The sequence below is a fragment of the Adiantum capillus-veneris genome, chromosome 23 (genome assembly GCF_014529385.1).
Source record: "Adiantum capillus-veneris isolate H3 chromosome 23, ASM1452938v2, whole genome shotgun sequence".
In the NCBI taxonomy this organism is placed as follows: domain Eukaryota; kingdom Viridiplantae; phylum Streptophyta; class Polypodiopsida; order Polypodiales; family Pteridaceae; genus Adiantum; species Adiantum capillus-veneris.
The window spans coordinates 12,056,651-12,128,739 of record NC_140953.1 but is presented as its reverse complement, the minus strand read 5'-3'; the positions used below and the strand labels follow the sequence as shown (position 1 = coordinate 12,128,739).

At 40.7% G+C, this 72,089-nt stretch overlaps 2 pseudogenes; both read right to left on the bottom strand.

Moving 5' to 3' along the window:
- Positions 1-22,378: 22,378 nt before the first annotated feature.
- On the bottom strand, positions 22,379-26,362 carry LOC147427422 (pentatricopeptide repeat-containing protein At4g13650-like; annotated as a pseudogene).
- Positions 26,363-43,804: 17,442 nt separating this feature from the next.
- Positions 43,805-51,417, bottom strand: LOC147427421 (uncharacterized; annotated as a pseudogene).
- Positions 51,418-72,089: the final 20,672 nt, after the last annotated feature.

Below are 72,089 nucleotides of genomic sequence, written 5' to 3'. Positions count from 1 at the left end.
CCCTCCCAATATTTTGACCTCTCCTCCAACTTGCTCAATGGGTCACTACCAGACTCCTTTGCAAATTTGTCAGCATTCCTTACACGACTTGAGCCACAATTACTTTTTCGGTGGCATTCCACCATCCTTGGGTCAGTGCAAGGATTTACGGAGGCTTTACTAAGTGGAGACCGGCCTCACTGGGAGTATTCCATCACAAACTTGGCAACTTTGTGCTCTGATTGCGCTTGAAATTGCTACAGAGGTATATTCAACAAGTTTCGAAGTGGCGTAAAATCTAATATCTAACCAACCCAAATGATTTTCTTATATTAAATTGATCATTTAATGTGGGATAATAAATGGAAACAAGGGTTAGAATAAGAATGTGCTTGCGGATCTATTTCAACATGGGGCCAATGGTAAAGGGGTCCAAATGAGAGATGGTCTGTCAAAGAGCAATGCTACCTAATGGAGCTTAAATACCGTAGGGTTAGCTTCATTAAGGACCTCCAAAAGTTAGTGTTCAAAAGTCCTTTGACCTTAGGCAAGCTAGGACTGACCTTGAGGTGGGAATCCTACCGAAGCCTGAGGTGCTTATTGGCTTGCTAAGTTTTAGTGGGAACTTTACCCAAAAACTTGAGGTGTTTCTCACATGCTTAAATGATTAAAGTTCTTGAAGTATTCAATTCAAAGATAACTCTCAAGAGGCATGAACATGATTGAATAAGTCCTTGAAGTATTCCATTCAACCAAATGACTTAATAAACATAAAAGACACATGTTCAAATGATCCTCCATATGTGGCCATCATGATGTGTTTGAATGCTATTGATAGGTTTTAAAGGGGTTCAATGAAAATTTAGATACATAAAAATAAATAATTAAGTTCTTTCTCGCAAAGAGGAAAAAGAGGACACATGTCCGAAGGAAATAATAAAATAATACGCGAGAGAGAGAGAGAGAGAGAGAGAGAGAGAGAGAGAGAGAGAGAGAGAGAGAGAGAGAGAGGTGTGGACCAAGCATGAGAGGGGGGTTATACTCTCCCACACACACACACACACACACATTCTCTCATGGTGTGGAGTGCAAAATGCAAGAGCTCCATCTCCTTCTCCGAGTTTGTTGAGAAGTGGAGAGCCTACACCAACACTCTTGGATATGGAATGCAAATCCAACCAAGAGCCATGCTTCAATGCTTAAGCTTGCCATCTTCTTCATCTTCATTACTATGCTATTATGCTATGCTAAGCAAGAAGAGTGATGATAAGTGAGGAACTATTTCTTTCTCCTATGGAATGTTTCTTCTTCCTCTTCCCTACCCTCATTCCCAGCTAGCTCTCTCCACCTTCAAAGGTGTTTGAGGCCTTGGGACTAAGGCTTGGGATAGTTAATGCTTTTTGCAAAGTTTATGTTAAGCTCATGATGCATGAAGCTTTCCATCTTCATAGCATCACCAAGGTCAGAAGGAACACAAAGACTGTATTATAATAAAGTCTCTCTTAATGGGAGAATCTATAATACAAACGCCTTTTGGAGGGGGGACTGGCTCCAAGTAAATCCGGTCCTCATTTATTGTCATGTTCTCTAATACTCTCTCTCCTGCAAAAGTATTGTTCATGCTAAGTTAATTACATACTATGTTTATGTTGCTACCATCAATTAAGTTCACCCTCCATATTCTCAAAGTAATCTCACAAAAATGCCACTCTAATTCTCTTAATTCCGCTATTCTCAAAGTTCATAAGCCATTTCCATTACATTGGTACCAGAGCATTTGGTTTCTCTTTTCTTGCTTAAAAAGAGAGGTCCTTAAGTAGCTTATTAATGGTTGATTTTGTTAATTATACTAGGGTAAGTGGGACTGGGATCTATTTTCAGTTTTGTTGAGCCCACTATGTGGGATATGGTGCACAACTCGGGAGCTTTGGTTTTAATAATGGAGTCTTCTTAGACTTGCCTACGGCTTTACCATTATTGAGCGATAAGAAGTCTGAAAGGAGCTATCCCTCGCAACTTCGCAATGTTAGACCCACTCTACTACTCTCTATAATTGACCAATTCGAGTCGTGGGTGTAGATACTTAAGTGCCTATTTTCAAAGGCTAAGAGGAGTAGCAACTAAGGTTTTGAATTGCCAAAGCATACACTAAGTGAACACATAAGTTTAATTAACATTGCTGACAATAACCAAGAGAGTAGAATGAACATTGACAACTTTGATTTTGCACATGAAGGTGCTAATGATGATGCCCCCATGTTTATTAATTATCTTGTTACTAGGTTGCAACAAGCTATGTGCAACAACCCCGCTTTGCAAGCCGAAGTTACTCAACAACTTCGTGCTTATGGGATTTCCTTTCATCTCCAAGAGGAGAAAGAGCTTAGGAGGCCCTTGATGAGACCTCCAAAAAAAGACTCTCTCCCATACGAGAGGAGGAATCCAAAGATCAAGAAAGTAATGAATCCCTAAGTTCCTCTGAAGATGTGGCTCCACGAAGCAGGCGGACTAAACGATCGCCAACTCCTCCCAAGAGGAAATGGTTAACCCATAGTCCTTCTCCTCGTCACTCTACAAGGGAAGAGAGGAAACAAAGGAAGAAAAGGGCAAGAAAGAGGTCACCCTCTTCTCCTTCTTCTTCACCTTCCTCTTCTACCGATGAAATCTATGGCTATTCTCCTACAAGAGGGGAGGACATCGCAAATCTTACCCTGCATGGCGAAGGTCACAAAAGCTAAAGAAGTTCAAAGAGGGAGGAAAGAGTATCTCTTTTCTCACCTATGATGGCACCTTTGGTGCTATCGACAAAGTATTGGCTTTCATCGAAAAATTTGATGCGGCCTTTGGAGATGAGGGCTTCACGGAGTCCTCCAAGCTACGCCATGTAGCTATGCACTTCCGAAAATTGGCTTGTCAATGGTGGGCTAGCCTTCGTGGCAACGGCGAAGCCCCACAAACATGGAAAACTCTACGAGTTTCCATCATGAAGCAATTCCTTGCAAGCGATGCAAAGGACAAAATGCTCACCGAATGGCGGAGTTTGAGGCTTCTCTCTCATGAGTCTATTCATAAATATGTCGACAAGTTTTGGGATTTACATCTCAAGGCTACTATCTTTCAAAAGATAGACTTTGCCGAGCAAAAGCAACAATTCTGTGCGGGGTTACTTGAAGAGATGGCCGAGTATGTCAACTCTCAACGGCCTAGTTCTATCAGCGAAGTAATCCACCATACCATGGTTGCTTCGCTCATCAATTTCCAACAAGAGGATAGACGGGAAGCCCATGGATAATAAAGACAAAAGTGATGCAAAGGGAAAATTTAATGTCCAAAATTCTTCCCAAGGCCATTCCAACAACAACAACAACAATCGGTCCAAGGAGAAAGGAGTTTACAAAGATAAATATAAACTCTCTCCTGAAGAGAGTTTATAAACTCTCTTCAGGAGAGTTTATAAATATAAACTCTCTCCTGAAGAGCTTGAAACTTTTTGCAAGGATCACAAATGTTTCAAGTGTGGGGAGCAAGGACATGGTTATCATTCTTGCCCCAAAAGAAATGCTCGCAATGAAACTCCTATAGCTTCCACTATCGAAGCTCCAAAAGAGGATGCTCATTGCAAAGGATCACCTCTCTCCTATGCTTGGGGAAAGGTAAGGGAGCATGATGCCTTCATCTTGTTTGACCATGGCTCTTGACCATGGCTCTACTCACAACTTCATATCAACGGAGTTGACCACCAAGTTGGGCATTCAAGCTTTCGAGATGGGAGATATTGTAACGGCTGACATAGCTTTCAAGGGACAGCAAGCCTCCGCTACTCCCTTGATTGGGAAGTTGAGGCTTCATACCCAAAGCTATGTCAACAAAGAAGAATTTTTCATCTCTCCTCTCCAACAGGAGGATGCTATCCTAGGGGTGCCATGGTTTGATCGCATGGCTGCCAACATGAAGTTCCCTAAAAGGAGAATCTACTTCACCTACAGGGAAAGAACATGTATATATATGCTAATGAGTCTGGCCGTACTATACCACTTGTAAATCCACCAGCTTTTGATAAGTCAATGAAAAGCTCGATTTTTGCGTACATGATTTTTTTCAAAGAATCCACTAATGACGCTAATGGTTTATCTAGTGAAAATGGTAGGAATCAAGAAGAGTTAGACTTTTCTAACTTTCTAAAAGGATTCCAAGATGTGTTCATCGATGATATCCCTATGGACTTACCTCCAAAACGAGGGGATGATGACCATCAAATTGAGCTCCTATCAGGAAGCTCACCGCCTAACAAGCCTCCTTATCAAGTTTCCCAAGCCCAACAAGAGGAGATTATGAGGCAAGTACAAGAATTGGTACACAAAGGGATGGTGAGGCCTACTTCTCCAGTTCTTTTTATGCAAAAGAAAGATGGTACATACCGCATGTGTGGACTGTCGCGCACTAAACCATATCACTATCAAAAACATATTTCCCCTCGGTAGAAGATTTGTTTGATAAGCTACAAGGCTCTACCTACTTTAGTAGGGATTGACCTCAAAAGTGGCTATCATCAAATAAGGATAGTGGGGGAAGATATCCTAAAGACCGCGTTGCGTACAACGTTTGGTCTTTATGAATATCTAGTCATGCCTTTTGGCTTGACCAATGCACCTGCCACATTCAATTGTTTGATGGAGAAAATATTTAGACCCTACTGCAAGTTCACTGGAGTGTTCTTTGATGATATTATCATCTATTCCAAGTCCTTGGAGGAACACAAGCAACATCTCCAAGTGATTTTTCAAGCATTGAGGGAGAACAAGCTTTTTATCAACCAAAAGAAAAGTGAAATTTTCCTTCAAGTGATTCATTACTTAGGTCATATTATCTCTCAAGATGGTATCTGTATGGATTCATCAAAGTTAGAGGTAATAAAAGCATGGCCTAATCCAAGGAATCTACATGAGCTAAGAAGCTTTATTGGTATGTGTGCATACTATAGACGCTTCATAGCAAAATTTTCTCAAATAGCAGGACCATTACATGACTTAACAGAGAAGAAGATTAAGTATTCATGGACTGCTAAGGAGCAAAAATCTTTTGACAAGCTCAAAGAGAAGCTTAGCTCTCAACCAATCCTCATGCTTCCGGGTCCCTGAAAGCCATTTGAGGTCCAATGTGATGCTTGTGGCGATTGCCTTGGAGTAGTCTTGCTTCAAGAAGGACATGCCATAGCATATGAGAGCCGAAGGCTCAATACGAATGAAAGGTCTTGGGCATTTATGAGAAAGAGCTTTTAGCTGTTCTTGCCCTAGACACATGGAAGTACTATTTATTGGGGACTCCATTCATTTTACAAACAGGCCATCAAAGTCTCAAGTACTTCATGAGGCAAACAAAGATTTCCGACAAACAAATGAGGTGGACAAATTTTCTTTCGCAATTTAAATTTCCACATTACTCACATTACTGGATAAACACAATCAAGTGGCTGATGCACTTTCACGGCGACCAAAAGTTAATGTTGTGTCTATAGCAACTCACAATGCTCTATCTTGTATGATAGATGAGTATGCTACTAACCCTGACTTTAAAGACATAATGTCAGCCCTTGCTTTGGGAAAGAAAGAGGAAACATTGACCTTGTAGGATGGTTATCTTCTCCATGGCAATAGGCTATGTGTTACCCACTCCCTTCGTGAGAAAGTCATGTATGAATCCCATGCTCCTCCCTATTGTGGGGCATAGAGGCATTCAACCTACTCTTCGAGGAGTAGAGACGTACTTTTATTGGCCTACCATGAAAGTGGACATACAAGAGTATGTTTCAAAATTTGTGGTATACCAAGAGACCAAGTATGATAGAGGGAAGCAACCTGGATTACTCCAGCCATTGCCAATTCCTAATTCACCATGGGAGAGTATATCCATGGATTTTATCTTTGTATTTCCCAAGTCTATCCATGGGAATACGGGAATATGGACAATAGTCGATAGGTTTAGCAAGCAAGCACACTTTATCCCTATCAAGAAGACTATTAAGACACACCAAATGGCAACTCTCTTCATATCCCAGATTTTCAAACACCATGGATTGCCAATATCCATCGTGTCAGATACAGATCCTAGAATGACCAGTAATTTTTGGAAAGGTCTCTTCGAAAATCTAGATACAAGATTGAATTTCTCTTCGACCTATCACCCACAAAAAAATGGCCAAAGTGAGATAGCCAATATTACGATTATTGATCTACTAAAGACCTATGTTACAGAAGTAGATCAATGCTCACAATGGGAAAAGTACTTACCTCTTGTAGAATATGCGTATAGTAATACTATCCATACTTCTACGGGAAAAGCACCTTTTGAAATTATAGAAGGAAGACCTAAAATTCCCTTGCTACTTAAACTACATGGGCAGATCTTTGCTGCCGATGAGTATACCCATGACCTGCAAGCATCTTTTCAGAAGATTAAGGAGGCTATATCCATCTCTCAACTAAGGAAAAAAGCTGTTGCTGACAAGCACAGAAGGGCTTTAACGTTCAAAGAAAATGATTAGGTCTTACTTAAGTTTCCTAAGGCTCGATTAAGGCAAACGACGGGCAAAAATCCTACGGGCCATCAAAAGTATTATGCTAAACTAGCAAAAAGATACTATGATTCTTTTCAAATTTTGAAGCCAATCAATGAGGTGGCTTATAAACTCAAGTTGCCTAACCATTGGATCATACACAATGCTTTTCATGTGAGCCTACTTAAGCCCTACAAAGGAGAGTATCCAAATGAACCAATTATTGAAGACCCTCCCAAAATCGAAGACCAAAAAGAGGTGCTACAACTAGAAGCTATCCTTCGGCATGAAGACAAGGTACTATGACGTGGTAAGATTATCCGACGGTATCTTATTAAGTTAAAAAATTATCCTTTTGAAGATGCTAAATGGATGCAAGGAATCCAGCTAAGGATAGTATGAACCTTGTCAACGCTTACAATGCTACATTAGAGTAAGAAAATATACACGTTTCTTTTAAATGATCAATGTTTTGGTCTTATAAGACTAATCCTCTCTTTATTGTGCACAAATTTAAGTAGTATGCATACTAAGAATCATGTTTGTGTTGACAACGTCTCTCAAACACCATGTAGAGATTGTCACTCTACTTGGGAGGTTGAAATGGACTAAAGAGCAGACATGCTTGCGGTGCCAGCTATGTCTCCCAAGCACCAAAGGGATTAGTCATCCATCTTGGCATGATGTCGTAGGGTAAAAATGGATCCTCTACTGGCTAAGACAAATTGACTAATGACTATGGATTTATCTCTTTTACCTCATAGTCGAGGACGGCTATGATTTCAAGAGAGAGGTAATGTCATAAAATCTAATATCTAACGAACCCAAATGATTTTCTCATATTAAATTGATCATTTACTATGGGATAATAAACAGGAAAAAGGGCTAGAATATAGACAGCTGCTTACAAATCTATCTCAACACGGGGCCAATGCTAAAGGGGTTCCAAATGAGAGATGGTTTGTCAAAGAGCAATGCTACCTAATGGAGCTTAAAGACCGTAGGGTTAGATTCATTAAGGACCTCCAAAAGTTAGTGTTCAAAAGTCCTTTAACCTTAAGCCAGGGATGATCTTGAGGTGGGAATCCTACCCAAGCATGAGGTGCTTGTTGGCTTGCTAAGTTTTAGTGGGAACTTTACCCAAAAGCTTGAGGTGTTTTTCACATGCTTAAATGATTAAAGTTCTTGAAGTATTCAATTCAAAGATAACTCTCAAGAGACATGAACGTGCCATGCTTGATTGAATAAGTCCTTGAAGTATTCCATTCAACCAAATGATTTAATAAGTATAAAAGACACATGTTTAAATGATCCTCCACATGTGGCCCTCATGATGTGTTTGAATGCTATTGGATAGGTTTTAAAGGGGTCCAATGAGAATTTAGATACATAAAAATAAATAATTAAGTTATTTCTCTCAAAGAGGAAAAAGAGGACACATGTCCAAAGGAAATAATAAAATAATACAAGAGAGAGAGAGAGAGAGTTGTGGACCAAACATGAGAGGGGGGTATACTCTCCCACATACACACACACATTCTCTCAAGGTGTGGAGTGCAAAATGCAAGAGCTCCATCTCCTTCTCCGAGTTTGTTGAGAAGTGGAGAGCCTACACCAACACTCTTGGCTATGAAATGCAAATCCAACCAAGAGCCATGCTTCAATGCTTAAGATTGCCATCTCTTCATCTTCATTACTATGCTATTATGCTATGGTAAGCAAGAAGAGTTATGATAAGTGAGGAACTATTTCTTTCTCCCCCTATGGATGATTCTTCTTCCTCTTCCCTACCCTTATTCCCCGCTAGTTCTCTCCACCTTCGAAGGTGTTTGAGGCCTTGGGACTGAGGCTTGGGATAGTTAATGCTTTTTGCAAAGTTTATGTTAAGCTCGTGATGCATGTAGCTTTCCATCTTCATAGCATCACCAAGGTCACAAGGAACAAAAAGATTGTATTGTAACAAAGTCTCTCTTGATGGGAGAATCTATAATACAAATACCTTCGGATAGTTAATGCTTTTTGCAAAGTTTTATGTTATGCTCGTGATGCATGAAGCTTTCCATCTTCATAGCATCACTAAGGTCACAAGGAACACAAAGATTGTATTGTACCAAGTCTCTCTTGATGGGAAAATCTATAGTACAAACGCCTTTTGGAGGGGAGACCGGCTCCAAGTAAATCCGGTCCTCATCTATTGTCATGTTCTCTAATACTCTATCTCTTGCAAAAGTATTGTTCATGCCAAGTTAATTACGTACTATGTTTATGTTGCTACCATCAATTAAGTTCACCCTTCATATTCTAAAAGTAATCTCACAAAAATGCTCACTATAATTCTCTTAATTCCGCTATTCTCAAAGTTCATAGGCCATTTCCATTACACGAAGCACCTTTGCCAGACAAATTTTCCAGCGGCTGCAGCATGCAGCTCAAGGTAGCAACAGGATTTGCCATAGCCTAGCATTAAGAGAGAAGAAGAAGAAGAAGAGAATTTTAACATTAGGAAGCTATCTCAAGAGACCTCAAAGATCTATTCGATGAGAGTAGAGAGAGAGAGAGAGAGAGAGAGAGAGAGAGAGGTTGCCAATCATGACTAGAGGTGGGGGGGGCCTAATGAGTCTTGAGTTGGGGTGGGCTTGTTCCTATTGGATTAAGAATTTTATTATTATTATTAGTATTATTATTCTTCTTCTTCTTCTCTCTCTCTCTCTCTCTCTCTCTCTCTCTCCTCTTTCTATAGATATTCAAGTGTTAAAGACTTGTTGTGTAACTTTAACGTCTTTTTAGATTGTTCCTTCACCCTTAAACATTTTGTTCTCTCTTTCTCTCTTCTCCCTTCTCCCTTCTCCCTTCTCCTTGCTGCATCATTCGTTGGGCGCTAAAAAAATTTACTCTGTGTGTGTGTGTGTGTGGTTGGTTGGTTTTTGATAGGCACCTTTGCCTAGCAAAATTTAGAGGATTTATTGATTTTTAAGCATGGCCCATAGTTTAATTCTTAAAAATAAAAAGGACAAAATATCCAAGAACTGGTAAAAGATCTGTCAACTAGGCAATTCTCTCCCTATTTGGGGTCCCAATGTGAGGGTTGATTTTGTTGGGCATCTTATTTATTCTCTGTGGGTGAAAAACGTTAGCTACCCTTTTGAAAATACATTGTGACTAAGAAAACCATAATTTCTTGGAAATTTGAAGGGCTTGAAGGGTGTCCTTGGTGAGACGGATCCCTATGAGCTCGATAGTAAAATCTCTCTCTCTCTCTCTCTCTCTCTCTCTCTCTCTCATGTGTACGTGCACCCACACACATGCAATCTCTGTGTGTGTGTGTGTGTGAATAACATGAATAACGATTCCTTCATTTGCATGCATTTCCTCAAAACGAAACAACCCTAAGTCAACACCACACAAGCTTTTTTTCTTTTTTCAATCTCTTTGAAGAAATACAAACTTTTAAAAAAATCATTTAAAAAAATCAATATTGGTCTTAAAACAAACCTCTTGAAAAGATGAAGCCAGTATGTTGCTACGATTTTGGAAGCACGTCAAATTAGAAGGTATCTCATGATATACCCTGGAATTGTAGTGACGGGGAGAGAGAAAGAGGAAAAAAAGGGGGAAAGGCCGCATGTCAGTAGTTCCGTGAGAGGCGGGGATTTTTTTTTTGGGGACATATCCCATAGCAGCCGAGTCTTTCTCCCTCGTCGAATTTAGCTACAGCCGCGGAGTTTTTCTCCCAGAGCCGAGACAAGAGCAGAGAGAGGGAGGCGTGCAGGCTTCAGCGCGCACAGATGCTCACAAGTGGGAATGGACCCAAAGAGCAGGGAAGGGAGCATGGCAGGAGGGTGGTGCCGATCAAGGCGAGGCTGACGGGCGCGACGAGTGGGGTGGGTGCATTTTCCCTGATCGTCGGAGGGCAGGAAAGTGGTGAGTGCGCACCCAAAGCAGGACCAAACTGCTCTCTCCTCTCTCTCTCTCTCTCTCTCTCTCTGTCGTGCTATTTCCTCTGCACGCAAAAGGCATGCATGCCTTGTGCATGAGGAGCTGCAGGAGAAAGACCGCATTTCCCTCGCTTGGATATTGAGGGCAGGAGCATGAGCAGGAACGGAGTCGTAAGGCGATGCGGAGCTGCTCACCGCAAGATACGTGAGGGGATCGTATGCACCTGATGCAACAGAGAGATTCGGCTCGATTGTTAAGGTCTAGGGGAATCTTGTAAAGAAATTAATTAATGGATCGTGCAATAGACCCAGTATGCCTCTCTTCAAAAATTAAATTCTCATTAAATAAGAAAATCTCCTCTAAATTTATCTCTTTATTGTTATGTGCATTTAAACCAATACATTTATTCTATATAGAGTAGAAAGTTTTTCTATTACTAAAAGTTTTTTTACTACCAAAAAAGAAAACTCTTTTGACTTTACATTTGACAAAAGCTGAAAACGTGCTTGTTATTTCTTACAATCTTACTCCCCCTTTTGCATTTTAGATTATATGTTTTGTAAAGTTTTCAGTGAAGTGAACCAATGAGTGACACATGGAGGCCCTCTCCTTCCTTAAAAATTTTAAGATGCATTATATATAGTATAGAAAATCAATATTGGTCTTGAAATAAACCTCTTGAAAAGATAAAGCCAATATATATCTTCAAAAAATTAAATTCTCATCTAATAATAAAATCTCAACTAGATTTATCTCTTTATTGTTATGTGCATTTAAACCAATTCATTTATTGTATGTAGAGCATAAAGTCTTTCTATTACTAAAAGACTTTTTGGCTTTTTAAAAGAAGCCTTAGAGCAGAGTTGAGTTAGGCATACTTTCAATGTTTTCAGTAATGATTGAAACTTACCTTAGATGTTATTTCAATTTTAAAATAGTAAATGAGTTTTTTTCATTTCACATCTCGACATGTTTTGACTTTTCTTGCATTCTATTGTTTTAGAATATTAAAGTGAAGCTTCCCTTGCATTATTCTAGTAAATTCTATAGATACACACACAGTGCACACACATACTTATTAGTTCTTTTTATTTCAAATTTCATTTCACCGCTTCACATGGCTTGACTTTTCCTTGCATTCTATAAATTAATTCTAGTCAATATTTGAGAAAGTCTCTTTTATTAAGCGGCCGTCGGCCGAGTTTCCTCCTCACAAAGAAGTAACCGGAAATACTAGCATAAATTTAAAATTCACAAGATTTTTGAACTATTTTTTCACATATTTCAACGTTTTTTTTGCCTTTGTCATGGTTTACAATCGGCTGGTCTCAATTTTCAACCGGCTCTAGGCTAGGTGAGGCAATCCTTTCTCAACATTGATTCTAGCTAAACTCAACCTAATGATTTTTTATTTTATTTTTGCAAAACTCACAATTTGTGAGTGGATAGTATTAAGAACATTAGAAATAAACACCAACCTCGAGCACAGACCGAGCCTTGAGGGACAAAGGATTACAAGTTTTCTGCTTGACAGAGAAACCACTACTACTCCTAGGCTTTACTTATTACAAGATGTCATGTATTGTTCTAGACCAGTCCTCTGAGGCTTGTTTGCCTTCGATCATGTGGATCGTCACTCTGCTCTCTTGTATGATTTCACAAAAGCTCGCCACAGCCAGATCCCCTTCAAACACGTGGCGGTTCCTTACTTACCAATGTTACCATATACATGTGGTAGTGATGTGTGTGAACACACTAGGACCGCCGGGGCATTTTTTCCCTCTTTAGGAGGTTTTTTCCCCCGTGCATTGTATATACGCCCATCACTCTAGGGCTATCTATCTTTCCATAGCACACTAAGTAATACACTCTCTATTGTGTGCCTTGAGCTTCCTTCGTCTTCTCCAAGCTGTGTGTGTTTATCTGCAACCCTAATTCCAACAATTGGTATCAGAGCAGGTCACGTCCTCCCGGGCTTAGTCGCCAGCTGCTCCAGCACACGCCTGCTCACTTTCTCCGATTTCAGTGAGCTTTGGCAAGCGTTCGTAGGTCGACAAATATTTTGGGCGAGCTCGTAGAGCTCGGTCTGCTCAGAATTTTGATTTGGGCTCATTTCGGCCTTCGTTTCCACTACGGGCAGTACTGCACAGGTTATTTCGTCATTTTGTGCAGATTTTCTGTCAGTGCCGTTTTCTGCATAACAGGTGCCTTATAGTCTTCTACGGTTTGTGCTATATAGCACAAGTTGTTCCCGCTCCATTTCTCCTATTTTCGGGCAGTTTTCACATCAGGTGCAGCATTTACCATGGCTGACAACAACAACACAGATGTGTTCAAGATGTTTGCTGCTGAGGACAGGTTGGATGGGGACAACTACCCTATGTTGGCTTATATGATGCAACACGTTCTTGTGTCAAAAGGTGTCTGGAACATTGTGCAGGGCATTGATGTACGTCCTGGTTCTGAAGATGTAGGCGATATTGAGGATGTTGCAGGTCTTGCTGCAAGGATTGCAGCTGTTAGAGTTGTTTTGCCTACAGCAGAACAAGCTCGTTGGGATGTTAAGGATGCGCAGGCTCATGCATTGATGCGTTGTCTGTGAAGCGCACCATTATTCCTCACATCCGTTCAGCAAAATCTGCAAAACAGGCTTGGGATATTCTAGCAGGTCTTTATGCAAGCCGCAATGAGGCTAAAATTGCTTTGCTGCGTAAAGAGCTAGAGTCGAAGATTATGCATGAGGAAGATGATATGGACACTTTCCTTGCTAGTGTCAAGGATATCAATGAGCAACTCATTTCTGCAGGTGAAGTCATTTCTGACAGTTCCCTTGTGCAGACTGTTCTTGATGCCTTACCAGATTCCTACCAGACTTTTGCTAGTACTTGGAGACTAATGACCCAAGGAAATCCTGAAGTTGTCAAGTTTGATGCATTATGCACATTGCTATTGCAAGAGTCACTTTCTAGAAAAAACAGGACTAGGCAGCGTGCAGTTGAACAGGCTTTTATTGCTTCTCAAAGAAAGGGTGGTAACAGTAATGCAGCCACTTCTTATGGTTCTGCTGCGAGTGGCAAAAATTCTGTTCCTAATGCTTCTGCTGGCAGCACTTCGTCTGGCAATTCTGGTGATAAGGGCAAAAAGAAGATGCGTTGCCATTATTGTAAAGCCAATGATCACTTGATCAAGTCGTGTCCTAAGTTGAAGGCCAAAGAGGCTGAGAAGAAAGAGGGTGGTTCCACTGCAAATGCTGGTTCCACTACAAATGCAGCCATTGTTGAGTCTTCTGTGAAAGGAGATTGTGATGCTGATGTTGATGCAGAATGGGCTTTTAGCGCAGAGTGCACTTACAATCCTGCTGTCCATGATGCATGCTTGTCAGTTGCTGCAGATTCACATGTGTGGTATTTCGACAGTGGTGCTACAAAGCACATTACCTCACATCGTGAATTGTTTACCTCTCTCGAGTCTGTCCCTCATGGGAATTCAGTCACTTGTGCCAACAACGCCTCTTATCCAGTTCAGGGAGTTGGAAAGATTGTGCTCACTGCTGCTAATGGCAGTTCCTTCACACTTGTTGATGCACTTTATGTACCTGGGATCAAGAAGAATCTATTGTCTGTATCCGCACTTGCTAGACTTGGACTTGTAGTCAAATTTGTGGATGACAGATGTACAGTTCATGATCTCAGTTTTGGTGATGAAATTGTTGCATCTGGGCTTTTGTGCCGTGGGCTGTATAAGCTCACTTTGTATGACAAGTGTGGACAAAATTTTGCAAATGCTGTTGCAGATTCAAGGGCTATTTCAGATGCAAAACTTTGGCATGCACGTTTTGGTCATCTGAATTTTGCCAGTTTGCTGCGTTTGCAGAAATCTGATATGGTTGCTTCTTTGCCGCCTCTTGAAGCACCTATCAAACATGTTTGTGAAGGCTGTATTCTGGGTAAAATGCAGCGTTCTAAGTTTCCAAAGGATGGTTCAGTTAGGGCCACATGCAGGTTGCAGCTTGTGCATAGTGATGTTTGTGGGCCCATGCAAACTCCGTCCTTGGGCAATTACCTGTACTTCGTGACTTTCATTGATGATTACTCCAGGCATGCATGGGTATTTCCGCTTAAAGCAAAGTCCGAAGTTTTTATGTGCTTCAAACAATTTTTGGCTATGGCTGAAAATGTCTCAAAATGTACTATGGGCACCCTCCGTTCCGATCGAGGGGGGGAGTATATGTCTCATGAATTTAATGCATTTCTGGCTAGTCGTGGGATAAAACACCAATGTACAGTGCCTTATACACCTCAGCAAAATGGTGTTGCTGAGAGGAAAAACAGGTCACTAACGGAAATGGCACGATGTATGGTCAAAAGTCAAGCTTTGCCGCATTCTTTTTGGCTTGAGGCCATCATGTGTGCCACTTATGTACTTAACAGGTGTCCTACGAAAGCTTTGCAGTCTATTACTCCATATGAAGCATGGCATGATAGAAAACCTTCTATTGAGCACATGCGTGTTTTTGGCTGTTTGGCATATGCTTTGGTGCCACAAGTGCAGCGCAGAAAATTGGATGATAAGGCTGTCAAATGTATTTTTGTTGGTTATAGTGCTGAAAGCAAAGGTTACAGGTTGTATCATCCGCAAACAAAACGTATTTTGGTTTCACGGGATGTAGTGTTTGTGGAAGATTCTGTTCAACCCTTGCTGTCATGTACTAGAGACAGTAATGTAAGCTCACAGGACATTTATGACACTTTGTTGCCTCTTTTCAGTGGTGGAAATACGAATGTAAGTTCCAATGAGGCAAATGTACAGCCTATGGGGGTTTCTGAAAATGTTTTAGAACAGCCTATTACTGATGCAGATGTACATGATGTACTTGATGAGGAAAGGGCTGAAAATGAGCAGGCTAGAGGTATGCCAAAATGGCTGGTGCACACTTTGCGTGACAGTAAATTGGATGCACCTTTATATAGTCGTACTCGTTCAGGCTCTCGCCATGCATCTTATGCATCAGATTGTTATGCTTTGGCTGTGTCTAGTTTACATGATGTTGAGGAGCCTCTGTCTTTTGATGAAGCACAGAATTCAGAAAATTGGATTGCTGCCATGAAATCAGAATATGATGCACTTATAGAGAATGACACATGGACTTTATGTGATTTGCCTCCTGGCAAAAAGGCCATTGGTACGAAGTGGGTTTACAAGTTGAAACGCAAGCCGGATGGTGAGATCGATCGCCATAAGGCTCGACTTGTTGCAAAGGGTTATGCACAACAAAAAGGCATAGATTATGAAGAGACTTTTTCTCCCACTTGTCGTATGACTACTGTGCGTTTTCTATGTGCATTGGCAGCTCATTTTGGTTGGGATGTACATCAATCAGACATTGTTACTGCTTTCTTGAATGGTGACATATTTGAGGAAGTTTATGTAACGCAGCCTCGCGGTTTTGTCATAAAAGGACAAGAGGACAAAGTGTGCAAATGTAAGAAGGCTTTGTATGGGTTGAAGCAATCTCCTCGTGCTTGGTATGAGAAAGCTGACACTCATTTGGTTAAACGAGGCTTTCGTAACAGTCCAACAGAAAGCACATTGTATGTAAAGCGTGAGGATGATGTATTTCTCATTGTGGTTCTTTATGTTGATGATTTGCTGATCACTGGACCAAATGAGAGACATATTGCTGAATTTAAGGCTGATTTGAATGCTACTTTCAAGATGAAAGATTTGGGGCTGTTGCATCATTACTTGGGTATACAGTTTAAGCAGTGTGATGGTGGTATTGCCTTGTGTCAGAAAAGTTACATAGAGACATTGCTATGTAAGTTTGGACTTGAGGATTGCAAACCTATTGCCACTCCCATGGAAACAGGTTTGAAGTTGAGTCTACATGATGCTGGCGATCCTGCTGATGTCACTCTTTACCAAACTGCTGTTGGCTGCCTCATTTATGTATGCAACACGAGGCCAGATATTCAGTTTGCAGTCTCGCAGGTCAGCAGATTTATGCATAGCCCAGGGTCTAAGCATTGGCAGGCTGTCAAGAGGATTTTCCGCTACCTTAGTGGCACTTTACATCTTGGCTTGTTTTATCCCAAGGGGGGATCATTGCCGCCAGACTTACATGCTTTTTCGGACTCAGATTGGGCTGGTTGTTTTGACACGCGAGTGTCCACAAGTGGTTTTTGTTTCATGCTTGGCAGTTCATGTATATCATGGTTGAGCAAGAAGCAACCTACTGTGGCCACTTCGAGTTGTGAGGCTGAGTACAGGGCAGTCTTCACAGCTACGGTTGAGTGTGTATGGCTCAGACGCCTTATGGCTGACTTGGGTGTTGGACAGGACACTGCCAACACTATCTACACTGACAGTCAGAGCGCATTGGCAGTTGCGAGGAACCCAGTTTTTCATGCTCGCACAAAGCACATTGAGGTGCATTACCACTATGTCGGGGAGAGGCTCTCAGCAGGAGAGATCAGCTTGGCTTATGTGCCAACACAGGACAACCTTGCAGATCTTTTCACAAAGGCATTGTCTCGTGAGAAGCTTGAAGCTTTCCGCAAAGCTTTGGGCTTACTCCCCTTTGTGGACTGATCCTGTCCTCAGGGCATGGCACTTCCCTTTACTCATGTGCCAGCTCTCGTTCACCGCATCACTCCAGGGGGGATTTGTTACCATATACATGTGGTAGTGATGTGTGTGAACACACTAGGACCGCCGGGGCATTTTTTCCCTCTTTAGGAGGTTTTTTCCCCCGTGCATTGTATATACGCCCATCACTCTAGGGCTATCTATCTTTCCATAGCACACTAAGTAATACACTCTCTATTGTGTGCCTTGAGCTTCCTTCGTCTTCTCCAAGCTGTGTGTGTTTCTCTGCAACCCTAATTCCAACAACCAAATATGGTGAAAGAAGTAGTACTTGATTATTTGAGCGCAGACAAGAAGAGCAGGACTTCCCAACCTACTACTACCAAAGAACATATCATTCTTGAAGAACTTAATTTGCCATGTCCTTTGAATCCACTTGCATATTTTCCGAGCCATGCCATTGATTGCCTGGCATCCCATGAAAAGGTCGGCTAGGTCTTCACTAGATATTCCAAGCACTAGGTTTATTCATCCCCACATCTTTCTTGAGCTTTCCCAACGCTTTCTTGGTGATGCTTTTGAAGAGAGGGTCTTTGAACAGGTGTGTCCCTGTAATAAGAAGTTTTTTCTCCCCTCTCGGGGATTGCCCCCCCCCCCTTTATATTTCTTGAGTTGTAAGTGTAATGGCATGTGATCGAAGAGGCTTTTTGTTTTACCTTCATCTCTAATGTCGACGATGAGATCCAGTCAGCTTGATGAGAGCAGTAGCATCTGTCCAGCCGGGAGGCAGTGCGGGCATACTGAAGGCTTGTGTAGGTGAATCAAGGCATGTTGTTCCATGGGCCCACTTCCCACAAGTCATTCATAGCCCCCGTCTCACATAAGCTCAGCCATTTAGACTTTTCTGAGCCAGCCAATAGACTGGCTTGAACCTGTTATGTCCTTGCTTTTCTCTCAACCTAATGATTTTATCACTTTTTTATTTGTTAAGAAAGCCATCGTGACCCTTTCACTTGTTACTACTAAAAAAAGGAAATTCTTTTGACTTTACATTATGACAAAAGCTTAAAGCTGCTTGTTATTTCTTACAATCTTACTCTCCCTTTTGCATTTAGATTTGATGCTTTGTAAGGTTTTCTATGAAGTGAACCAATGAGTGACACATGGAGGCCCTCTCTTTCCTTAAAAATTTTAACCTGCATTATATATAGTATAGAAGTATAGATATAGATATAAAAGTGATTATTTTAATATGAATTCTTTTGATTCCTTAAAAGAAAGTATATTGAAAATTTATGTCAATGATGAATTTTGATGTGAGTTATTTTTTCAACTTAAAATAATGAGTGCTTACACTAGCTTCTATAGCACTAGTTTGGTACCAAAACAGGACACTTAAGTGTCCTTCTTTTATAAATTTTAATTAAATGCTACATGCATTAGACGGTGTATTTAACAAAACCCTCTTGATATGCTTAAATATGTTAGCTAAAGGGTCCTTTAAAAATATAATCGTACATTTTAAAAAGCTACCATGGTCAAGAACTATACTCATCAAGTTGAACCTAGTAAGATTGTGATTGATGCTTTGAAGAAATCGACTCTATAAGCTCAAGAAAAAACGAAACGACCTTGTAGACAATTTTATGTGACTTTTCCACAATTGTTCTATAGATAAATGAAAGTTTCATGTGCAAAATAATTCACTTTAGAGTATATAAAATAATAGAAAGTTCTACGTGTTTGATATGGCCATTTCAAGCATATGGTTGTATACAAAGAAAATATGTTTTTCATGTGTTTGTGAGTTTTACAAATTGATACATTGCTTACCCTTTCCATTAAGGACTCAAGGTGGCATGTAGAAGGGCTTTTGTATGCAACAATTATTGGATCATTTCAAATATTGAAAACTACGTAAGAGAAAAAATTGATATTTTCATTCTTGAGACATAAGCATTCAAAATCTCGAATAATTTTCACATAGATCAACTAAATGTATCAAAGTACGTGCTACATACACAATTGGGACACCTAAAACCTTGAATTCAAAGTTATTATGGAGGACTCAAGATTTTCAAGAGTTTTTACACAATTAAAAAATCCAAGATAGAGTTCAAGCAAGGAGATTTAAATGAGTTAGTGAGCCAAAAAAGATACGTAGTTTCTTGGTTTCAACATATAAAATCAAGTCATTTGTAGTTGTCAAATTGCACTAGAATATCCCCAATTCTAGGAGAGGAACTTTGGAAGACCATAATTATGCTCTTATTCATCACATGCTCAAGTATGAAACTATGTGTATAACTTGCGTGTGACTTGAAAACTAGTCCTTGAAGGGCATTCCATTATTTTATAACACTAAGTACTAACACTTGGCTTTTATAAACATAAACAAGTGAAAGGGTCACGTCAGCTTTCAAAAACAATAAGAAAGTGATAAAATTGTTGGGTTGAATTAAACTGGTATCAGTGTTTGGGAAAGGATTGCCTCAGTTTAGTCTTGAGCCGATTGAAAATCAAGACTAGCTAGCTACAAACCATGGTAAACGGAAAAAGAACCGATGAAATATGTGAGAAAGTCATCCAAAAATTTTGCAAATCTTGAAATTTTTGCCAGTATTTTCGGTTTTCTTCTTTGTGAGGAGGATACTCGATCAGCAACCGCTTAATAAAAGAGACTTTCTCGAACGTTAACACTGACTGGAATCAAGCTATAAAATGCAAGAAATGTAAAGCCATGTGAAGTTGTGAAATGAAAGGTGAAATAAAAAGAACTAATTAATATGTGTGTATAGAATTTATTAGAATTATGCAAAGTGAAGCTTCATTTTAGTATTCTAAAACAATAGAATGCAAAAAAAAAACACACATATGTGTGTGTGTGTGTGTGTGTGTGTAAAATTTACTAAAATTATCCAAGGTGAAGCTTCACTTTAGCATTCTAAAACAATAGAATTCAAGAAAAGTAAAGACATGTCAGGATGTGAAATGAAAGGTAAGTCTCCATCATACACTAAAAACAATGAAAGTCTCCCTAACCCAACACAACACTAAGAAAGCCAAAAATGTCATCTCTACAAAAAGATATAAGAATTTTATGATTGTTTTGGCAAAACAGTTTGAAATTTTATTACAATTTATGACGTAGAACATACCATAATTCTCTCCATAGGGATTGAATTTTGGCATGGAGAAAAATCCAATATTTTCTTTTCCTCATAACCAACCTATCGGAGAAGCAAGGTGTAAAAAACTTTTTTTTAACTTGACAAATAAATTGCCAAAGTTGGTAGGAAAATAGAAAACTGTAGTGTCTCAGGATACTTGAGTGTCTGATTAGAGGACTAGTAATAAAATAAGGATGATGAAATTGATATGAGAATTAAGGTTCTTTCTTATCTTAGTTTAATTCAAAACAATCATAAATTTGATTTTGGTTTCCATTTTTATGAAGTCACAATAAGGTTTATTTTAGGATCTTATAAATTAAGTTATTTTGAAATGAAATCTTTACCTTGGTATTCTCTCTCTCGTTTTGTTATCAATTCTCTTTTTCTTTGTGTGTGTGTGTGTGTGTTTTGAAACATTATACTTTCCTTTTTCTTAGTTTAAAGCAGTTATGAATTTGAAGTGGTTATCTATATGTTGATTCTTGTTTTAATTTTATGAAGTCTCAATAAATTTCATTTTAGAATATCATAAATGAATCAAACGGTATAACTAATGGCATAAAAAAGAAATAAATTCACTAGCTACATAGTGCAAAGAACCTCTAAAGGAAAGAAAACTCTAGAGGAAAGGTAAACAGGTAGAAAACAAGGTGAAGAATTCACAGAGGCCTTCAAAAGTCAAAAAGGTAACTAGGGTAAAGGGGCCAATATAAGGCCATGTAAGAAAAAAATAGTATTTTTGGGGGGGATTTTTCATATCCGGCCAGATTTGAAATTTGAAGAGTGCATTCAGTTCCTCATGAAAAGACGCATTAGATGATATCAAGATTGATATTTTTTTGATTTTGCCTCAGCACTCTATTTGAAAAAGCGTAATTCTGAGGGCATTTTAGAAAACAGAGACACTCAAGCCCCAATAGTAGTACACTTTTTAGCAAATCAGATGTGGACACCTAAGCAAGATTCCAAGCATATTCCTTTTTTTTGTCTCTCTTTTGGGGGTGGAGCCATCTTCCTTTTGGGGGGTGGTTCCTTATTGGCCCCTTTACCCTATTGAGGGGTCACGAGAGTTAAAAATCCATTTTAACAAGGTGAAGAATCACGATGGCCTGTTAAGGAAATATAATGCAAAAGTAGATGAAGGTCGTGTTTGTAAAATTTATTTTTTCGCAATAAATATTTTGAAGGTTGTAGAGAGAGTATAAATTATAAAGTGACTAATAGATATATGACAAAATGTGACCAATAAGTCCAGTTATTTCAGTGGTAAACATGGAGAAATTGCTTGTTGATCAAATTTTACTGAGATTGGAAGTTTAGTTTGTTGTTTTTTGAAATAAATGTTAAACCAATATGATTATTTCAATATAAGCTAGATTTTAGAGTTAATATTGATATTTTAATGACATCGAAGTATGATCACATGACATAGATCATTGGATTATAGAAACATTTCGAAGAAATGATGGCCTAAGTAATTGTGTGAAAATTTAAATTAATAATAGTAATATTCCATAAAAATGACACTAATTAATGCCATATTTTTTCTTGCAACATTCTCTTGATGAAATGTTGCTTTTGATATGTATACATGAATTTTTTGTTTGAAATGTATTTTATCAATACTGAGAATGTGTAAACTTAACCCCTAATAATAATATATGTGGCACTAAAGTAACAATGTAACATTTTCACATTAAAATGAAAAGTTGAAAAAAAATCTTAGTTGTGAATTTTTTTTTTCATGTGAGGACAATTTACAAATTTTTAGTTATAAATTGTGTGTAAACGAAAGAAAAAGTTACAATAAAAAAATATGTTTTAAATGAAAAGGTTGAAAAGGAAGTCATTCGATCTTTAAATTAAAGGACTCATTTACAAATTAAACAAAGACAAAAAAAAGTAAGTCAAATGAGCATTAAATCAAGAACCAAGTTTCACTGATGGGAAGACCATTAACATTATAAAAAGAGGATATAATCTTTATAAAATTTTTCTTAAAGAAAAAAACAAGGAACTCAAGTGAGCATTAAAAGAAGAGACCAAAATACAATGATGGAAAGACTTGTTTACATTATAAAAGAAAGATATAATCTTTATAAAACCCTTCTTTTTAACAAAAAAAGATACGTGTCCACCATCGGCAACCTCTACATAAACGGCTGAAAATTGCACCATTTTTCCGCAATGCTATGGCCTTAATACAGGCCAAAAATCACATTGAGTCAACATGCGTGGGGACCATCACAATGCTTTATGTTGATTACGTAGTCATACCCCTTTTCATACTAGATATGAGATGGTTGCTCACCACCTAGAAGGGGCCACCTTGCGATGGGCGACACCCTTCACCAAGTGCACACGCCTACCTTACCTTTGTCGTGGGAGCAGCTCGGGTTGACCCCAGGCAGCCTTTCATGTCAGATCGCAAACCCCCCTAGACCCAACTCTCTCACAACTAGTCCTTTTATCCTAAGTTAGGGATCCATTTTGTTGGCTTCCCTTACCTACATTGTTTCATCAACAGGGTGCATTGAACATAAGTAGACCAAGCAGCAATAAAGTCCTCACTGTGATACCAATGATGGATTAAGATGAAATCCCTTTCTCAGAGGATTGGCAAGAAGAGAGAATAAGGTTGTGGTATTGACGCTCTGTCGATGCAATGCCTAGCAATAAGCTTCCTATCCAAGTTGTGGACCCCCTAACCTTCTACAGGCATCTCCCCTAACCTTCTACAGGCATCTAGTACAGTAAGCCATACAACAAAATCCGGATGGTAGGGTAAGCCCTTAATCCTGAACATGGCCTGATGTAAATTACCCATCCGGGCAAATAGGTCAATCATGCATGTGTGGTGCTGGTAAGTTGGGACGATGCCAAAATCCCTGCTCATGGATTCAAAAAACAGCTCGCCTCTCTTTACCAACGCTGCCTGACTACACGCATAAAAAATAATCCCAAACGTACTTGAATCTGGAGTTTGACCCTCTCTTCTCATTTTATCAAGGAGGACAAATGCTCTTTCATTATCTCCCAACCGCGCATGTCCTGATATCAAGACATTCCATGAGATTACATCACGAAAGAGAAGATCGTTAAAATACTTCTTCAGCTTTGCAAAGCCAGCCACACTTTGCATACATGTCCATCAAAGCATTGCACACAGTAATGTCTGCTTTGAGTAAACCTCTCCTAGCTATTTCCACATGTATGTCTTCACCCTTGTCAGTTGCCCCTGCACTGCCGCAAGCCTTCAAGCTACTAACAAAGGTTGGAAGGATTCCTTCTTCTTGCATGTGTTGTAACCAGTCTAGAGCATCTTCATTGTGTTCCTGTTGTGCAAATCCTGAGATTAGAGCATTCCAGGAGATATTGTTGCGAGCAGAAAGACTGTAAGAGCTTTTGAAAACCAGCCTAACTTTGCATATATATTCACCAAGGTGTTGCTAAGCAAGAGATTGCCTCCAAAAGATTTGACATCTGAATCCAAAATTTCCTCGACCTGGTGTAATGCACGAACATTAAAAGAGACTCTCAAATTGCAGAGTAATGTGATTACATCTGGCTGTATACCCTCTAATCTCATCTCCTCAACACAATTCAACACCTCCTTGCGACGTTCATACTTGGTGTAACCTGCAATCAAAGTGTTCCATGATACAAGATCCCGTCTTACAAGGCAGCTGAATGCCATTTGTGCTTCTTTAAGAAGACCACAATTGGCATATATATCGACCAATGCACTGTCAGCAACGGGATCTTTTTCAAAGAATGCAGTCTCTACAAATTTTGCGTGCAGTGACTTGCCCTGTTGTGCTGCTCCAATACTACCACAAGCTTTCAAGGAGCAAGCCAACAGAACGCCATCAGGAAAAGTCCCCTCAAGTTGCATCTGCTCAAGGCACATCAGTGCTTCTTCACCAAAGCAATGTCATTATACCCCATGATTAAGGTAGTCCATGGAACTAAATCACAGACCAAAAGCTTGTCAAACACTTCCTGCGCTAACATCACCAAACCACACTTGGCATACATGTCCACCAATGCAAATCCAAGAAGATTGTCAGAATTTGGCAACCCTTTTCGAGAGATCTCTGCATAAAGGTCACAACCCTTTTTAGACATTCTCAAAATGCCACACGCCTTCAAGCAACAAGCATATGTAACAGAATTTGGAGAGATCTTTTCCTTGTGCATTTGCTCTAGGCAATTCAATGCTTCCCTGCCACACTCATGGTCAACATAGCCTGTAATCAAGGCGTTCCATGAGACAAGATCTCAAGTTAGAAGGCCGTCAAACACTTCTCGAGCATGGATGAGCTAGCCACACTTGGCATACATGTCAAGCAACGCAGTGGAAACAACGAGATTTTTTACTGTCGGCCCTCTTCTTTCAATCTCAGAATGTATATCTTTGCCCTTTATTGCATTTCCCATGCTGCCACAAGCCTTTAAGCTTGACGCATATGTGACCGCAGCTGGAACAACACCACAATGTTGCATTTTCTCTAAACATTTCATTGCGTGCTCACCATATTCAAGCTTGGCATACCCTGAGATCATCGCATTCCAGGAGTTTACATCTCTTACAGAAAGCTTGTCAAACACCTCTCGAGATTTCGTAATCAAGCCCCACTTGGAATACATATCTACAAGTGAATTACCAATCACAAGGTTCTTTTGAAGTAAAGCGTGTCTGCTAATATGAGCATGGATCTCTTGACCCTTGATTATCGCTCTAGTGAGTCCACAAGCTTTCACAATACAAAGAAATGTGACAGCATTTGGAGAGACATCATCCCGTTGCATTTCTTGGTAACACTGCAATGCCTTCTCGCCTTGTTCATCTTTGAGATGGTATCTCGAACTTCCAAAGTGTCAAACACTTCTTGTGCCTTTGATGGAAATCCACACTTGGCATACATATCTAATAGTGCATTTCCAACAATAAGATTCCTTTTCAACAAGCCTTTATTGGCAATGTCAGCATGTAAATTTCTACCCTTGTCCACAGCTCCAATACGACGACAAGCTTGTAGCATACACACGTAAGTGATTGCATCTGGAGACAATCCTTCGACTTGCATGTGTTCATGCCACTCCAGTGCTACCTCGGCGCGCTCATGCTTGACAAGGCCTCCAAGGAGTACATTCCAAGAGACAACATCTCGAATTCGAAGCTCATCAAATATTTCTTGTGCTTTCTCGAAAACCCCACATTTTGCATACATGTTGATTAGGGTGTTGCCAATCAAGAGGTGTTGCCCTAATAACCCTCTTTCTGCAATCTATGCATGAATATTGCTGCCCCTAACCACGTCTTTTAAGTCAGTGCAAGCCTTCAGTAAGGCTAAAAAAGTACCTTCATCTACAGACAGGGATTCCTCAGACAATTTTTGATACATGGTAAAAGCATGCTGAAAGTCGCCATGGAGAAGTGGCCATTGACAACAGTGTGGAGGATCCTCCAAGCATTGGACTTGCAGCCAAGCCCATTAAGTAGTAAGTAGAAGCTCCCAATCTAGTGTATACCATTGGCCTATTCAATGATGAGAGTTCAATGAAGGAGGCAATTATGTGACTGGTTGAGTCACCTCTACATGTGATAATGAGGCTCCATTCCTGCACAGACACAAACATAGGTGCATGCAAGCCTGTTTGTAACCCTTTCCTTCTTTACTGTTTGTTCCAATTGCTCACAACCTCAATGAAGGTGGCCCCAATGCTTTCAAAGGCCTCAACCGTCATTTTTTCATCTCTTTCTCTCTCTCTCTCTCTCTCTCTCTCTCGTCTCAGGCAATTGAAGATTTAATGGAGGGTACTCGTCGTCGCAGGACACAGCCCGCATTTTGATGAAGTGGAGGCACAGCCAGTAGGGAGGGTACTTGCATTTTGATGAAGTGCAGGACTCGCACGTATGCTCAGATACTAGAGCTTTGACAAGCCCCAGCCCGTCTGCGTTCCGCCTCGCGACTCCCGAGTCCCATCGTCAGCTCACGTGGGCGTGCTTACTCTCTTCAGTGCAACTGTGAGACGGCTCCAAATAGAGTTTCGCACGCCTTCTCGCCTCAAAAAACGCTGCCCGTCCATGTGGACGCCATTGGTGAAAAGTCACCTAACCCAACCTGATACTAAGGCCTTTCCTTAGCAGGCCAAAAAGGTATAAGCTCATAGTGATCTCTTGCGGAGAGGGAGAGAGAGAGGGGGGGGGGAGAGAGAGAGAGGGCACTGTTTAAAAGAAATCTTTTATTTAGTTCTTAATGTAAAGTTGTGGAATCTAGTTTACTTCTTAAGCTGTGTTTGAAAAAAACGGGACTTAGTGTATTTTTAACCGGCTAGATTTGTAAAATCTTGGCTAGATTATGAGATGGCCTTGACAAACACTTGTAAATATTTACAAGTTTTAATGTAAAAACCGATAAATCTTTAACATTTCGACCTAAAAATCGACAAACTTTCAAGTATGCCCTTAATTTCTTTGATTAGGAAAAATGCTTTTGACAAGCTCTACTCTTAAGCTTAAAATGATTTTTCGTTAAAAACATCAAAAGTTTTTGAAATTTTATTATGTTCAAATAATTTGTTGCACACTTTTCAAAATAAAGTAAATGTAGCATTGGAAAAGATCATGTGAAAGGCTTTCTCTTCATTGCTCTTGAAAGCTTTCAAGACTTTTAAGGGTCCTTTGAGGGACACTTGTCAAACACCAAGAATTGGACAACCTTCATCCATATGGATACTAAGGCCTTCAGAGGTCAAAAATATATGTATCAATGCACACTTAAAGTTCTAACACCTCTTTATATGGACATTAAAAGTTGTTTTACTTTTCAATTCCATGAGGTTTTTCATTTCCTAAACTCACCCTTCACTTATGCATTTGAGATGTTTTGAAATAATTTCTATTTTTTTGAGATTGGGGAGCCCTACTAAGTTCTTTTGAAAATAAATATTTAACAAACTATTTTCCTCTTTTTTTGTTATAAGTTCTCTTTTCTTTGTGTGTGTGTGTGTGTGTGTGTGTGTGTGAGAGAGAGAGAGAGAGAGAGAGAGAGAGAGAGAGAGAGAGCACAAAATGGATATGTGTGTGTGTGCACGTGCGCTTGTAAGGAGGTCTTTTAGCTATAAAAAGGTTGGCATGGACTTGACGGCTCATCAATTGGGTATGTATGCGTGAAACTTGCAATTGAAGTTGGTCGGGATCAGTAGTAGTTATGAGGGGTTTTTACATTCAATTTTCGAACAAAATCCTAAAATAAGGAGTCACTTTAAGCATTCAAACATTTTAAAACAAGGCGAGAGATCACGGAGGCCTGTAACATGATGAATGAATGGGGAGTGGCTATGTCAAAGGTGGTCAGAAGGTAGCATAATGTATGTCGCGGAGTGATCGAACCAGTACATGTAGCTGGATCCTAATTCGTATTCGGAGATTGCAGAGCTCGCCCAAATATGGTCTAAAGAAGATCCTTAGATAGTTGTAACATCCTGTCGGATATTATATTTGTTCAGGAAAGAGGAAAGCTGGTAGTAGGAAGTATTAGGAACTTTAATGTCAATGTTGAAGTCACCCAAGATAATGATTGGAATTTCCATAGTGTATTGTTGAAGCAATGTTTTTAATGCGTCTATTAAATTTGTTAGCCTTGTCGAAGGTGAATTGTAAAGGGAAACTATTTTGATGATTTTGTTGTTTGTGAACTTGATCGTTGTATGCAACATCTCAATTCTCGGACGAGAAATATTCCCATGGTCAAAGTGGATTAGTGTTTCTTGGTGGAGAATCAAAACACCCAGTTTTGCATTAAATTGGTCTTGTGGTATTGGATGCAGTATTTTTTTTGTTAGTCTTGTCTCTTGCAAACAAAGTACATGCGATGTCATTAGGATGTAATTTGTTGTAATCTTTCTTATGTGTTTATTGAAGGACACAATGTTGAGAGATTAAATTATGATATGTATGGTTGAGTAAGCTTCTTATGACTTTTGAGTGGAGATCCATCTAGCTTGTGCTTTTAGGCGATCTAGTTCTTTTAGTACAGGTTGGTCGACCTTGATATGGAAAGGTTGTATTCTTTTGAGCAGGTAAAGATTAGTTGGGTCTCGAACGCGTGACAATGATGTGCATATGAGACCATGTGTTCTTATGTGTTCAGGATTGAAGGCTAGTGTTTGCAATGTAAGACCCTGGGAACGATGAATTATAGGAGCACTAACTGGTTGCAATGGGAATTGGTATCTGGAGATGATATTCAAGTAGCTTTTGCCAACTTGGAATTCACGAACGACTCGTTCTATTGGGGTCCATTCTTTGTTAATGGTCAATGAATACAATGCTTGATTTTCATAGCGTTTTCTCTTTCCAATGAGAGGGTTGGAGAAATGAACCCAAATTATTGTTTTTTTGCTTGTTTTTGTACTCCCCTTCTGCTCCATTAACCAATCCATCAAGAATATCCAAGTTCCCTACGCATAACTCGACAACAATGCTTGCTTTCAGGCCGAGTGTGGAATGCAATCCTCCAGTGGATTTGGGATCTGCAGGAATGCTAATTGTTTTGTTGCATGAGTTATTTCTTTTGTCAATAGCGATGAAAGTTTGTGGCGTTCCCTCCATTTGATTGAAAATGGCAAGATTATGAGCGTTCTTTTCTTTGTTGAAGTAAAATAGATGAGAAACTTGATGGTTGGTTGGAATAGGTCTATAGTAGTTGTTGTTAAGATATTCCAAATCCTCAGAAGTATGTTGTGCAACTCGAAGTTTATTAAGAATATCTATGAATGTTGGATCATTTTGTTGCATTGTTAGTGTAAGTTCGTAGCATTGTGGATAAGTGTGCGAATATGATGGGAAAATTACTTCTAAAAGCGTATGTTTTTGCGCAAAGATCCAGGTATCCTTAATAAGGCTTACCTGACATAGATCACCACAAAGAACGACATCCAACCTACCGAACGGTTTATCATGAATACGCTTGATTGCTCACAAACGAGAGTCAACCATGGAGAACACACTTGAACCTATCAAGGAGACCTCATAAAAAACTACAAGTCTCAAGTCTTTATAAAGGAGAGAAAGCGCATTCAGCTTTTCAGCACTCAATCTTGTTTGTGTAGAAGTAATTAGAGGCAAGTGAAGTGATGAGTGGATTGTGGTGCCACCAAGATTAAAAGATGCCTTTCATGTGTATGCCATTAGCAATGCTGTTGGAGATTCTGGATTTGGTGCACTTCTATGGTTGTAAAATCGTTGTAATGCTTGTACTAACAATAGTAATGTGAATGTTTTTCATGTTCCTGCACCTCCTATGAGAAAGAGGTGTATTTGTTTGTTGGGTTGAATTCGTTTTTTCAACATTATATCGTCAAATATGTGTCGTTGTTGGTCATTTAATTTGTCAATGGCTGCATGGAAGTCATCATTTTTCATGGAGGTGTACTTGAAATGTTGCAAGTGGAAAATGTTTTTAGAGTGCATATTAATGTGCAAGTCATTAAGAATGTCTACATCATGCGAGGCATGTGAGTCATTATTGGTTGTACTAGTTGTGGTTGGGGAGAAAATGTAGTGCATTTGGTTTTTTTCTATTGGGCTTGGGTCTTTATTGAACTTGAGTTCATTTGATTTTATCGCTTGTATATATTTATTATATACGTCACTCCATGTACAGGCTTTTGTCAAATGTTGGTCTTCGTTATTGGTCGAAGGAAGGTATAACAAGCATTGTTCTCTATAGTGGTCTTCTGGGTTTTTAAGAATGTTATATTTCACAAATCTTATGATCTTAGCTTTGCGCAATGGTTTGTAAGTCGTTCCGTCTTGTTTAATTGTTGATGCATATTCAGCCAAGCATAGATGATGGAGACTTTGTGGTCTTTCAACATATTTATCAACAATGTTTTGCAAGAATATGTTTGTGTCAGATGAGTGTAGTTTTTGTAGACATGCTTTCCTTTTGAGAACTAATGCACGTTGATCAAGAGGGTTAGTACTTATGCATACAAAGTCATGAGTTGTAGTATGGAGTGGTAACAATAGTGCTATGTAAGATGCTTGTTGTGCACTAATTTGTTGTGTGTTGAGAATAGTGTTGTCGACCTTACGTAGCCGCTCAATTGTTGTTGTGTTGTTGGCCACACAAATATCAAATTGAGATTTTATTGCTGCTATTCAAGACGAATTGAATATCAGTGTTTGTGTCCCATAGTGTTGCAATTGTGGGGTTGAAATTGTTTGTATAAATGTCCTTTATATTTCGTTTCAAGAAGGTTGTTGCTGTGGATAGTGAGTTTTTTATTGCCAAAGTATATTCTTCGAATGTCAAATGCAGGCTTTGTAGCCATTCCTCAAAAGAAATGCTAGTTTCAGTGGGAAGTGTATCGAAGCTATTCTGAAAGCATTTAAAAGTTTTCTTGCTTCTCATTTGGTTGTTGAATGATTGTGAATGGCATGGGGAACCTTGGGAAAGCAAAGCGACAGGATTTTCCTTTCTTGAGGCAAGTTTTTCTATGATGATGCGTTTGTATTTCACAAAGGTCTGATGGAAGCTTGGAGTGTCTGTACTTATGTACCTGTCTACGAATGCCACAATAGCATCATCTGTGTCATGTTCAAATATAGGAGCTTGTTCAACCCATAAAAGACCATGGTCATGCTGGCTGCCACGGCTTTAGAACTTTGTCACGAAGAAATAATCAAGAATTTTTCCGCATAATTTGCTATCGTTAAGTAGTATTCTTTTCATGGTTGTGAAACGGTTAAGGTAGAAGCGAGCTGTTGTTATTGGATCTGCTCGCACCAAACATCTACGGAAGGAGCTATCGCTTTCATCTCTATCTTGTTTAAGCGGCACTATTAGTTCCAAGGCATCAACAAGTTTTTTCCAACGTTTTTCAGCTGAAGAAAATGTCACAAATAAAGTTGGTGGCCCTAGTTGTCGAATCATGCCAAAAACCGTTTTTTAAAATTTTTCTTTGTAATCTGGCGAGGAATGAAGCGCTTTGAAGTCTCTGTATCCTAGTTGTGATGAGACTACTTTTTCTATGTTTGTGTCCTGACAAACATGTCCGGCAGACAAGGTTCCTCCCTCAAGTTTTGCTTTGCATAGGCGTATCCAAATGGAGGATAGTATTTTTTGCGTCATGATTTTCACTAATTTGAAAAATAAGTTTTCGATGTTGAGGGAAAAACGTCTATCTTTGTGCATGAGCTCCCATTTGGCTACTGTTTGGTAATTTTTAGATGCGTGTTGGTGGTATTTTCTAGGCTCTCCAAAGAAGATCGTAGGAAAACTAAGCTCCTCACAGAACACATCAACAAATAAACCACATGCATTGTTCCCCTCTGATGGTGCGACATACAAAGATTTATTTTTATAATCAACAACTTGCTCAGCAGTAGTGATGTTGTGCAGGAGCACATCAGTGTCAATAGCTTCCTCGTTCTCCATCTCGTATGTGTTTGTGTCTAGGGAAAGTGATGACTGTGAGATCTGTTGAAAGTGTGCAAGCCATTTATCATTTATGGTTATGTTTTCCCTCTTATACAAAGAGGTATGAAGAAGAGCGTGTGTGGCGTTTAGTGTCAGCAATGGTCTAATAAGGCCAGATAAGTAGCAATGTGTGTACTCGAACTTGCATTTGAACCCTATCAAGACTGAAGCCTCAGCTTGGATAAATCGAGGAAGAACTTGTTGTGTTTTTTTTATATTTACAAGGACATTGACGACACTCCCTCACAAACCATATTGGCCATCATAAGTTAGTTCTCGAATCTTTGCGAACGGTATGCGAACGGAGACCAAGCATGCTTTGACATTATTCAATTGCAGGACTGTCAACAGAGGGTCATTAAAGCCCAATGTATGCAAGCTCTCAAATGGCATCATAGATATGTTTGATTTGCGTTTGCATGCATGACAACACAATAGAGAGGAGCATCTTTTTCGTTTTCCACCTCCAGCATGTAAGCACAGTGGAGGAGTGAAATGCGTGACTTGTGAGCGGAAAAACAACCGGCCACACTTTTCGCATGTATATGTAGGTGTGTCATTAAGCCTCTTTAGGAATTTGTTTACAATCTTGTTTTTTTGTTGTGGATGAATGGAAGGATGTTGCTGCAATGAGGCAGTCTTTATCAGCTATATCTGCCTTAGTCGCTTCAGTTTTGTTATAATTGCAGAGTGTGTATGGACACAAAGTGGTTCCTTTTCAATAATAGATTTGTGATTTGAGTAGCTGGTTTATGCATGTTCTCTCTCCACAAGTGGGTTAATGCATCACACTCTTCAATTGTCCAATGGACAAGTTTACGACGTTATTGTGAAGTCGTGAAAGCATAATAGATGAAGCCGATAATAGATCATCTATAATTAGAAGTCCTTTTTTGAATTGTTCAATTAATTTTCCAACTACTTGTTACTTCGTTAGCGAAGTGGCGGATTTTTCCTTCTTGTCTTCTCAGCAGCCCACGTGGCTTGACATGATCTCCCTCTAAAGCTCTAATAAAAGCAGCGCCGTCAAGCAAAATAAAAAGCTGCCGCGCTCTATAAAGCTCTAAAACAAACAGCGCCATCAAGAGTAATGAAGTAAATAGGGGCAGGTTGACATCCGTAGCCTATTGCCTCTCTGGCAGGTTGACATCCGGAGCCTACTCCTCTCCCAACTCATGGCAAGTTGACATCCGGAGCCTATTGCCTCTCCCAATTAACGCTATTGCCTTCTCCTCTCCCAACTCACGGCGACTCTTGGCAAGATGAAGAGCAGTGACCATCAGGTTCTCTCTCTCTCTCTCTCTCTCTCTCTCGCTCTCTCTCTCTCTCTCTCTCTCTCTCTCTCTCTCTCTCTCTCTCTCTCTCTCTCTCTCTCTCTCTCTCTCTCTCTCTCTCTCTCTCCACCGACCTTTGCTTGATCAATCGTTCATCGGACTCTATGTGCTTCAAAACCTGTTTGATTGTATTTCGAGTCCCACAAATGCTTCCATTGATGCCTTCACTAGTATAATACCTCCTGAGACACGCTGTTGATATCAATCATAAATTTGTAAACAATAAAAATGGGGAACGTATTAATACAACTTATACATTTGACCTCCCAGATACTGATCACTCAAGGTAAGAGATGACAACTAGATCCTCATGAGACCAAGTCTGACTGATACCACAAGTCTTCTAAATGTAATTAAAGAAAACCCCACTTCTTAGCCCTGAAACCTTCAAGCCTCAAAACAAAACAAATGGTTTTGGCAACAAACAAGTTGAAACCTCCCAGATACTGATCACTCAAGGTAAGAGATGACAACTAGAGCCTCATGAGACCAAGTCTGACTGATACCACAAGTCTTCTAAATGTAATTACAGAAAACCCCACCTCTTAGCCTTGAAATCTCCAAGCCTCAAAACAAAACAAATGGTTTTGACAAACAAGTTGAAACCCCCAAAATTTTCCCATTTCCAAGATTTGTTCACAGCATCTTAGACAGAAACATGTAGAGAACTGCAAAGTTTTTGATTCCTGCTCCAGAGTTCCTGGCGATGCTGCACGATATGGTACTAGCATTGATGAAATACGATCTACTGCATGCTGTCGGTAAGAGTAGTTGGAGGACCTCGAGGGCCATCGAGTACGCAGATGGCGTTATTTGACCAGGGCTAGTCATTGCGCACAACACTACTAGCAATTCCCTCTTATCAGCTCTAATTGTTTGCTTGGTGATTACGTGTTTCACAATGCTGCCAATTGTCTTGTAGATCTTCATTGCTTGCTAGTGCATCTTGCTTGGATAACTTATTTGATGTTTTCAGACCATGTCTACCTTGTGCAACGTCTAGGGGGGGAGAGTTATTCTGCACGAGCAGGGCGTGTGCATGTTGATGATAAAGGGGTCTCACTAGAACAAATGGCAGTAGTGTTCGCGATAATAGCTAGGCCTCCTCGCTCATAGAAAAAAAACCTACCTCGTCTACATAGCGAGAGCATTCTTCAATACGATAGATTCTGTAGGCCACGCTCCTCCCTATTCATTCCAACAGTAGAAGGTCGACAATGTCACTGTTTGCCTCGTCGCCATATTCGAATTGACCTTCATCTGCAGTAAAGCCTCTGCGCCTTCCCGGCATAGCAATCATCGCAGGTATGTGTGTATGTCCACCTTCAATTACCTTACTCAACTCGTTTCCGCAGGCGCAACTACTTATGGCCTAACTCTACCGTGTTTCACTGCAGACAGATCAAGAGAATCTTGGACACAACTCCTCTACATTTGCAACAACGACATACTCCAACGTGCGGTGAGTAAGAAGTGCGACATTTTAATCTGGAACACTGAGGACACAATAAAAAGGAACACACTGAACATTGCATGCTGCCGTGGGAATGGCATGTTCCCTCGTATTATAAAAATTGGGGAGGACTGTGCAAACTCCCCCGTGCAGGGACCCCAACACGTTTTCTTTTTTTTTCTATAACATAAGAAATAAAGAACATATACAAATACTGAGATTACTCTTAGAACCTTCAGCATTGTGCGATCACTTTTCTAACTCTTCGTACTTATTCTTTGCAAGGGACATTCAAGAAATCAGCTATCGCTTGCCTCTTCTCAGTCCGAAACCCCACAACAGCACAATCCAGCACCAGGTACATAGTTGTTTCAAACGCTTGAACTGTTCGTTGCTTAGCTGTGACTAGTAACTAAATATCACAAGGTTCGTTGCTTAGCTGTGACTAGTAACTAAATATCACAAGGTTCTGATCGCATTGAACCATTAAGATTGAGTCCGACTGAAGCCTTCAATGGTCCATCACCAAAAGCATAGGATACACCTCAGCAGATCGAAAGCGAGACATCGCACTTCAATCAAGAAGAAGGCTAGATTTCTACCATGCTCACAATCATGGATTGATATCGTCAATTTAGTACACCGATGGAGTTCAGAAATAGCAACGACATTCATACCTTTAAGCATATGCTTTGTTTGTGGTGTAGTTTTCATCCAAATAAGTGCCTCTTTTCACTGTACCCGAGCTCTAGACGAGACATCGATTGCAATGTTTTCTAACAGCCTACTGGTATCCAGCTTAGAGGCTACACAAATAGGAACGCAATGGGTGCAGTGCTCCGCTTGTGAGAACTCAAACGCACGTCGCAGATATTGTGTGCCCTTACTTCCAGACTACACAAGAAGAATATTGACCGGAAATCAGCTTCACATACAGCTACTGAGCGTCATCGACATATCTATCAACGCCATCTCAATAGTGACAACAATTGCACGAGGTACACTAGACAGACGTTCAATATTAGATAACCCTCTGCTATCATGGAGTAAAGAGCATAGAAAAACCTTCACAGAGCAAGATCTAGCTACATCACAAGTGGCAGACATACTTGCATTCAATCTTGAGAACAACTTCGTACTACAGAAGTACATGTCAATGGTTGAACGATCGAATAAGAAGCTTGGCCTCTACATACTAAGTCAAGATAGTGTGAGCAAGATCATTCAACAACAACAAGACAACGCACCTTTTGCACTGATGGCGCAACTGGACACGAGTTTAATGTTTGGTATCATTGAAAAAATCGTTGAACCAGCCAGGAGAAGAGCATTCACTGCTAGCGATACTTACGACTTTGCTTCTCTGCAGCTCCATGGCCATCAACAATTGCTAGAGAGAACAATTACTTTCAAGCCCAACGGCATGCCTGCCGCATCAAGCTCCGTGAACGACATCACAATAGAGACAGCAACGTTTCCATTCCTGTTGCCTTTTGGGAAAGGCCAGTATGATGGTAAAATCAACTTCAATATATATGTAAAGATACGTTCATCGACTCTGTTCTCCGTTTACACCCTGTACAAGCCATACCTGCTCATAATGTACCAACTAAAGCAGGCTCTTATGTTGGCTAACAATACACACACTAGCTTGTTGCAAAGGGACATTGACAACTACAAGAAGGCCAATCGTACAGCAACTGACGAGGATACTGTGAGACATGTGCTTCGGTACAGCACAGCATCCCAGGCTCTTGCTCGTGGCACCGCAAGAACCTAAAGGACTTGATAGCAATGGTGGACGAATGGGGAATGCCTGATTTCTTCTTGACTTTCACTGCCGATGAGGTCACAGACACAAGATGGCCTGAGATTGACACGATCGAGCTAATTGCACGTCATTTGAACGCCTCCTTCACTTGGACAGACTGCCCAGTTGAATGCGCCCTCACCTTCCACACTAAGTTTTAAATGCTTATGTCTAATTACATACTTGCGAAAGGTGTGTTGGGCCGTGTGCAGCACCACTTTGTTAGATATGAGGTCCAAAATAGAGGATCACTGCATGCTCATGTCATACTGTAAAAGAAGTTTTCGCCCTTGGCCTTCTGTACGTGATGCTATCGCGCGTCACTGAGCGAACCCGGCTACATTTACTACAGCTCCCTACGCCAGAGATGTTCACACCATCTAGATTTTTGAACTTCTAGCCGGGAATGTCTCCTATGCCCTCTCCAGTCTCACTTCCTCTTTCTATTAAACTAATGAAATCGCCTTGTAACTGCATTGTATATAAACCAGGAATTTTTGTTTAACTACTTATCTTATCTTCTGTGGACTTTTCATGTTCAATATGTTGCATTGTTGAGACATCTTCCCTACCACCCCTACTCACTCTGATCCACCTTTTGTAAATTTACTGCTCTTCCCTCTTTCAATTCATTCATTTGAGTTTGAACATTTGTCCAATCTTATGCTTCAGAAATATTGCAATAGATCGTCAAAATAATTATTTTTTCATGCAGGAAACTGAATCAAACAATGGATCACAACAAGGTACATTTTGCACGCTTTTCTTGTCTTGCATCTGCCTATGTATACGCATGCGAATAAATCACTCATCTTACGGTGCAGCTCTTCAAGCAATACACGAACAATGCAAAGGAAACGCAACCAGCGATACAACCTAAGAGATTTTACCTCATGACTAAGCAGATGAGACTGGCTAACTCAGTAGGCGGGAAATCCCATGCGTATATTGAGGGGTTCCATACTTTTCAAGAGCGTCACAACTTCATGAATAAGTGCGACTCAAGATATAAAGCTCTTAACCAAACGATGGCCACACCAAGCACAGACAGAATGACAACAGGTACTATTAGAAAAGAAAAATATAATGCCTTCTGTCTGTTATGCTAACCATCTTGCTCCTACATCCTGTAGGTCTCATGAAGCAAATACTTGAAGAGCTTGACATCGAGTACGAGGATGATGACAATATGTTGCGTAATGTTGAAGCACAACAACTCCTCGACACAAAAACTGAAGGAGTTACACTGTACACGATGGAGCAGCTTCGGTTTGGTTACAACATTGATTTAGCTGAACTTTCAAAAGCCACTCAAGAAAACTGTGCCGTTATCTTGACAAATTTCATGACTTCGGCAAACCACACGCACGATGCAACTAATCCACCTATCACAATCCAGAAGGTAGCATGGCACTACAGTGAACACAAGGCAGTAAATTACGGACAACCAGCCTCTCCATACGAGCCAGTTGCGATAGACCAAGGCAAGTATGGATAACAAGTATCACTAGCTTCCATTCATTTCTCCACAACACCGTCATTTTTTAATTGGCCTAACCAATCTGCATGGACTGCAGATTTAGACACTCATCAACAACCAAAGACAAGCATCGGCCTTCCACCCCAGAAAAAGCAGTGTTAAGTATGAAGCCTGATTTACCCTTGTAATTTTCTGTGGTAAAAGCGCACATTTGTAAGGCCCCCATTATGAGGAGAAGCCATCGTGCGTGAAGGAAAATCACTCAACGGAAACCAAAATTTTCACGGACAAGAATCAAGGGCAACTTTAAAGGCTCCGCCCCCGAGACTTTTTTTTTCACCGGAATAATCTTTTTCGCCGGAATATTATGGCCGGACGGCGGCCGAAAAGTGGTCAGAAAACAACCGGTTGGTTGGCCGGTGGCCGGTGGTCGGAAGTCAATGGCCGGTGGCCGGTGGTTGGAAGTCAATGGTCGGTGGCCGGTGGCCGAATTTAATGGCTGGTGGCCGAATTCAAAAGCGGACTTGTCTTCTCAAGGCCGGCCACACATGGGCGTCTCTCATAAGAGAGGGCATCCCTTTTGGCCTATAAAAGGAGGCCATTTCTACACACATTTCATAGTGTGAAGTTGATGCAACAAGGTGAGTGTGAGGTGGTGAGAGTGAAGCAAGGCGGGAGCTCCATTAAGGGTATAATCCCTTTGTAAACTACTTCTTGTTTTGAAGTACTAAAGCCATTGAGTGACTACTTCTTGTTTTGAAGTACTAAAGCCATTGAGTGACTGCTTTCCCGTGGACGTAGCCCACATTGGGTGAACCACGTATATCGTGTGTACTCTCTCTCTCTCTCTCTACTCTATAATCTCGTGTATATAAATCTGTCTCCCTCCATTAAGTAATCTACTCAATTATCTATTTAGCTACGTCTTATTTCCTAACAACTGGTATCAGAGCAAGGTTTCCTCGTAGCTAAATTATCTCAAGGAAAGGATTCCTTGAATTGAGTGGGAGTTATGGCGGAGGAAGGGAAGCTCAAGATTGAGAAGTTCAACGGCAAAAACTACCAACATTGGAAGATGCAGATTGAAGACTATCTCTACCAGAAGGACCTCTATTCGCCACTAGGCGGTCTTGCGAAGAAGCCCGCAACAATGGCAGATGAAGCATGGATTGTCCTTGATCGAAAGGCACTGGGAACAATCCGGTTAAGCTTGGCGTCAATGGTGGCCTTCAATGTTTCGGAGATGAAGACCACGGAGGACTTGATGAAGTCACTTGATGACTTCTACGAGAAACCATCGGCATCCAATAAGGTATTTCTTATGAAGCACTTGTTCAATCTAAAGATGGCAGAGAATGGTTCAGTTGTAGAACACCTAAATGAATTTAACACAAACATAAGTCAACTTCGATCAGTGAAAATCAATTTCGATGACAAAGTGCGAGCTCTCCTTATACTATCATCTCAAAAGGTTTTTCTCAAAAGAAAGGTATTGACTTCAATGAAATATTTTCTCCTATTGTAAAAATGAACTCAATTAGGCTTGTCTTAAGCCTTGTGGCTGCTCATGATCTAAATCTCGAGCAAATGGATGTAAATACGGCATTCCCTCACGGTGACTTAGAGGAGGAAATCTACATGCTTCAACCAAAGGGGTATGAAGTAAAAGGTAAGGAGAAAATGGTTTGCAGATTAAAGAAGAGCTTGTATGGTTTAAAGCAAGCATAAAGACAATGGTACTTGAAGTTTGATCGATGGATGTTGGATCATGGATTCACAAGATGCAACTCGGATTACTGGGTCTACACGGAGAATTTGGGAGATGGGAAATTCATCATCCTAATGTTGTATGTTGATGACATGTTGATTGCAAGTGCTAACATGCAGGACATCAAAGACCTAAAAGAGGAGCTGTCCAAATCTTTTTCAATGAAAGATTTAGGTGCTGCAAAGAGGATACTTGGTATGAAAATATCAAGGGACAGGACGAAGAAGACAATAAAGCTATCTCAAGAAGATTACATCAAGAAGGTACTAGAAAGGTTTGCAATGCAAAATGCAAAACCAGTTTCTACACCTTTGGCTGGTCATTTTAAACTAACGAAGGATATGTGTCCAAAGACACAAGAGGAGATAGCCTATATGTCTAAAGTTCCATATGCTGCAGCGGTAGGTTCTCTAATGTATGCTATGGTCTGGACAAGGCCAGACATTGCACATGCAGTGGGAGTTGTGAGTAGGTTCATGGACAACCCAGGTAAAGAGCATTGGCAAGCTGTGAAGTGGATACTTAGGTATCTAAAAGGGACAACAACAAATGCTTTGTATTTTGGAGGAACTGATATTTTTCTAGAAGGGTATGCTGATGCAGATATGGCAGGTGACAAAGATACTCGAAGGAGCACTACTGGCTATGTGTTCATGGTTGGAGGCACAACAGTAAGCTGGGCTTCAAAGCTGCAGAAAGTGGTTTCACTTTCTACCACGGAAGCAGAGTATGTAGCAATGACAGAGGCAAGCATAGAAATTCTGTGGCTTCACAGATTCTTAGAAGAGCTTCGATTCAAACAAGACAATTGTGTCTTGTACAGTGATAGCCAAAGCGCTATCCATCTTGCGAAGAACTCAGCCTTTCATTCAAGGACAAAGCACATTGAGGTGAGATATCACTTCATACGCACTCTTTTGGAAGAGGGACAACTAAAGCTAAGAAAGGTGCATACAAGTGAAAATCCTGCAGACATGTTTACAAAGGTGGTCAACAAGGAGAAGTTGAGCTTTTGCTCATCTTCAATCGACATTCAAGGATAAGAAGCCAGAATGGAAAGCAGTCACAGGTTTGGTTTGGAGATCAATCTCCAAGTGGGAGATTGTTAAGTATGGAGCCTGATTTACCCTTGTAATTTTCTGTGGTAAAAGCGCACATTTGTAAGGCCCCCATTATAAGGAGAAGCCATCGTGCGTGAAGGAAAATCACTCACCGGAAACCAAAATTTTCACGGACAAGAATCAAGGGCAACTTTAAAGGCCTCGGGGGCGGAGGCCCCCGAGACTTTTTTTTTTCGCTGGAATATTCTTTTTCGTCGAAATATTATGGCCGGACGGCGGCCGGAAAGTGGTCAGAAAACAACCGGTCGGTTGGTCGGTGGCCGATAGTCAATGGCCGATGGCCGGTGGTCGGAAGTCAATGGCTGGTGGCCGGTGGTCGGAAGTCAATTCAATGGCCGGTGGCCGAATTCAAAAGCGGACTTGTCTTCTCAAGGGCGGCCACATAGGGGCGTCTCTCATAAGAGAGGGCAGCCCTTTTGGCCTATAAAAAGAGGCCATTTCTACACACATTTCATAGTGTGAAGGTGATGCAACAAGGTGAGTGTGAGGTGGTGAGAGTGAAGCAAGGCGGGAGCTCCATTAAGGGTATAATCCCTTTGTAAACTACTTCTTGTTTTGAAGTACTAAAGCCATTGAGTGGCTGCTTTCCCGTGGACGTAGCCCACATTGGGTGAACCACGTATATCGTGTGTACTCTCTCTCTCTCTCTCTCTCTCTCTCTCTCTACTCTATAATCTCATGTATATAAATCTGTCTCTCTCCATTAAGTAATCTACTCAATTATCTATTTAGCTACGTCTTATTTCCTAACAAGTAGCGTCGCGGGAAGAATACATAGTCTATAGTATACGCTACACGAAAAACGATAGAAGATACATCGGAGTCACAAATAACGTCTATAAACGCGTTAGCCATCACAAGCGCAATCCTCCGAGGAGAATGCAAACGGACATGCAGGCACATAGTCTTTTCGAGGACAATTTTGAAATTACCACTTTAGCAACCAGTACCAATATACATAAAGCTAGAAACTTAGAACATTTCTATATTAAAAAACACAAAACAACAACTGCATTAGGTTATAACGTTTGTTCCGGACATCCACCAAGGTTGAGAAAATATTATTTTTTGAAAAAAAACAAGAAGGCATAGCTGTGAACTTCTGCCATCTTCATTTCATTGTTTTATTCACTGTCTTTGTCATATAACGTTGGTCGTTGGCTACAACAATGTCTTTTTTTTTCCATTCAAACTATGGCAGACATGACAACTTATCGACTTCTTTGATTGAAATGCTTTTTCTTTTCAGTTTAGAATGGGTAGGCCGATTCCAGTTGATCTGATTGAGCAACAGTCAGAATTTCAGACTGCAATATACATGTTGCAATATTGTCTTCACCCACATTTGCAAGAGCGGGTCCTCAGACACTACATGCATAAATGGAGTGAGTTCATCCCATGGCCAATTCAGCCACCTACCCCATGGCATCCACATTACATCACTTGGAATACACTCGGTCAACAAATCACCATCGACATCGCCGTGCTAGCTGGTTGCTCCACAAAACACCATTGTATGTTGTTCATTCAGATTGCGGACGTGCTCGGCCTGCTCGAGACTATAGAATTAAATTACTCTAACGTGGTCCCCATCCACCTTGAGTCAGCTAAACAATTTGTTTCGCGCTATTTCTCTGTCAACTAGTTTCCCACACGCGCAACTCTGAAGAGCATCTTACCGATATAGCCTTTCTTTCTGCATCAATAACTCCCACTGATATGTGTTGTTACCTAGTCTGCCTCCTCTTCTCCATAGAACTTCTGTCCATTTCATTTTAAAGAAGTCATTGCATGCTACATTCAAAGCCTTCTCAACTCTCATTTGCTTAGTTCCGTTCTTAATGCATCAACTTCTTGGCATGCTATTTACATCAAATCGTTTCAGTGACTTACACTCACTTAGCATAACAACATTTCTGCAAAACAAATAATAAGCGCTCTCTCTCTCACCTTTCATTTATTCATTCTTCTTTACGGATGTATAGTCTTGTTCAGTGCTTGTATGAGATGAAAACAGTATATACATTTCTGCACGTTCGAGTGACTTCTACTCCCTTACGCCAAAAAGATTTTTCAGAAAAAAATAACAAACTCTCTCTCTCTCTCTCTCTCTCTCTCTCTCTCTCTCTCAGCTTTCACTTCTATGTCCTTTTCACTAATATATACTCTTCTTCAATGCTCGATGCTTCTACCACTTCCGATTATGCAGGCTGACGAGGCACTCTAGTTTTTTGTTGTGTCCACTTGTAGCATTGTGAAGGATCACGGTACATGTTCTTTTGAATTTGTGAGCGAAAATATTGATGACTTCCATTGTGAGACTTATCGATGTTTTACAAGTATCTTATAGAGCATGCAATTGTATAGCTCTTTCACTTAATGACTCTAACTGTGATCCAAAGAAGAATGAAGCTGAAGAGTGTGTGATAAAATTAGTTAAGTGGTTCTCAAACAAGCATTGTTGCATTATAAGTCTAAATGATTCAAAGCTTGAGTTTGTTTGCAATACACTATGGAGCGCTAGAAACAATTGTTGATTAAGAGGGTGTGTTTGCATAAATAGCATGTCAATGTCTATCTCTTTTGGAATACTGAAACCATCAGGATTTTCATTATAGAGAGAGGAAGAGAGTAGTGTTTGTTGTTTTGCATATGATTGATAGATATACAGAGGAATTGAGGACTAGACACACACACACACACACACACATACACACACACACACACACACACACACAGAAAAGAAGAATGTGTGTGTGTGAGAGTCAGAGAGAGAGAGAGAGAGAGAGAGAGAGAGAGAGAGAGAATGTTTTGTGTATCTATGTGTACCTATTTGTATTTGATTCTAGATAGAGAGAGAGAGAGAGAGAGAGAGAGAGAGAGAGAGAGACAGAGGGAGAAGAGAAATACAGAAATGTTTTGAGTTCTCAATTCACGGAAGAAGCGAACAATACTTACAAGAATAACCACAATACTTAGAACCACAACCAAAAGTGTGCAAAAGCACGTTACAAAGAAGTAGAGGATGGAAGCATTGGTTTTGTTTGAGGATACAGTTAGAACAAGCAAGCAAAGTAAAGGGTAGCTAATAATGAAAGGCAAACATTCACAAGACTAAGATTCGGTTTGATACGCCACCGCGTGGCAACTCACATTGATTTTGAAACGGCCAAACCGTGAGTTTGTTGCCAAGGTATCTCTTGCCTCGGAAACGGACTCAGCGTAAATTTGGTTGAAGGTTCCATCCAATGCAAGCATTAAATCGACTGCTGCACCCATAACTTGCACATCAAGAAGCTTTTTGCCTGTTGTTGCAATACGTGCTTCCAGCTTCGGTGTTGTGATTATTGTGGTGTTGTTATTGCAAGATCCACAATAAGGTGCCTGCCTAAGTCTATACACTTTTGTGGATTTACAATTCGAAATTGGAGGATGCCAACAACCTGGACAAGGCAACTATGTAAGAAAATGAGAGAAATCACTTCTAATATATCACTATATGCTATATGAGTGCACCTCACGATTGTAGCCCAAATTTCCGGTTTGAGCCTGAAAGACGACAGCAAGCTCCTCTCTGAGGCGTGCACTATGAACAGGCACTAGAATTGTAACATCCAGTATTGACAAGGTATTGACCTTGGCAAGGAATGCACCGATGTTTCTTGCAACGCACACTACAGGGCCATCAACAACCATTTCTTGAAGCAATTGTCGGCAATTATCTTTGCGAGAGTTCACAAAACTTAGCTACAAGAAAAGATTAAATATGGAAACAAAATAAAAAAGATCATCAATATATCATGGAAGATTTCAAATGTATAATAAAATACTAGAAAACAATAAGCAAGATAGGTCAATTCTTAAAATGCCCTATCTGATGGGAGAGGACCATCTGCAATCAGAAGGTCACCAACAGACCCACCAAATCTTGACTGCGAGTTGTGCTTTTGTAAAATAACAAAAGCAAGTGTGCTCAATTGAGAACGTCCACTCGAAGATTTTTGTGCACCTATCTCATCAAGAAATGCATGTATCTTGCAATCAAGGGCGAATGTAAGAGACACTGGGAAAGGTTCTGCTGTGCTTACAATAGTAGTAGCATTGATGTAAGGAATACAGTGCTGACCCCCCATCTGCCCCATTTTTGCGTCTGACAACTAGGCTGTCAATGTGAACAAAGTCACTGAGGTGGAGCTTGTCGACGTAGAGCTCTATGTATAGATCATTGATCACCACCGTAATAGTTTCGGTGCATACTTCATCAAACAAATCGAGCTTCAAGTAATGATTGTATTTTAGTTGGTCAAGACCAACTTTGTAGGTCCCATATAGATTCAATATCTGGCCCTCAATACAGAATCGTGGGCTTGAGTCAGGGCTTGAGTCAGAGATATCAGTGATCAAGAATTGTGGGAGAAGACTTTGAGGAAATGGAACAATGCTAAGATCAATAGGCTTCCTATCTAGTTGAGATGAGTCACCCAATCCATACAAGCCAGAAGGTTGAACAGAAGGCTCAATTTCAATCGGTCAATTTCAATCGGGCTTGGATCATTGGCATTGTTAAGAGGTAAGTCCTAAATAGGGTTTGGGACAATTGTTGCTTGGAGTGGCAAGGGAGGCTCAATAGACAAAGGCTCAATATCAAGAGGTGTTGGCTTGTTTAGCGCATGGGAGGGAACAACTGTTTCAACATATGGTTCCTTCTTGATATTAATGGGCTCCACCATGGGTTGCTTGTCTACATAATCCAAAAGATAGCAACAAAAACAAACAACTCTATGAGTTGATGAAATCGCTCTCAAATAGACATGCTTTTCCAATAATGAATGCTCACATGCAGATTTCACCGGGTCGTTCAAATGAAACAGTGCGCATGCAGTAGGCTTGTGAGGCCTATGAAGCTCCTGCTTTGATCTTTTGTGAGGCGCTGATGATGTGCAAGCAATTGGGGGCGCATCGAAACATTTACCACTTGAGTGTTAGGAAATAAGACGTAGCTAAATAGATAATTGAGTAGATTACTTAATGGAGAGAGACAGATTTATATACACGAGATTATAGAGTAGAGAGAGAGAGAGAGTACACACGATATACGTGGTTCACCCAATGTGGGCTACGTCCACGGGAAAGCAGCCACTCAATGGCTTTAGTACTTCAAAACAAGAAGTAGTTTACAAAGGGATTATACCCTTAATGGAGCTCCCGCCTTGCTTCACTCTCACCACCTCACACTCACCTTGTTGCATCAACTTCACACTATGAAATGTGTGTAGAAATGGCTTCCTTTTATAGGCCAAAAGGGCTACCCTCTCTCATGAGAGACAGCCATGTGTAGCCGCCCTTGTGCGAATAAGTCCAAATCGGACCCTCCAATCCGCCCATGTGTGGCCGCCCTTCAGAAGACAAGTCCGCTTTTGAATTCGGCCCCCGGCCACCGGCCATTGACTTCCGACCACCGGCCACCGGCCATTGACTTTCGACCACCGGCCATCGGCCATTGACTACCGGCCACCGGCCAAACGACCGGTTGTTTTCCGACCACTTTTCGGCCGCCGTCCGGCCATCATATTCCGGCGAAAAAAAAGTCTCGGGGGCCTCCGCCCCCGAGGCCTTTAAAGTTGCCCTTGATTCTTGTCCGTGAAAATTTTGGTTTCCGGTGAGTGATTTTCCTTCACACACGATGGCTTCTCCTCATAATGGGGGCCTTACAAATGTGCGCTTTTAACACAGAAAATTACAACGGTAAATCAGGCTCCATACTTAACAATCACCCACTTGGAGATTGATCTCCAAACCAAACCTGTGACTGCTTTCCATTCTGGCTTCTTATCCTTGAATGCCGATTGAAGATGAGCAAAAGCTCAACTTCTCCTTGTTGACCACCTTTGTAAACATGTCTGCAGGATTTTCACTTGTATGCACCTTTCCTAGCTTTAGTTGTCCCTCTTCCAAAAGAGTGCGTATGAAGTGATATCTCACCTCAATGTTCTTTGTCCTTGAATGAAAGGCTGAGTTCTTCGCAAGATGGATAGCGCTTTGGCTATCACTGTACAAGACACAATTGTCTTGTTTGAATCCAAGCTCTTCTAAGAAGCCACAAAATTTCTTTGCTTGCCTCCGTCATTGCTACATACTCTGCTTCCGTGGTAGAAAGTGAAACCACTTTCTGCAGCTTTGAATCCCAGCTTACTGCTGTGCCTCCAACCGTGAACACATAGCCAGTAGTGCTCCTTCGAGTATCTTTGTCACCTGCCATATCTGCATCAGCATACCCTTCTAGAAAAATATCAGTTCCTCCAAAATACAAAGCATTTGTTGTTGTCCCTTTTAGATACCTAAGTATCCACTTCACAGCTTGCCAATGCTCTTTACCTGGGTTGTCCATGAACCTACTCACATTTCCCACTGCATGTGCAATGTCTGGCCTTGTCCAGACCATAGCATACATTAGAGAACCTACCGCTGCAGCATATGGAACTTTAGATATATAGGCTATCTCCTCTTGTGTCTTTGGACACATATCCTTCGTTAGTTTAAAATGACCAGCCAAAGGTGTAGAAACTGGTTTTGCATTTTGCATTGCAAACCTTTCTAGTACCTTCTTGATGTAATCTTCTTGAGATAGCTTTATTGTCTTCTTCGTCCTGTCCCTTGATATTTTCATACCAAGTATCCTCTTTGCAGCACCTAAATCTTTCATTGAAAAAGATTTGGACAGCTCCTCTTTTAGGTCTTTGATGTCCTGCATGTTAGCACTTGCAATCAACATGTCATCAACATACAACATTAGGATGATGAATTTCCCATCTCCCAAATTCTCCGTGTAGACCCAGTAATCCGAGTTGCATCTTGTGAATCCATGATCCAACATCCATCGATTAAACTTCAAGTACCATTGTCATTATGCTTGCTTTAAACCATGCAAGCTCTTCTTTAATCTGCAAACCATTTTCTCCTTACCTTTTACTTCATACCCCTTTGGTTGAAGCATGTAGATTTCCTCCTCTAAGTCACCGTGAGGGAATGCCGTATTTACATCCATTTGCTCGAGATTTAAATCATGAGAAGCCACAAGGCTTAAGACAAGCCTAATTGAGTTCATTTTTACAATTGGAGAAAATATTTCATTGAAGTCAATACCTTTCTTTTGAGAAAAACCTTTTACCACAAGCCTAGACTTGTACCTTTTCTTCCCACCTTCTTCTTCCTTTAGCTTGTACACCCATTTGTTTTGAAGTGCCCGCTTACCTTTAGGCAACTCAACCAACTCCCATGTTTGGTTGCGATGTAGTGAGTCCATCTCCACTTGCATGCTCTTCGTCCATTCTTCTTTGGATTCATGTTGCATAGCTTCTTCATATGATTCCGGCTCTCCAGATCTGAGATCAAGAGATGGTTGAAGGAAGGAACAAACCTTTCTGGAGGTCTACTTGCTCTTGTAGATCTTCGGGGAATAGGTTGAGGCTCCTCATTTGGTTGACGTTGTTGCACATTGTCACCGTTTGCAGTCCTTGAGTCTTCACCGTCCTCAAGCGCCATGTACTCATCACCTGTTTCTTTTGTTTGTTTTCTTTCCAAGTAATCTTTGTACATATTTTGTTCGTTAAAAATTATATCCCTACTCCTTAAGATTTTACCATCTTCAGGATTCCATAGGCGATACCCAAAGTCTCCTTCTCCATAGCCAATGAAGAAACACTTTTTGGACTTTGCATCTAACTTTGATCTTAGGCTTCAATCTATGTGCATGAAAGCCTCACACCCAAACACTTTGAGAAATGCATAATTCACCGGTTTACCTGTCCATGCCTCTTCTGGAACTCCCCCATCCAATGCCGTTGAGGGTGACCGATTGATTAAGTACACAGACGTACTTACAGCTTCCGCCCAAACCTCAAGCGGTAGGCCTGCATGTAGCCGCATGCTTCGTGCTCCTTCCATGATTGTCCTGTTCATCCTTTCCGAAATCCCATTTTGTTGAGGTGTCCTTGGGGTTGTCCTTTGCCTCCGAATGCCATTTCTAGCACAAAAGATTTCAAAAGCTTGGCTGCAATATTCGCCTCCATTGTCGGATCTGATGCATTTAACCTTGGTACCTGTTTCATTGTCCACAAAGGCTTTCCACCTTTGAAATATGGAAAATACATCGGATTCATTCTTCATGACATAAACCCATGTTTTTCTACTCGCATCGTTTATGAATGTTACATAGTACAATGAGCCACCAAGTGATGGTGTACTTGTAGGACCCCAAACATCAAAATGAACCAACTCAAGTTTTTTATTTTTTCTTTCATTTCCTGATTTTTGAAATTTTACCCTCTTTTGTTTACCATAAACACAATCTTCAGAGAACTCTAAGTCCACTTCTTTCAAACCTGGTAGAAGCTTCTTTGTTTGAAGGATTTGCATTCCTTTGGCACTCATATGCCCAAGTCGGTAGTGCCACACTGCATTGTCAACTTCTGTAGTTGCTGCACAAGCTGAAGGTTGCGTGCTAACAGTACACAAGTAAAGTGTACCGACTTTTTCACCCTTGGCAACCACCAAAGATCCCTTTGAGATCTTCCACCGTTTGTTTCCGAATGCAATGTTGTGACCTTCATCGTCCAATTGTCCTATAGAGATCAAATTTTTGCGAAGAGAAGGAACATGCCTAACATCTTTAAGCTTCCATTCATTTCCGTTAGCAGTTTTGACATAAACTGTACCTTTGTCGACAATCTCACAAGCTTCATCATCTCCCAAGTATACATACCCAAAATTATCTTTGGTGTAGTCTTGGAAATGTTGCTTGTGTGGTGTCGCATGGAATGAAGCCCTGGAATCTACTATCCAGGAATTAGACACATTGTCTAATGAGAGAATTAGAACATCTTGCTCTACTTTACCTGCCACATTGGACTCCGATGTTGGCTTGTTGTCTTGAGACTCTATCTCCTTCTTCTTCTTGGACCAACAATCCTTCTTGACGTGGCCCTTCTTGCCGCAGTTCCAACATTCAAGAACTGACTTTATGCATGACTTGCTCCGCCTTGAGCGATCACGACCCTTTTGGTTTTTGAACCTCTCCTTAAGCCTTTCTCTTGTTTCCACTGATAGTGCAACACTTGATGATTCTTCTGTGCTTCTCCTTCGCATTTCCTCGCTTAGGAGAACACCCACAACATCATCAAACTTAAGAGTATTTGTGCCAGAGATAGAATTACTTACAGCCATCACAAGGCTGTCCTAACTATCCGGTAGAGATGATAGTATAAGGAGAGCTCGCACTTCGTCATCGAAATTGATTTTCACTGATCGAAGTTGACTTATGTTTGTGTTAAATTCATTTAGGTGTTCTGCAACTAAACCATTCTCTGCCATCTTTAGATTGAACAAGCGCTTCATAAGAAATACCTTATTGGATGCCGATGGTTTCTCGTAGAAGTCGTCAAGTGACTTCATCAAGTCCTCCGTGGTCGTCATCTCCGAAACATTGAAGGCCACCATTGACGCCAAGCTTAACCGGATTGTTCCTTGTGCCTTTCGATCAAGGACAATCCATGCTTCATCTGCCATTGTTGCGGGCTTCTTCGCAAGACCGCCTAGTGGCAAATAGAGGTCCTTCTGGTAGAGATAGTCTTCAATCTGCATCTTCCAATGTTGGTAGTTTTTGCCGTTGAACTTCTCAATCTTGAGCTTCCTTTCCTCCGCTATAACTCCCACTCAATTCAAGGAATCCTTTCCTTGAGATAATTTAGCTATGAGCAAACCTTGCTCTGATACCAGTTGTTAGGAAATAAGACGTAGCTAAATAGATAATTGAGTAGATTACTTAATGGAGAGAGACAGATTTATATACACGAGATTATAGAGTAGAGAGAGAGAGAGAGAGAGAGAGAGAGAGAGTACACACGATATACGTGGTTCACCCAATGTGGGCTACGTCCACCGGAAAGCAGCCACTCAATGGCTTTAGTACTTCAAAACAAAAAGTAGTTTACAAAGGGATTATACCCTTAATGGAGCTCCCGCCTTGCTTCACTCTCACCACCTCACACTCACCTTGTTGCATCAACTTCACACTATAAAATGTGTGTAGAAATGGCCTCCTTTTATAGGCCAAAAGGGCTACCCTCTCTTATGAGAGATAGCCATATGTAGCCACCCTTGTGCGAATTAGTCCAAATCGGACCCTCCAATCTGCCCATGTGTGGCTGCCCTTAAGAAGACAGGTCCGCTTTTGAATTCGGCCACCGGCCACCGGCCATTGACTTCCGACCACTGGCCATCGGCCATTGACTACCAGCCACCGGCCAACCGACCGGTTGTTTTTCGACCACTTTTCGGCCGCCGTCCGGCCATCATATTCCGGTGAAATAGAATATTCCGGCGAAAAAAAAGTCTCGGGGACCTACGCCCCCGAGGCCTTTAAAATTGCCCTTGATTCTTGTCCGTGAAAATTTTGGTTTCCGGTGAGTGATTTTCCTTCATGCACGATGGCTTCTCCTCATAATGGGGGCCTTACAAATGTGCGCTTTTACCATAGAAAATTACAAGGGTAAATCAGGCTCCATACTTAACATTGAGATAGGAGTACCTTCTGTCAACCTTCAAAATTAATTATAAGCACCTAACGGCTTCCATATATAATGAAAAGATTAATAATGATAGGTAGAAACACAAGCAGTCATTTGTCACACGAACTGTTCAAGGTGACAACCTTGCCGTATAACTACTCCTTGTATATCAAAGCACCTAGAAGAAAAAGAGGCGCTTTCAATTATAGGAAGGTGGTAATCATATGAGAGTGGAAAATGTTGTTGTGATACAAGTCTATGTATGTCTGTGTGTGTTGGAGAGAGAAAGAGAGAGAGAGAGAGAGAGAGAGAGAGAGAGAGAGAGAGAGAGAGAGAGAGAGATAGATAGATTTTATTATCGTCCTCGGAGGTCAAATATGACCTATGGGACCAAAGTTACATGTGATGTAGTATGTGTATGGCTGATGAGTGACTCTCGATGCTCCAAAATTGTAGTGATGAGAGTCGCAATGGAGAGCCCACACTTTGGCTGGGAGAGGAAAGTGTGTAGGTCTAAGTTATGGCTGAAAATGTGAGAGAAGCAAGTTCGGATGTGATCAAAAGCTGAGCACTCTAGTAGTGTGTGGTACTCAGACTCTCGAACTTGCAGTGAGCATAATGTGCACAATCGATTTGACTCTTCTCCATTGCCCCAACGCCCTATCTCGCATCGAAGGAAATGGGAGCTAAGCCGAATTTCTACGATAGTGCATATCGCGGACAAGGGAATAGGCTCAAGCATGCAAGTGTGAGTACGGTTTCCTCTCTTAGCGAAGAACATGGTTTTGTAGTTGGGGGCAATATAGGTGGTGTAATGTATGAAGCGTGACCCACCGGATTTCTCCCAAGCCGTAATACATTGGCGTTGTAGAAAAGCTTCATTCACTTGAGAGTCGATTGAAGCATCATGTAGCAAGTGTAATGCATCCTATCTCCCAAACCACTTCTTTCTGTCTTGCATCCATCCCGTGCTCAAGATCTTGCTTTTATGCGTCTTTTGAACTTTTTTGCTTGCTTCCCATGCAATTGTAGGAAGTCAATGTGAGGGGTTTTGACGCATCTTTATCATGTACTCCACAACCCTTTCCATGCCCATAACCTCAATTGGAAGAGATCCCGACTCAAGAAGTAGGAGCATATATGGTGTTTGTGTCTTAACTTGGAGAAAGTTTGTAAGAAAACGCTTTTGGACATTCTCAAACTCTTTCCAAGTAGACTTTGAGATGCTCCCGCCCCACACTTCAACTCCATAAAGAAGAACCGGTGTCACCAATGCATCAAAAAGATACTTCTTGAGAACCCAACACTTGATGTTTCCCGCATTACACATGTTCTCCAATGCATAATATGCTCTCTTTTCCGCTTCCAAACGACGCATAGCACATTCATGCCACTAGTGATTGGATGGAACCTCAAGGCCAAGGTACTTAAAGCTCTCAACAACTTCAAGTGTCTCGTTGTTGTACACAATGCATGGCTTCTCCTTATGGTTGGTTTTCACAAGCATAACCTTTGTTTTGGATTCATTTACAATCAGCCCACTATGCAAGCAAGAGAGAGAGAGAGAGAGAGAGAGAGAGAGAGAGATTCAATAATTATGCGACGAGAATGACGAGATATTAAGCACCGTAGATGACATGACACAAGACAAGATAATAATTCTTATCCTCATATATTACATAGATAGCTTAGTTATGATTAAAGGAAGATCGACACAAAATATGAATTGACCACAAGTCCATAGATGGCCTATTGAAAGGAGAGCCTGCTGACCAAGTATGATTACTCAAGAGTGGCCTACCAATTGGCTTCTTAAAAGCTAGCAAACTTCAGAAACGCTTGTATGTATTCGTAAATATGGAGAAGAGGGCATGGACCTAGAACATCGATCTTTGAACTACATATTAGAAGGATTATAGTCGTGCAAGCCTATGTTCATGGAGAGAACCCACAATGCGGGGACGCGAAAGAAATCTTAGCAGTGTTGCACAACGCACATGCATATGAAACGATCAAGCCATTTCGACCTTTGAACCATATAGTAGAAGGATTGTAGCCGTTGTCAAGAAATTTGTGGTCTTGCCAGGAAAGCACCGGGCTTATGGCTGTGAGAGTTTGTGAGAGAAATCAACAGAAACTATATGAAGGAGTTAAACCATAGATGCCATGAAGACTAGGGTTTGGAAAGAAGTGCAATCAAAGAAGACCCACTCTTTCTCTCTTGCACTCACGCACACAAAGAAAGAACAAAAAAGAGAATGTCAAAACAACACAAAGATGAAAACATCAAGGCTATGGTCATATCGTATCATGGGTAGTATTAAAGGGTTAATAGATGTGTTAATGGCATTCAATCTTGGTTGACCAAATAGGCTACGAATTGTTCTTTGGAATTTTAGTTTTGTGCTTACCATAATATATATATTTTGTCTAGTGATTGGGATTAATTGTGTGTACAAATCCTCTTGGTTCATAGCAAGATAACTACGCTTACGTCAAAAGAAAAGTTATAGTCTATGAGAGGTAGTATGATGGGATCCGGTGATAGAAGTATTTCATTGAGTCTTTCTGGGCCAAACAGAAACACTATACGTTGTTGAAAGTGTATTTTACGGCTAATCCATACGTTAATTCTAATAGATCGTACAGAGTGAAAGCGATAGAAATTATTATCATATGAGTTATTCATCTAGGATAGTATGTGAGAAATGTAGATATGAGAGAAGTGAAGAGATGAGAAGTTTCCCTCCCAAGCCCTATTCTTGTCCGTAGGCAATAAGGATAGTGCGAGGAGTGATGTACCTGTAGCAAAGAGAACCTAGAATTTGTAGAGAGTATGAATTACTAAGAATGAGAGAGATAGGTTTGGTTAAGGAGATGAGATTAGATACATATATATATATATATGTTGGATTAGAGATGAAAAAGAAAAAAACAAGAAATCAAGAAAACATCAATGTAGAACACATCTTACTTGACAAACCCTTCGGCACCATTATTGATGGAGAGAGAAGAAGAGGGGAGAACTCCACTTTGATTGATACGCCAAGTCCAAAACCTTCTTCGATTAAAGTTGATCTTCCAAGGATAGCTTACAAGGATGGCTAGTCTTCCTCTAGGAGAAAGTATCGGCTTAGGCTTATGTTAATGGCTAAGTACAATTAAGCATTACTACTCACTCCCTCATGAATTCCTCTCATCAATGGCTTGAATGCTTGAGTTCTTTTCAAGGAATAAAAGGTCCCCTTTTATAGGTGAAGGGAACCCCCAAGGGTTTACACAAGAAGAGAGGAGCCAGTGTGAATAGAAACTAGAAAAGTTGGAAATGAGCTGTCCCTGCATGATGTGGGCAGGGTCGGGTCTAGTATTTTGATCATATCTCCTCAACCGTGGCTCCAAATAAAAAAGTAAAAATATGAGCAGACAATTCAGCTCATTAGCTACGATTTTCATTTCAAAATTGTTTTCCAATTCGGATTGAAACCTTGTGTAAAAAAATCATCAAAATAGGGTCCATTTCTGGCAGCAAAAGTCTTCCTGTGGTCCCCTTAGCTTAGACTTTCATTTGATTCCAAAGGACACCTCATGCCATATGAAAGCATGACATTTCTCCTTGACAAAGTTTTGTAATCATGCTTGCAATAATGCATTAAAATAAGTGTATCTTTGAAATCATGCCACCTACTGTCTCACTAGGATTTGATTCCCTCCTAGTAGATATTTAAAAAGAAATATAAGAAAAATATGAAAAATACATAGAATATATATATATTGGAGTTTACCCTAGATATAGGATCTAGCTAGGGTATGAGATGATAATGAGATAGTAGAAATAAAGAATCAATGATTTTTGCCCGAAGTTAAAGAGGCGGAGCTATTGACGCTTTTCCCATAGTATTTTCTAATGGTAAAGTAAGAATAGGTTACCCTTGAGATAAATAATAGGATGAGATAGAAAGCATATTATTATACTTAAATATGTATATGTACATTATAGGAAATATAACTATGTATCTAAAGATTTACAAGATAAATCTTGTAGCATGCGTTCCCACTATGTACGTGTCACAGCACGACATCCACCCCCTCTAAACCTGCACATCCTCCGGCATGTGCCAGCCTCATGGTAACTTGTGAAAGCAATTGTATCCCCTGTCATCCCATGACCTCCTCCAGGATCATATGGGTAACTCAAAAACTTGTATTGTACTAAGCATTGAGATTCTCCGCATCTTTTAATTCCTCTCGGATCAGAAGGAATTGTTATATACATCTGTCTCCAAAACATCTGTAACAAATCTCCATTATGCGCAAAATCTTCATGACGAAGAGACATAAGTTCCTCATCCTCCTCTTCAAAAAACACTTCCAGGCTTCCTGTAATATACTCAAAAGATTTGTGAAACTGCACTTCAACCTTCTCACCAACCTGTAAATCCATATGTACCTCTTTCACATAGAAGTCTGAATCTGCATCTTCATTCTCAAAAGAATCCTCTAGATAGCCTTTCTCAACATCAAGAGAAACCTCAGAAATATGCATGGTAAACCTCTCATCAATTCTCTCACCTTTTACCAAATACCTCTCCAGCTTTATATCATAAAACTTTGCATACCTCTCAAATATGGTGTCTAATTCCCTTTCCAAATCATCCTGGTAGGTATGCTCCCGGTCACTTGTAACCAACTGCTCAAAAACCTCCTTGGAGTTAGTCTCTGACACAATATCTTCACCCCTTCTTCCTTTTTGACCCACCCCTAAATTATCTTCAATTGAATCATGTCTCCACTCATCTAGGGAGAACCCTTCTTCATTACATGACTCTGGTGTCAGCATAGAGCTAGCATCCTCTTCTTGCTTCAAGGCATCACCATGTATACCCTTCCTATCCTTAGCAGATAAATGCTCACAAACCTGCTTGCAATTTATACCCTGTGACACAAGACCTAAATCCCTTTTATGCCTCAGATCTTGTTTGCATACCTGCAGGCAACCGAAATTCTTAGAACCCTGTATAGTAGGCACTTTATGGCAAGCATCTTTTGCATCTTCACACAGATCAAAAATATCACCGCAATCACATACCATATTCGAAGAGGTTTCTTGCTCTTCTACTCTATCCTCTGATGTCACTTCAACCTGTATAGCATTCCCAAACACTTCTCTATCTTTGATTTGTGAATCTTGAAGATTCATAGCTTCATTCGCAGAACCCCAATCCTCATGCAGAGAATTTGCATTTGTCATTCCTTCCTCTACCATGGAATTATGAAAGCTTGCTGAATCTAGCTCTAAATAAGGCACAATTTCATGAGTCATCTGCATCACATCTTCTACCGCATATATACAAGACATACATATTACTCTGTCAATGCACTCCTCTTCTTCCACGTCGTCTAGCTGAGGGACTTCACAATCCGCACTGCTACTAGCAAAGCTATACTCACAAAGGAAGAGATTTTCAGTCACCCCCTCTAAATTAGCACTTTCGCAGCTAGGCATATCCATTTGGGTAGTACCACATGCATCAAACTCGCATAGGAAAGCATTGATAATGACTTGTTTTTCCTGGTATATGTCTTCAGCGTAGGCATCCGACTCTTCTAAACTTGGTAAAAGTTCCTGGATCTGCTCAAAAGTAGATTGTAGCACATCACTAATATAGCCGTTGACGAAGGAAATTTGGAATGGTGGCCTCTACACCAAAACAAACTCCATTGCGCCACAAGGGAAATGAGATGAGGGCACCACCTAGTCTTGGAAGCGTGGACTAGGACCGCTACACAAAGAGAGTGTGAGAGAGAGAGAGATAGATCACTATGAATGAAGCATTAACCGTGGTGTGTGTACAAGGAATGGATGACTTCAAACACTCCCAACACAAATAGCATATAGATTACCAAACAATCACTCAAGGATTAGCCAAGATCACATCAAGCACTCTCACACGCATATAAAACATTTCTCTTAATTAACATAAGTAAGAGGAGGAGAGGTTACTAGCATGAAACAATTTGCACTCTAGGATGTGCAAGAATAGAGTGAATGAATGGGCCTATGGACTCATGGTGAGTGATACAAAGGCTCAATGGGGCTGAGGGAGGCTTGAAATTACAAAGGGGAAGGCCTCTTTATATAGGAAAGAGAGTGATTAGGAGTGAGGTTAAGATCCAAGTGTAATTTGTACAAATGAAGCTTGATTAGGGACATTCAACCAATGAAGAAGCTCCTTCCAAGTGATTTGTTGACCAATTAGCTCCATCATCACTTGTGTTGTCTTCACTCCTTCCTCCATAGCTTGAGTCCAAGAGCTTCCTTATTTAAAATGTAAGAATCTACATAAAATCAATACATATCTAGTAATAATAGAAAGGGGTTGAATGAGAACTTATGAATTACAACAAGATTAAGTATGACTTGAGAGGTGATGAGAAGAGGAACTTTGATGGGTTTTTGAGCTTGAGAGAGAGGAGGAAGGAGAGGAGGGTGAGAAGACTAATGGCTGATTTTCAAGAAGGTCTCAATGTGGAAAAGGAAGGGTGTGTGTGTGTAAAGGTAGGGGGGTGGTCTCCACCACAGTTGAAAAAACTGCCGTCCACCATTTTGGCCATATCTCCTAGACCGTAGATGCAAAAATTATTAAAAAAATATGGCCAGAATCTTCAGCCCGTCGGTTACAACTTTGATGAAGACAACTTTTCTTGGATCGGAGTGGAAGTATTTTTTAAAAATTCAACAAAACCATGTGCCTGGTTTCTTCCTTTACCAAGTCTTCCACTTGGGTCCCATTTGTTTGAATCATCATATGGCTCCAAAGCCATGATGATATGAGCCACTCATGACCCTTGAATCATGGGTGCATGGCTCCACAACCACATCATATCTTTTCTTTTCACATTTACATATATTCCCTTCCCTTTACCACTAGGTTCTCCCTCTACCTTTCACCTCCGGTGAACTAGTCAAGAAAAAATCATTTTTTTTAAATTTTTCCAAGAGGTTGTTCTCACTCTTTCTTTTATTGTAAACCTCTAGAAGCAAGGAAAACCAACAAAATATGAAAAACAAAAATTTGTGATAGGCTCGGATCATAGCCCCCCCAAACCTGGCTAGGGGTATTTATGCCTCTAGCCTACTTTCTTTGATCTTGAGCTGACCTTATCCTGATGTGATAAGGCTTTAGACGCCATCGATTTGTCCTGGTCTTGTGCACTTTACCATCAATGTCTTGAAGTCTGTAAGAGCCATTTTTGAACTTTTTGGTGACCAAGAACGGGCCTTCCCATCGGAAAAGAAACTTTCCATCCTTACGAGTGTCGAAGCGATTGTCATATCGAAGCACCAGAGATCCCTTTTTGATGTCTTTGGATGCTAGCTTTTTGTTGAACTTTTCTCTGCGCTTCTCTGCTTCTTGAGAATAGTGGTTGATGGCTTCTTCACGATCCAATTGCAGCCTCTCTAGATCCATGATCCTTTGATGTACTTTCTCCTTTTGAGAGCCTACCTGGCTACCCAATATTCGAAGACTTGTTAACTTCACTTCAATGGGCAAAAGCGCCTCCTTTCCATAAACCAAATGAAAGGGTGTGTACCCTAATGTGGTTTTGAAGGAGGTTCTATAGGCCCATAGAGCTCCATTCAGGTGTTTGTCCCAATCTTGGCGCCTGGCATGTACCTGTTTGGTGAGAATTTTGCAAATGATTCCATTTACCTTTTCCACCAGACCATTGCACTGAGGGTAGTAAGGAGTAGAGTGTTGATGCTGAATATTTAGCTTCTTCATGAGTTCTCCTACCAAGTCTGCTCTAAACCCTGGTCCTCTATCAGATAGTATTTCAAGAGGGGTGCCAAACCGGCAACAAATGTGGTCAAAGATGAACTGACTCACATCCTTAGCAGTAATTCTATTGGTCGGCATAGCCTCAGCCCATCTAGTCATGTAGTCTACTCCCATGATGATGTACTCTTTACCTGACTGAGTGCGTGGTAGAGGCCCTATGGCATCAATTCCCCACTTCTCAAAGGGCCCATATACCTTTATTGGGTTCTGAGGTTCAGCTATGAGCCGTCGTGGTCCTGCTTTCTGACATTCATCACATGTTTGACACCAATATTTGACATCACGATGAAGACTTGGCCAAGTAAACCCAGCTTGTAGAACCTTTCTACTAGTGACGTCGTGTGCAAAGTGTCCTCCACACATATCATCGTGACAAGCTTTTAAAATCTCTTCAATTTCACTCTTCAAAGGAACTCTCCTAAGCACACTATCCTTACCAAGACAATACAAGTCATCATTTACTATGCGATACCTGGTAGCCTTCCTAGCTAACCATCGCCTTTCCCCTGCATTCAAGTGTTTAGGAGCCTCTCCTTGCTCCAGAATGTGCATAATATCTTCCAAGTCCTCCTTGCCTTGCTGAAGTGGAAGTTTGATGGCCACTGCTCCCACTATTGACTCATTTAACTTTGATGATGCTAGGTGGTCTGCATCCTTGTTCTGGTCTCTTGGTACATGATGTACTTGTGCCTCCCTAAATCTCCTCATAAGAGCTTTTGCTTCTCTCATTTTAGTAGAGAGACGGGCATTTTTGCAAGCCCATGTACCTTGCATTTGCCTTACCAAAAGCATGGAGTCACCAAAAGCGTTTAATCTCTTAATTGAATTATCGAGGCACCAACAAAGGCCATGAATTAGAGCATGATATTCTGCTTCATTGTTGGAGTGGACATCTTCTAGAGTGATCCCTTCACCATGGATCCTCTCTCCCAATGGGGATAAGACCACGATGCCTGCAGCTGCCTTATCCTTGGTTCTCTTGTATGCTCCATCAAAGTAGAGGCTATAAGCATTGACCAAAGCCTCTAGAGCTGGAGGTGGCGGAAGTTCCTTTCTCTTCAAATGGCAAACTTTTTCATAGCACTTGTTTGTTAAAATGTCGGCTAAGCATGCTCGAGTTGTTCTTTCAACCTGTATTGTATAATCAAACTCTTGAAGTCGCACCACCCACTTTGCTATTTTGTCAGAGATTTCCATATGTTGTAGTGCATAGGGAAACATATCCTCCACAGTGATAATTACAAACCTCTTCGGCAGCAAGTATGGCCGAAATTTGGTTACCGCAAACATGAGAGCTAACACTAGCTGTTCCATTAGGGTGTAGGCCTTCTCTGTGTTTTCCATGAGGCGGCTAGCAAAATACACAGGCCTCATAAAGGAGGTTTTTGGATCTTTTTGTAGGAGGGCAGGACCAATGGCTTCTTCTCCCACACTAGGGTTTACAAAGAATGTTTCTTCCCAACAAGGTTGGAGGATTACAGGGAGTGACCCTAACATTTTTTTAATCTCTCTAAAATGCCCTTCACTTTCTTCACTCCAAACAAGCGTCTCTTGACGAGTCAGCTGTTGTAGAGGAAATATCACTTGGGAGAGTAAGTGTATGAATCTACTCAAATATCTTAGCTTTTGCAAGAAGGAGATTAATTGTTTGATGGAAGTTGGGGAAGGTAGATTTAGCAATGTTTCTATCTTTTCAGGATCTACCTCGATTCCATCAATGGACACTACATGCCCTAATAGTGTAACCTTGCTTTCCCCAATGTGACATTTGTCCTTGTTTAGTTGTCCACCCAAGCTTAGCTAAACGAGTAAATCCTTCATCAATCTTGCCGAGATGCATACTTTTGGAGCTGTAAATACAAAAGTCATCTATGAAAACCCTTATGGACTTACCAAAGTAAGGTTGGAAGACCATGTTCATGAATCGTTGAAAGGTGGCTGGAGCGTTGGTGAGACCAAAAGGCATGACTCGAAATGCAAAACATCCCCATGGTGTGATGAAAGTAGTCTTCTTCTGGTCCTCCTTTGCAATGCGTATTTGGAAGTAGCCAGAGTAGCCATCACACACTGTGTATCTCTCATGGCCTGCTACTTCATTTAGAATCTCATCTTGAAATGGGAGAGGGAAGTGGTCCCTCTTTGTTGCAGCATTTAGTGGCTTGTAATCCACGCACACTCGCCATTTACCATTCTTCTTTGGCCTCACCACTACTGGGGAGACCCATTCTGAATCTTCTACTGGGTATATGAATCCTGCTTCTAAGAGTCTCTTCACCTCAGACAACAGTGCATTTTGTTGCACAACTCCTAATCTTCTTAGTTTTTGTACTACTGGCTTGCTCCCTTCTTTTAGATGGATATGATGCTTCACTGCAGTGACACCTGTAATGTGAGTGTAATCAGAAATAAACAATGATGCATGCTTCTTGAGAACATTTACATAACCCTCCTTTTCTTCTTCCTTTATATCCTTGGATAACATCTCCTCTAGGCTGGCATCCCACACATTCTTCATTTGGATCCTTGGGTTGTCTTCTGATGAGGTAGTTTCCTTTATGGTGACGCCCATGACTTCGAGAGTGCTATCACTCTCTTCACTTGAACTCTCTTCCTCGTCCATGGATGAGGAGCATCCACTTGAGCTCCACTCATCAGCTGACGTCTCTAGTTCAAGGTTCTCTTGTCGCCCATTCTTTAGGTTATAAACCACCTTCCGACTATGGCCACCCATGCGAGGCCTCAACTCCAAGTCTCCTGTTGCCCAATCTTGCCTAGCTCCTATACCCATGAGCCAAGGTCGTCCTAAAATAAGGGGGTATCCTTCTCCCTTTACTGGCATCACATAAGCATCAACCTCTGTAGTGATTCCAAAAACAGAAACTCTCAAAGCTTTCACTACACCCACACAAGTGACAGAGACATTATTGGCCATTTTTGCCCTAAAGTTTGATGATTCCATTACCTCTAAACCCAATTGATGCATTAGCTTTTCTGTCATGACACAAACCTCTGCTCCACTGTCAATGTAAGTTTTTGGAATCCGTTGTCCCTTGATTTGAGCCTCCACCAAAGGCACTATATCCTTGAGACCATATGCTTTGATTACACTTACTAGCTTACTTCGCTTTGCCCTCGTGCTCACCATTTTTGACCATTGTCGTCGAAGCTTTGGGGAGATATGAAGTAGTTGTGGCCAAGTAATCTTTGGTCCTTGAGAACTCACATCAGTTGTCAAGTCATAAGGTTGTGTCCGAGATCCCATAGGGAAATCAGAGATGTCAATTTGAGACCTAGTACGGGTCTTTCTCTTCTTGGCTTCATCTTTAGTTGCCCGAGATGTACTTGCTTCATTGCTTGCATCCTTGCTTGTTTCTTTACCTACTTCATCTTGGACACGCACACGTTTGATAGGCATTGTAGCCACTTCATCTATCTTCATCTTCCCTTTAGCTATTTCTTCCTGGTTGCTTCTGCCCTTGAGGACCTCCTCCATCCTTATGATGCTCACATTTGGTTGAGTAGCAGGGGCTTGAGCTTGAGCACGAGGTGGCTGCAAAATTTGAGGTTGCGGTTGCTCTTGTGCTTGAGCTCTAGCACGGGGTGGACTTACTTGTTGTCGAGGACCTCTGACAGGGTAGTCATATCTTCTGGGATGAGGGCAATTATACATGCCGTGGCCAATTTCCCCACAATTGTAACACAACATTTCCCTTGCTTGACGTCGCATTGGTGGCCGATTCCCACCATTTCCCTCAATAGGCCTTCTTGCACCCTGCACAAGATTTACTCTCAACCCCTCTAGCTGGATTGTGAGATTGTTTATTTGTTGGAGCATATCTTCTTGTTGACCTCTATTGAGGTCTGGTGCATTAGGCACATTTGGAGGTATGTGAGAAGCTTCCATAGTTGTGATATTGCCTCCCAAAGCTAGCTGGCCAGCTTGGGCTTGATAGAGAATCTTTCTATTCTTTTCCCTAGCAATTCTTAAGGCATCTTCAAAAGCATTTGGAAATTTGCCCTTTACCTTCTCCCTTAGCAAGGGGTACAAACCTGAGATAAATCGATCCTTTTGGAGGCAATTGGGAGCTCGTTCACCAGGGTTTAGTGAGTCTGACCATTGCCCCCAAAGTTTCAGAAAACCTTCCTCATAGGTTGCATAACCATGAGGGTCAACTTGATGAAGGGACAGAAGCCGTTGCCATAGTTCTTCTGCCGAATTGGCTCGTTGAAATCTTCGTAGGAAAGCCACCTTCAATCCCTCCCAATCAATTCTTTGGGTTGGATCTAGAGCCTGGAACCATACCCTAGCTTCTTCTTTGAGCACCAAAGGAAAAGCTCTCAATTTCAATGCTTCGTCATCCCTCCCGGAGACAAGGAAAGCCATCTCCAAGTTATCCAAAAAATCCCCAGCATTTTCCCCACTACGCCCAAAAAAATTTGGGAAAGCCATCATAAAAGTGGGTTGCCTTCCTCTCAATACAGCACAAAGATAAAAACGTCTAGGCTCAAATCATATCTTATTAAGGGTAGAATAAATGGATTGATAGATGCATTAATCTCAGCTAGACGACGAGGGCCTAGTAAGTCCCTTATGATGTTTTGGAACCTAAGCTTTGTGCTAGCTATTATATGCACAGTTTGTCTAGCAAGAGGTTGGAAAGGTCCATATAACTCCCTATGATTCATGGAGTATGCTTAAAGCAAGATGAAGATGTGAACATCAAAAGATACATTATACTCCAAAATAGGAAATATTATAGGGTCAGGGAACAACAATATCTCTCTCAACCTCTCAGCTCCAAAATAGAAGACCAATCTTTGTTGGAAAAAAATATTTCTATCAATGCGCACATTCACCCTAATATTCTGAACTGATTGAAAGTTGTGGAAAATGGGATTATTCATTGGTGCATTAATTACAACCTTCCATGAAGCACTTCATTGAAGTTGAGCTCTCTTGGATCCCACCATTTGAGAGATGCGAAGAATTTGCTCACCAGTGATTAGCCTAGCTTTGGTGTGACCATCTTCAGCTTTGTAGAGTTCATAGGGTTTGATGGCTACCCTCTCAACCCCCTTGAGCCTTCTTGCTAGTAGTAGTTGGAGTGCATCACCATATGTAGCCTCTTGCCAATACCGCACCCCATTGATGTGTAGCTCCCCCTCCAAAAACTTGTTAATACCCGAGTTTGAGAGTGCTTTCACCACCTGAAGTCGAGGCTTCAAAGGAAGTGTCTTCACACTAGCCACAAAGCACTCAACACAGTTTTTTGACCTAGGGACTTGACGACTACAAGATTTTCCTTGAAGCAAAGAAGGGTGTGTGTAGTTAACTCTCTTTACCCGCATACGTGCCGTTTGTAGATAAAGACGCTTCTTTTCTCGAGCTTCTTGGGGAGACCATAGTGGAAGTCTCGGAGAATTTGATGGATCTTCCTTCATAGGATTGATAGAGCGCTGCTTGAGAACTCCTCCGTGGGGGCACCAATTTATGACGAAGGAAATTTGGAATGGTGGCCTCTACACCAGAACAAACTCCATTGCGCCACAAGGGAAATGAGATGAGGGCACCACCTAGTCTTGGAAGCGTGGACTAGGACCGCTACACAAAGAGAGTGAGTGAGAGAGAGAGATAGATCACTATGAATGAAGCATTAACCGTGGTGTGTGTACAAGGAATGGATGACTTCAAACACTCCCAACACAAATAGCATATAGATTACCAAACAATCACTCAAGGATTAGCCAAGATCACATCAAGCACTCTCACACGCATATAAAACATTTCTCTTAATTAACATAAGTAAGAGGAGGAGAGGTTACTAGCATGAAACAATTTTCACTCTAGGATGTGCAAGAATAGAGTGAATGAATGGGCCTATGGGCTCATGGTGAGTGATACAAAGGCTCAATGGGGCTGAGGGAGGCTTGAAATTACAAAGGGGAAGGCCTCTTTATATAGGAAAGAGAGTGATTAGGAGTGAGGTTAAGATCCAAGTGTAATTTGTACAAATGAAGCTTGATTAGGGACATTCAACCAATGAAGAAGCTCCTTCCAAGTGATTTGTTGACCAATTAGCTCCATCATCACTTGTGTTGTCTTCACTCCTTCCTCCATAGCTTGAGTCCAAGAGCTTCCTTATTTTAAAATGTAAGAATCTACATAAAATCAATACATATCTAGTAATAATAGAAAGGGGTTGAATGAGAACTTATGAATTACAACAAGATTAAGTATGACTTGAGAGGTGATGAGAAGAGGAACTTTGATGGGTTTTTGAGCTTGAGAGAGAGGAGGAAGGAGAGGAGGGTGAGAAGACTAATGGCTGATTTTCAAGAAGGTCTCAATGTGGAAAAGGAAGGGTGTGTGTGTGTAAAGGTAGGGGGGTGGTCTCCACCACAGTTGAAAAAACTGCCGTCCACCATTTTGGCCATATCTCCTAGACCGTAGATGCAAAAATTATTAAAAAAATATGGCCAGAATCTTCAGCCCGTCGGTTACAACTTTGATGAAGACAACTTTTCTTGGATCGGAGTGGAAGTATTTTTTAAAAATTCAACAAAACCATGTGCCTGGTTTCTTCCTTTACCAAGTCTTCCACTTGGGTCCCATTTGTTTGAATCATCATATGGCTCCAAAGCCATGATGATATGAGCCACTCATGACCCTTGAATCATGGGTGCATGGCTCCACAACCACATCATATCTTTTCTTTTCACATTTACATATATTCCCTTCCCTTTACCACTAGGTTCTCCCTCTACCTTTCACCTCCGGTGAACTAGTCAAGAAAAAATCATTTTTTTTAAATTTTTCCAAGAGGTTGTTCTCACTCTTTCTTTTATTGTAAACCTCTAGAAGCAAGGAAAACCAACAAAATATGAAAAACAAAAATTTGTGATAGGCTCGGATCACCGTCTTCCACCTGCTTTCCCTTCACATCCTCTATCAAAACCAAAGAATCCTCATCCTTGTATATACACTCATGTGCATCTTCAAACGAATCAAAAGGAGCGTCCAAATTATCTATCATGGCCGACGAGTTTGCATCATCCTCTAAGTCCCTTTGAGCCATTTCAGGTGCTTGGATAGCATCATGAGAGTCATTATCTTGAGATACGAAGGTTACAAGACCCAAACGTGCATAAATAGCTTCCACTATATCTACTTCATCTGCATACAATAAATTTGCATCTTGCAAAAGATATGCATCTATTATTGCTTCTAAATTAGCCTGTATGGATGTGTTGACACTTGCATGGCTTACAGGAGACACCAACTCTAGCTGGTCATCCACTTCCACTCTGCTCCATCTCTTGGTCTTGATGTTCCAAGCATACCTGTGTTATAGCTGTAGAAAACTCACCCCAGTTGCTTGCATATACACTTGCATAGTCTTGAACTTGGTGCTTGAAATCATCACTCACAAGTTCAACAAATGCTGCAATCATCCGAGCTTCTGGAATTGCTTGAAGCCTCATCTCTGTCACATAGCACTCAAGATATCCTTCAGGATCATAGCCTTCGAATATGTTAAGATCATTATATACGGATTGCCTAGTGCTTTCAATCGCTTTTTGAATCCGGTCTTCTTCTTCAAGCCATTTGCATCTGTCTGCAAGCTCTTTCATTTCAGCATATAGCTGCTCCACTTTGCTAGCCATCTTTATGTACTCTCGCCCCGGCTTCTTCACGTCGGGTTCACCAACAATATGTCATGAAATTTGCGGTTTTGCCAAGAAAGCACCGGGCTTATGGCTGTGAGAGTTTGTGAGAGAACTCAACAGAAACTATATGAAGGAGTTAAACCATAGATGCCATGAAAACTAGGGTTTGGAAACAAGTGCAATCAAAGAAGACGCACTCTTTCTCTCTTGTACTCACACACACAAAGAAAGAACACAAAAGAGAATGTCAAAACAACACAAAGATGAAAACATCAAGGCTATGGTCATATCGTATCATGGGTAGTATTAAAGGGTTAATGGATGAGTTAATGGCTGACCAAATAGGCTACAAATTGTTCTTTGGAATTTTAGTTTTGTGCTTACCATAATATATATATTTTGTCTAGTGATTGGGATTAATTGTGTGTACAAATCCTCTTGGTTCATAGCAAGATAACTACGCTTACGTCAAAAGAAAAGTTATAGTCTATGAGAGGTAGTATGATGGGATCCGGTGATAGAAGTATTCCATTGAGTCTTTCTGGGCGAAAGTGAAATACTATACGTTGTTGAAAGTGTATTTTACGGATAATCCATACGTTAATTCTAATAGATCGTACAGAGTGAAAGGGATAGAAATTATCATCATGTGAGTTATTCATCTAGGATAGTATGTGAGAAATGTATATATGAGAGAAGTGAAGAGATGAGAAGTTTCCCTCCCAAGCCCTATTCTTGCCCGTAGGCAATAAGGATACTGCGGGGAGAGATGTACCTGTAGCAAAGAGAACCTAGACTTTGTAGAGATGATGGATTAACTAAGAATGAGAGAGATAGGTTTGGTTAAGGAGATGAGATTAGATATATATATATATATATTGGATTAGATATGAAAAAGAAAACAACAAGAAATCAAGAAAACATCAATGTAGAACACATCTTACTTGACAAACCCTTCGGCACCATTATTGATGGACAGAGAAGAAGAGGAGAGAAGTCCACTTTGATTGATACGCCAAGTCCAAAATCTTCTTCGATTAAAGTTGATCTTCCAAGGATAGCTTACAAGGATGGCTAGTCTTGTTCCTCTAGGAGAAAGTGTAAGCTTAGGCTTATGTTAATGGCTAAGTACAATTAAGCATTCCTACTCACTCCCTCATGAATTCCTCTCATCAATGGCTTGACTGCTTGAGTTCTTTTCAAGGAATAAGAGGTCCCCTTTTATAGGTGAAGGGAACCCCCAAGGGTTTACACAAGAAGAGAGGAGGCAGTGTGAATAGAAACTAGAAAAGTTGGAAATGAGCTATCCCTGCATGATGTGGGCAGACTGGGGTCCAGTATTTTGATCATATCTCCTCAACCGTGGCTCTAAATAAAAAAGCAAAAGTATGAGCAAAAAATTCAACTCATTAGCTAGGATTTTTATTTTAAAATTGTTTTCCAATTCGGATTGAAACCTTGTGTAAAAAAATCATCAAAATAGGGTCCATTTCTTGCAGCAAAAGTCTTCCTGTGGTCCCCTTAGCTTAGACTTTCATTTGATTCCAAAGGACACCTCATGCCATATGAAAGCATGACATTGCTCCTTCAAAAAGTTTTGTAATCATGCTTGCAATAATGCATTAAAATAAGTGTATCTTTGAAATCATGCCCCCTAGTGTCCCACTAGGATTTGATTCCCTCCTAGTAGCTATTTAAAAAGAAATATAAGAAAAATATGAAAAATACATAGAATATATATATATTGGAGTTTACCCTAGATATAGGATCTAGCTAGGGTGTGAAATGATAATGAGATAGTAGAAATAAAGAATCAATGATTTTTGCCCCAAGTTAAAGAGGTGGAGCTATTGACGCTTTTCCCATAGTATTTTCAGATGGTAAAGTAAGAATAGGTTACCCTTTAGATAAATAATAGGATGAGATAGAAAGCATATTATTATACTTAAATATGTATATGTACATTATAGGAAATATAACTATGTATCTAAAAAGTTACAAGATAAATCTTGTAGCATGCGTTCCCACTATGTACGTGTCACAGCACGACATCCGCCCCCTCTAAACCTGCACATCCTCTGGCATGTGCCAGCCTCATGGTAACTTCTGAAAGCAATTGTATCCCCTGTCATCCCATGACGTCCTCCAAGATCATATGGGTAACTCAAAAACTTGTATTGTACTAAGCATTGAGATTCTCCGCATCTTTTAATTCCTTTCGAATCAGAAGGAATTGTTATGTACATCTGTCTCCAAAACATCTGTAACAAATCTCCATTATGCGCAAAATCTTCATGAAGAAGAGACATAAGTTCCTCATCCTCCTCTTCAAAAAATACTTCCAGGCTTCCTGTAATATACTCGAAAGATTTGTGAAACTGCACTTCAACCTTCTCACCAACCTGTAAATCCATATGTACCTCTTTCGCATAGAAGTCTGAATCTGCATCTTCATTCTCAGAAGAATCCTCTAGATAGCCTTTCTCAACATCAAGAGAAACCTCAGAAATATGCATGGTAAACCTCTTATCAATTCTCTCACCTTCTACAAAATACCTCTCCAGCTTTACATCATAAAACTTTGCATACCTCTCAAATATGGTGTCTAATTCCCTTTCCAAATCATCCTGGTAGGTATGCTCCTGGTCACTTGTAACCGACTGCTCAAAAACCTCCTTGGAGTTAGTCTTTGACACAATATCTTCACCCCTTCTTCCTTTTTGACCCATCCCTAAATTATCTTCAATTGAATCATGTCTCCACTCATCTAGGGAGAACCCTTCTTCATTACATGACTCTGGTGTCAGCATAGAGCTAGCATCCTCTTCGTGCTTCAAGGCATCTTCATGTATACCCTTCCTATCCATAGCAGATAGATGCTCACAAACCTGCTTGCAATTTATACCCTGTGACACAAGACCTAAATCCCTTTTATGCCTCAGATATTGTTTGCATACCTGCAGGCAACCGAAATTCTTACAACCCTGTATAGTAGGCACTTTATGGCAAGCATCTTTTGCATCTTCACACAGATCAGAAATATCACCCCAATCACAGACCATATTCGAAGAGGTTTCTTGCTCTTCTACTCTATCCTCTGATGTCACTTCAACCTGTATAGCATTCCCAAACACTTCTCTATCTTTGATTTGTGAATCTTGAAGATTCATAGCTTCATTCGCAGAACCCCAATCCTCATGCAGAGATTTGCATTTGTCATTCCTTCCTCTACCATGGAATTGTGAAAGCTTGCTGCATCTAGATCTAAATAAGGCACAATTTCATGAGTCATCTGCATCACATCTGCTACCGTATATATACAAGACATACATATTACTCTGTCAATGCACTCCTCTTCTTCCACCTCGTCTAGCTGAGGTACTTCACAATCCGCAATGCTACTAGCATAGCTATACTCACAAAGGAAGAGATTTTCAGCCACCCCCTCTAAATTAGCACTTTTGCAGCTAGGCATATCCATTTGGGTAGTACCACATGCATCAAACTCGCATAGGAAAGCATTGATAATGACTTCTTCTTCCTGGTATATGTCTTCAGCGTAGACATCCGACTCTTCCAAACTTGGTAAAAGTTCCTGGATCTGCTCAAAAGTAGATTGTAGCACATCACTAATATAGCCGTCTTCCACCTGCTTTCCCTTCACATCCTCTATCAAAACCATAGCATCCTCATCCTTGTATATACACTCATGTGCATCTTCAAACGAATCAAAAGGAGCGTCCAAATCATCTATCATAGCCGACGAGTTTGCATCATCCTCTAAGTCGCTTTGAGCCGTTTCAGGTGCTTGGATAGCATCATGAGAGTCATTATCTTGAGATACGAAGGTTACAAGACCCAAACGTGCATAAATAGCTTTCACTATGTCTACTTCATCTACATACAATAAATTTGCATCTTGCAAAAGATATGCATCTATTACTGCTTCTAAATTAGCCTGTATGGATGTGTTTACACTTGCATGGCTTACAGGAGACACCAACTCTAGCTGGTCATCCACTTCCACTCTGCTCCATCTCTTGGTCTTGATGTTCCAAGCATACCTGTGTTATAGCTGTAGAAAACTCACCCCAGTTGCTTGCATATACACTTGCATAGTCTTGAACTTGGTGCTTGAAATCATCACTCACAAGTTCAACAAATGCTGCAATCATCCGAGCTTCTGGAATTGCTTGAAGCCCCATCTCTGTCACATAGCACTCAAGATATCCTTCTGGATCATAGCCTTCGAATATGTTAAGCTCATTATATACGGATTGCCTAGCGCTTTCAATCGCTTTTTGAATCCGGTCTTCTTCTTCAAGCCATTTGCATCTGTCTGCAAGCTCTTTCATTTCAGCATATAGCTGCTCCACTTTGCTAGCCATCTTTATGTACTCTCGCCCCGGCTTCTTCACGTCGGGTTCACCAAAAATATGTCAAGAAATTTGCGGTCTTGCCAGGAAAGCACCGGGCTTATGGCTGTGAGAGTTTGTGAGAGAACTCAACAGAAACTATATGAAGGAGTTAAACCATAGATGCCATGAAAACTAGGGTTTGGAAAGAAGTGCAATCAAAGAAGACCCACTCTTTCTCTCTTGCACTCACACACACAAAGAAAGAACACAAAAGAGAATGTCAAAACAACACAAAGATGAAAACATCAAGGCTATGGTCATATCGTATCATGGGTAGTATTAAAGGGTTAATAGATGAGTTAATGGCTGACCAAATAGGCTACAAATTGTTCTTTGGAATTTTAGTTTTGTGCTTACCATAATATATATATTTTGTCTAGTGATTGGGATTAATTGTGTGTACAAATCCTCTTGGTTCACAGCAAGATAACTACGCTTACATCAAATGAAAAGTTATAGTCTATGAGAGGTAGTATGATGGGATCCGGTGATAGAAGTATTTCATTGAGTCTTTCTGGGCCAAAGAGAAACACTATACGTTGTTGAAAGTGTATATTACGGCTAATCCATACGTTAATTCTAATAAATCGTACAGAGTGAAAGCGATAGAAATTATCATCATGTGAGTTATTCATCTAGGATAGCATGTGAGAAATGTAGATATGAGAGAAGTGAAGAGATGAGAAGTTTCCCTCGGCCTAGGCCTCAGTCACTAGGCCTCAGTCACCTTTTAAAAATACGAATTTTAGCTTCACACGTAGCTAAAAATCGATTTTTTGAGGACCAACGGAACTTCAGATGCTCGAAAATTGTGCTGTAAATCACACATCGACCCTCTAAGTGATACGCTCGTTTCAAGCTATCACACACTTTAATAAAAAAAATCAAACTTAGAAAAAATTAAAAA